Source organism: Gavia stellata, chromosome 38, assembly GCF_030936135.1.
Source record: "Gavia stellata isolate bGavSte3 chromosome 38, bGavSte3.hap2, whole genome shotgun sequence".
NCBI lineage: Eukaryota > Metazoa > Chordata > Aves > Gaviiformes > Gaviidae > Gavia > Gavia stellata.
Window position 1 is genome coordinate 285,338 of NC_082631.1, and position 64,490 is coordinate 349,827.

A 64,490-nucleotide genomic window follows, 5' to 3' on the forward strand; every position below is an offset into this window, starting at 1 on the left:
CCCTCCCTCTCCCCCAAACCGATAGCGTTGCGTGGGGTTCTTGTGACCCCAGTGCAGGATCCTTGTTGAATCTCATCCCCTTGGCCTCAATCCATCAATCCCAGCCTGTCCGGATCCCTCCGTAGGGATCTACCCTCGAGCAGATCCACGCTCCCGCCCAACTTGGTGTCATCTACGAACTTAGGGTTCACTCGATCCCCCTCATCCACAATATCCTGCCGTCATCTTCTTTCCCCCTCCTCAAAAAGGGGTTGGGGATGAGCCCCCCGACACGGGGAACGTGGCGATGGGTGGATTTGTGGGATCCTCACGTCCCTTTTTCCCCCTTTTCCCCCCCAGAAACACGCCCTGATGGAGCAGGTAGCCCACCAGACCATCGTCATGCAGTTCATCCTGGAGCTGGCCAAGAGCCTGAAGGTCGACCCCAGGGCTTGTTTCAGGCAGTTTTTCACCAAAATTAAGGTAAGAACCGGGCTGGACCCCCCCACACCCCCCCCCCCGCCCTGAGGCGGGTGGTTTTGGGGCTCCCCGGTGCCGCGGCGGCTTTTGGCAGACGGGGGGTGAAGCGATGCAGCCGGGCGGGACCCCGGGGTGGATTTGGGGGGGAAGTGGGGGTCCAGCAGGACCCGAATGCCCCCCCTTACCCCCCCTCCTCGCAGACGGCTGACCAGCAGTACATGGAGGGCTTCAACGACGAGCTGGAAGCCTTCAAGGAACGGGTGCGCGGTCGAGCCAAGGTTCGCATCGAGAAGGCGATGAAGGAATACGAGGAAGAGGAGCGGCAGAAGCGCCTGGGCCCCGGCGGGCTCGACCCCGTGGAGGTGTACGAGTCCCTGCCGCCCGTGAGTATCGCCCCACGCCTTTTTGTTTTGTGGGGGGGGGGCTAAACCAACAAAGTTTGGTCGCGTTTTAATGCGGTAGTGGGGCTCGGGGGTTCCCTGACGTGTCCCCCCCCTCCTCTTCGGCCTCGCAGGAGCTGCAGAAATGCTTCGACGTCAAAGACGTTCAGATGTTGCAGGACACAATCAGCAAAATGGATCCCACCGTGAGTAGTTGTTCCCCCCACACACCCCGGGGGCTTCCAGGGGTGCACGGGGGGGTCCCCTAGTCCGGCAGAGCGGGCAGAGGACCCCCCCTGAGTCTTCCTCCCCCCCTTTCCAGGAGGCCAAGTACCACATGCAGCGCTGCATCGACTCGGGGCTCTGGGTCCCCAACGCCAAGACCGGGGAGGGGGCTGAGAAAGGAGGCGGCGAAGCCCTTTACGAAGAAATTAAGAAGGAAAACGGCGACGAGGAGAAAGGAAATCCGTGAGCTGGCGGGGGGGAGGCGAAAAAAAAAAGGGCGTAAAGGTGGAAAAAAAGGCGTAAAGGCTAAAAAAAAAAGGGCGTAAAGGGGTCTCTCCCTCCCTCCTCCCCCTGTCCCGCTCCCTCACCGCCCCCCCTGCGCTTTACACACCGTAGAGACTTTTGGGGAGCTGCTTGTGCCCCCTTCCCCCCCCCCAGCTCCGCCTGGGGGGCGGGGGAGGCTTCGCCGGCCGGGGGGAGGCGAAATGGCGGCGGTCGGTGCCGGGCCGGTGGCGGCGGCGCGTGCCGGCGAGGCTGTTGCGTTGAATAAAGAGATTAAAGAATCCGGGTGTGGAGTGGGGGGGGTGTGAGGGGGGGATTGGGGACAATTTGGGGAGGGAGGGGGGTGGCGGTGACCAGGCGGAGCCCCTGGGGCGGGGCAGGGGGGTGTGGCACCCCCCACCCCTACCGGCTCCTGGGGGTGGGGGGAGTGTTCAGCCCCCCCAGGGGGATTTGGGGTGCGCCCCCCCCCCCCATTGGGCTGTCGCCAGCTGTGCCCACGTCTCTATCCAGATGTGGCCCCTGCCCTCCGTCCAGCTGTGCCCCTCCATCCAGCTGTGCTCCCCATGGGGCTGTGCCCCGATCCAGCAACACCCCCTGGTTTGGATCCAGCTGTGCTCCAGTTCCCCCCCCTTGGCATCCAGATGTGCCCCTCCAGCCCCGCCCCCCGGGTTGGATCCAGATGTGCCCCTCCAGCCCCGCCCCCCGGGTTGGATCCAGCTGTGCCCCCTCCAGCCCCTCCCCCCTGTTTTGGATCCAGCTGTGCCCCCTCCAGCCCCTCCCCCGGGTTGGATCCAGCTGTGCCCCTCCAGCCCCTCCCCCCGGGTTGGATCCAGCTGTGCCCCTCCAGCCCCTCCCCCCCGGGTTGGATCCAGCTGTGCCCCTCCAGCCCCTCCCCCCGGGTTGGATCCAGCTGTGCCCCTCCAGCCCCTCCCCCCCGGGTTGGATCCAGCTGTGCCCCTCCAGCCCCTCCCCCCGGGTTGGATCCAGCTGTGCCCCTCCAGCCCCTCCCCCCGGGTTGGATCCAGCTGTGCCCCTCCAGCCCCACCCCCTGTTTTGGATCCAGCTGTGCCCCTCCAGCCCCTCCCCCCGGGTTGGATCCAGCTGTGCCCCTCCAGCCCCTCCCCCCTGTTTTGGATCCAGCTGTGCCCCTCCAGCCCCTCCCCCCGGGTTGGATCCAGCTGTGGCCCCTCCCTCTCCCCTCCCGCTCTTAGGCTCCGCCCTCTTCCCACTCCCCAGCCAATAGCAGCTGCCGCCGGCCTTTCCCGGGGCGTGGCCGCGTTCAGCGCCCCGCCCATGGGGCGAAGACGTGTGGGCGTGGCAGCGTGGCGGCGGCGGGCCAATGGCAGAGCGCGTCTCTCGGGCCCAATGGGAGGCGGCGACTCTGCGGGGCGGAGGGAGCCGGAGCGGCGGCCGGGCCGGCGGGGAGCGGGGCCCGGTACGACCGGGGGGGGCCGGGCCGGGGCTGCCGGTGTGTGTGGGGCTGCGGGCCCGGGAGGGGCGAGGGACGGCGGCGGGGGGGCGAGGGGCAGGATCGGGGGGCTCTGGGGTGGGGGGGTCAGGGCCTGCGGGGCTGCGGCCTGCGGGGGCCTGTGGGGCTGAGGGGGGTCAGGGTGTGTGGGGCTAAGAGGCTCAGGGGTCGGGATGTGTGGGGCTGAGGGCCTCAGTATGTGGGGCTAGGAGGCTCTGGGGTGGGCGTCAGGGCCTGCGGGGGCCTGTGGGGGCCTGTGGGGCTGAGGGGTGGGCTGGGGGGGTCAGGGTGTGTGGGGCTAAGAGGCTCAGGGGTCGGGATGTGTGGGGCTGAGGGCCTCAGTATGTGGGGCTAGGAGGCTCTGGGGTGGGCGTCAGGGCCTGCGGGGGCCTGTGGGGCTGAGGGGTGGGCTGGGGGGGTCAGGGTGTGTGGGGCTAAGAGGCTCAGGGGTCGGGATGTGTGGGGCTGAGGGCCTCAGTATGTGGGGCTAGGAGGCTCTAGGGTGGGCGTCAGGGCCTGCGGGGGCCTGTGGGGCTGAGGGGTGGACTGGGGGGGTCAGGGTGTGTGGGGCTAAGAGGCTCGGGGGTCGGGATGTGTGGGGCTGAGGGCCTCAGTATGTGGGGCTAGGAGGCTCTAGGGTGGGCGTCAGGGCCTGCGGGGGCCTGTGGGGCTGAGGGGTGGGCTGGGGGGGTCAGGGTGTGTGGGGCTAAGAGGCTCAGGGGTCGGGATGTGTGGGGCTGAGGGCCTTGGAATATGTGGGGCTAGGAGGCTCTGGGGTGGGGGTCAGGGCCTGTGGGGCTGTGGGTTTCAGGTTGTGGGGTCAAGAGGCGGGGGGGTGGGCCGTGCATGTGTGGGGCTGGGGGGCTCAGGGTGTGGGGGGGTTAAGAGGCTCTGTGGTGGGGGTCAGGGTGTGTGGAGCCAGGAGGCTCAGGATGTGGGGGTGTCAGGATGTGTGGGGCTGAGGGCCTTGGAATATGTGGGGCTAGGAGGCTCTGGGTTGGGGGTCAGGGTGTGTGGGGCTGGGGGGGGTCAGGATATGTGGGGCTAGGAAGTTCTGAGGTGGGGGTCTCAGGATGTGGGGGGCTAGGAGGCTCTGGGTTGGGGGTCAGTGTGTGTGGGGCTGGGGGGGGTCAGGATGTGGGGGGCTGAGGGTCTTTGGATGTGTGGGGCTAGGGGGCTTTAAGCTGAGGGTGTCAGGATATGTGGGGCTAGGAAGCTGTGGGGTGGGAGTGTCAGGATGTGTGGGGCTGGGGGTCTCAGGATATGTGGGGGGTTAAGAAGCTCTGGGGTGGGGGTCAGGGTTTGTGAGCTGTCAGGACTTGTGGGGCCCGACATGTGGGGCTGGGGGCCTCGGGGGTATGGGCCATGTGGGTGTCAGGGCGTGCGTGGCTGTGAGATATGTGGGGCTCCGGATATGTGGGGCTGGGGAGCTTCGGGGTTGGGGGGAGGCTGGGTCAGGGTATGTGGGGTTGGAAGGTGTGGGGTGTGAGGGGTCAGGATATGGAGGGCTGCGGGATGTAGAGGGTCAGGATATGTGGGGCTGGGGGATGTAGAGGGTCAGGATATGTGGGGCTGGGGGGGGTCAGGATATGGGGGGCTGCGGGATGTAGAGGGTCACGATATGTGGGGCTGGGGGGGGGTCAGGATATGGGGGGCTGTGGGGTGGGGGCTGTAGGGGGGGACAGCTGCTGGCAGCAAGGGGCACCCTGCCGCCGTCCTGTGCCGGTGCCGCCGTGGGGCGGGTGGTCCCCGCGCTTCCGCCTTTCCCTTCGTCCTTCCCCAGCCAGCCCTGGACTTTGCGCCCCGTTTACGCCGCCCCACGACCAAAGGCCGCCGCTTTTAGCTCTCGGCCGGGGGGGTGTGCGGCTCCTCGAGCCTCCCGCGTCCGGCAATGCCGGTAACCGGGCGGTTTTCTGCAGAAACACGCAGAAAACACGCGTGTACGCCGCTTTCCCGCTCAGAAACACGGGGACGGGGAGCAAAGGGGGGCCGGTGGGCACCGTTAGCAGCGCGGGGACGTGACCAGAGGCTCGAGGGGCTGCAGTTTGACCGCGTGTTGGGGGGGAACCCCCCTCTGAGAGCCTGAAACGGGTCAAAATCCATCCCCGGTGATGACCCGAGTCCCCGCCGTAGCCGAGCGCCTGCGGATCTCGAGCGGAGACGGGCCAAATCCTCACCGGCCGCGTCTTTCGGGAGCGTAGCTGCGCTGAGGTTGCAAAACACAGCTTGTAACTCGCTTCCCTCTTCTCCCGCCGCGCCCCCCCCCGGCCCCAGGCCTGTGCTTGGAGCCCGGGCGGAAGAAACCACGACTGCGGAGGCTGAAATCGGGGTGAAATCGGGAAGGTTTGTGCCCCGCGGCGTCAGCGTTTGCCCCCCTTAGGAATAACGGCCGTGGGGGGGAAGGTTGGATCCTGCTGCGTGAGGATCCCTCCGGGCTTCTCCCAGCGGAGAGGGTTTGGTGCGGGTTTATTTTGTTCGCCAACCTGTCGCTTGGGGAAATCCAAATTATTTTGGATCCCGTTTTTCAATCCGAACCCAAATTTCAGCCCTCTGCTGTTGGCGCCGAGCTCAGATGCTAAAAAAAAAAAACCCTTTAAAGGTTATTTCGAGCTTTTTGGGGGGTGCTGAGCTCCCGCCGACCCACTTCAGGGTGCTGCGACCAGTTCCGCCGGCTTCCTCTGGTTTTTAGAAATGAGGAAGCCGACAGAGCAGCCGCTTCTTTCGGATTCCGCTCTCCTCCCGAGGAAGGAATTGGGGGAAATCTGCCAAGGTTTGGCTTTCGGGATCTTTCCGCGCCTGCGGGTGGAAGCTGAAGTAATGCCGTCATGTGCTTCGCCTTGAGAGGATCTGGAGAGGCGCTTTCCCGAAGGGGGAAGACCCCCGCCCCGGCACAACATTCCTGAAAACCGGGGCTTCTTTTGGTACCTCTCATTTTTTGTACCCCAGCCAAACGCCGTCCCGTACCCAAAAGAGCGGCTTTTTGGGGCAAGACTTGTTTCACCTCTCCGCTCGCTCCCCTGCGCGTGGGGTGGAGGAAACCCTCGTGACGGGGACACGGGGAGCGGAGCGCGATGCTTGAAAAGGCTTTTGACCCCCCCAAAGTACCGGGGTTTGCTCCGCAGGTTGCTTTCCCGCGGCCGATGATGTCTGTCGGCGGGAGATAGAGCCGCCGGGTCCTTCTCCCCGCGCCGTGTTCGCGTCGATACGGCGCGGTGGTGTGGGGCCAATCCTGTCCCTCGGCGGGAGATAAAGCCGCCGGGTCCTTCTCCCCGCGCCGTGTTCGCGTCGATACGGCGCAGCGGAGCCGTTTGGGACGGGGGGCACGGCTTCGGCACGGCTCTCTTGCAGCTCCGGGTTCGTGTCAAAGGCGAAAAGCCCTGCCCGGCGGCGCGGCGAGCTCGCTAAGCCGAAAGAGCGAGGGCACATGAGGATCCCGGCCCTGAGCGAAGGCTCCCGGCGGCGTTTATTGCCGTCGGAGGAATTTGGTGGTGAAATCTGCTTGGCCTTCGTTAGCAGAAAAAGAGCCGGGGAATAGGCGCCGGATTTTGCCGGGAGAGACCGGGGAGAAGAGCCAGGGAGGGTGGGAGCAATGCCGGCGCTGCGGGGTGGGGAGACACGGAGGGATCCGGCTTTCCCGGTCTCACCGACGGATCGCTTTCCCCCCTGGGCCCCAGGTGATACCAGCCCCCTCCCGTGCCGCCTTCGGATATCGGCACCGAGTTATGCTTCATCTGACGGCGAGGTGCGTAGCCCCAGCGTCGGGGTGGAAGGCGCCCAGTTGCCCAACTGGGAGAAACTGGTGGCGGGGCGCTCGGTGCTTTGCTAACGCTTGTTTTTTATTTATTTCTCTGTTTCCTCCCAGCTGGGGCGTCGTCGGGGGCCGTCGCCATGTCTCTGTGCCAGTGCGCGGTGAAGCACAGCGAGTCGGACGCCGAAGGCTGCTGCTTCTCGGCGAGCGGCGGCTTGAAGGTTTGCCTGCACTGGAGCGGCGAGGAGGAGCGGGAGCGGTGCCAGACCTACGCCCAGGGCACGCTCAGCGCCGAGGAGATCTGCATCGACCTCGCGCGGAGGATCGGTGAGCGCCGGAGAACTCCGTCTCTCTTCTGAGACCGCAATACCCAACCGCTTTGCGTCCCGGGGCTGAGGAATTTCCACTTTCCCAATCTCTGGGACCGTCTAAGTGGGTTTATCCTGTAAATCTGAGCCTTCGCGGTGTTTTTAAGGAGCAGCTTCGCGGTAACTGGCTGTTAGCAAATCCTTCGGTCGGAATTTGGGCATCCCCACTCGCTCCGGAGTTCCTGAGAAGCGAGGTGGGATAGCTCTGCCCCGAGGCTCAGCCCATCGGGTCTGTGAGTTGTGATGAGTTGAAGAGCGATTACTTCACCTCTGACTCATCAGCGTCCCCGTTTAAGGAGCGCTCTGCCTTCCCTCCCCGCGGATTTCTCCCGCCGGAGCCGCAAAAACCATGCCGGGCACCTGCAGCTGGGCTCTTCCCGGTTTGAGGGGCCATTTCGCAGCCGTTGGTTTGAATTAAGGGCGGCTGATGTCTCTTTTAAGCCTCAGGAGAAGGTTTTAGCTCTCACCTAAGGTTTCGCCGGCAAATCGCTCTTGAGTCACGTTTCCCATGGGTTTTATTAACTTCCCTTCCCCTTGCTGCAGCCTCAGCAGCTCTGCACGCCGGTTGATTTGGAATAAAAACTGCGGAGGCTCCCCTGGCCAGCTGGCTTTCCCCGAGCGCGCCAGAAGGACGGCAAACGCGCCGCTCTCTCTTTTAAATGGCATTTTTAAAGCCTATCCTGCCTCTGACATTTGCGAGCGGGGACGAGGAGGACGTCTCGGTAGCGCAGATGGGTTCGTGCTGCCGGCAAAATCGAGGGGTTGGGAGAAATGGGGTAAAAAAATGGGGTTTTTTTCCTATCAAGCGTGAATTTTTGCGGGCTGGACAGCACCTCAGGGGAACGGTCTTTTCTTCGCAGGCATCACGCCCCTGTGCTACAACCTCTTCGCCCTCTACGACACCCAGAGCCGAGTCTGGCTCCCGCCCAACCACCTCTTCAAAATCAGCAAAGACACCAACCTCAACCTGCTTTTCCGCATGAGGTGAGGCCGGTTCCCTCCGCTCCGTCCCCTTGCTGCCGTGTGTTTTTGGAGCCGAGCCCTGCGGAGCAGCCGAGCTCCCCTTGCTCCGGTTGCCACTGGCGATTTTATTAGGAGAGCTTTTTCAGGCTGGTTTTGTTGGGGTTTGGTTTTGGTTTGTTTTCTTTCGCAGTGAGTCACAGGGAAGGTAAAAGCGAGGCAGAAACAGAGAACTTGGCTTGGAGATTTATTAGCTTGTTTTATACGACTTGCAATACCTTCTTCTTCCTGGGGAACCGCGGCGCATCGAGCCGAGGCCTCTCTCCTCAGCCGGCCCTTGCGCCAAACGCAACCCGTGCAGCAGAAAACGGTCTCCGAGGCGCCGGCTCCGGTGCCTCGCCGGGACGTCGTCGCCTGCGCAGCTGTGCCGTGTTGCCCGAAGAAGGTTGAGACGGCGGCCGTGGGAGCCACGCTGCGCGAGGAGGAAGGCTTCGAGTCCTCGTGGCCAGCATCCCTCAGCCCCGCGGGGGCGGAGCGCCACGATCCGTAGCTCTCCGACTGCGGATAAGTGGCCGAGCTCTGACGTTTTGCTGGAGGAAGTCCTTTCCCTTCGGCTCTGGTTTCGATACCGCTCAGCCGGCGCCTGCAGCACGAGCGCCGAAATAACCCCGGCGCGTTAACCGCAGGCGGAGATGCGGCTTTGGGGGCTTGAGCAGCGGGGACGGAAACTCGCTCTGCCCGCAGAGCTCTCTTCGTGCTCCTGGTTTTTTTAGATGTGGCGTTCGGGGGGACGCTCCTCGCCCCGGCAGCTCTCCGTTTTTCGGAGCCCCTGGGCTCCAGCAGCAGGAAAGCTCGGCGTGGAGCAAGCCGGGCTGCGAAACGGCACCGTGGGGAGCAGCGCTGCTACCGAGGCGCTTGTGGGTCGGGATGGGTTGCAGCCAGAGTTACTTAGGGTCCCTTTCGTGAAGCTCTGCTGATGGGGCTGTATTTGGTGTGCTGTACGGCACAGCTGGTTGTAAAACGTGGTGGAAAAAGCTTAAAGGAACCTGTTTTGGTGGCAGGAAGAGGTTGCTTCCCCTTTCCCTCCCGGCGTCGGAATCGTTGCCTTGTGCTCAGGTCAAGTTTTTTGAGGACGTGGCTGATTCTCGCGTCAGTAATGGGGTTTCAAGAAGTTCAGCTCTTAAAAAACCCCCCAAAACCCACCACTCTGAGCCCGGAGTGTGAGCCCCGGCTGGGCTGGGGCGGGACAGACCTCTCTGCTCCCGGTCTGCCGGTCCTTTCCCCGTCCTCTTGAGACAGCCGGTGACAAAACCTCTGCAAAACCCTCTTTGGGAGCTGGCTCCAGTCCCCCAGCAGCTGCCGGGGAAGGGGCAGGCAGCCGCGACGGGCGGAAGGAGCAGATTTACGGGTGAAACAAACCTCCAGCAGGTCCAGGGCAGCCGCGGGACCCGGGTTTGGCTTTAGAGGCAAAACCAGGACGTCCTTTTCGGCCGCTCGCAGCTGCGAGAGAGGGCAGGGACAGACCACAGCCCTCCCGTCCCGCCAGGCGAGCGCCGCTCTCCTCTCCTCCTCCTCTCCAGGTACTACTTTCGGAATTGGCACGGGATGAACGACAAGGAACCGGCGGTTTATCGCAACGTGCCCCGACAGAGCGACTCCCCCGACGAGAAGCTGCAAGGAGGAGCCTTGCTCGACAAATCGTCCTTCGAGTATCTGTTTGAGCAGGTAACGAACCGCGCTGACGCGCCGGAGGCTCGGTCGCACCTGGAGTTGCGGAAACCTGGGTGATTTTCTTGATCCAGCTGGATTTGGCTCAGCCGGGATCTGTTTTTCCATCTGCGAGGGCTTTGTTTAGAGGACAAACACAGCTGTAGTTTTGCCCTCGGAAAGCTTTTGTGCTGCTTGAAGCCTCTCTGGGAGGCTGGGAGCTGAGCCGAGGGGGATCCATTAAATCTTTAACATAAAAAAAAAAAAAAAAGACAAGAAAAAGCATTCCAGAAGTCAATGCAGGTTGGTTTTTTTCCCTCCCTTTATTTAACTTTTTCTCTTTAACAGGGGAAATTTGAATTTATCAACGACGTCGCGTCTTTAAAAGACCTCCAGACCGAACAGGAGATCCAGAGGTTCAAGAACGAAAGCTTGGGCATGGCTGTGCTTCACCTCTCGCACATCGCCATCAAAAAAGGCATCTCCCTTGAGGAAGTGGCCAGAAAATACAGGTGACAGCTTGGCTTCGCAGCCTCGGGGCCGGGGACTTTCTGCTCTGCGGTTGTCTGAAGGGTTTCTTCTAGTCTCTCACCCTCTCTCCTCTCCGTCCTCCTCGCCGGGAGCGAGTCTGGGGCTGTTTTAGGCGATGGAGAGATCGGTTGTGACTCCTCCGGCTGCGTGTTTTACTGTAGGCGCCCGCGAGGTCTTGCCTGACCTGTTGTTCCTTCCTTCCCGCAGCTTCAAGGACTGCATCCCGCGTTCCTTCTACCGCCAGATCCAGCAGAACAACTACCTGACCAAATTCCGCATGAAAAACGTCTTCAAGAAGTTTGTGCAGCGTTTCCAGCGGCACACGGTCAGCACCGGCAAGCTGACGGTGCAGGACATCATGTACAAATACCTGGCTACCCTGGAGCACCTCGCGCCTCGCTTCGGGAGCGAGCTCTTCCCCGTGCTCTCCTTGGAGACCTCCTCCGAGGGGGAGAAGGTGCAGCTGTACGTCAACGGGGGACATTCGCAGCTGGAGCAGAGCCACGCGCTGCTCCCCAAGGACCGACCTGTCACCCACGAAGTCCTCGTCACCGGCACGAGCGGGATCCAGTGGCGGCCCGTGCCCGTAGAGGTAGGTCGGTGCTCGCGCTCCCCGCTGCCAGGCGGGAAGAGCTGTTCCCATCCAAATCCGGCTCCTTTTCCTTAGCTCGTGCTCCTGGGCTTTTCCTCGGGCTCTCCGGGCACGCCAGGTTCCTTTCCAGCTTATCCCAGTTTGGCCGGGAGCCGCCACCAGCTAGCGGTGCCATTTCCCAGCGGTAGGAAGGGCTGGAACTGATGCTTTTGCGTCTCCGCCTCTGCAGAGCATCGAAAACTTCTCCCATCGTGGATATTTTGGGAGAAAGAGCAGAAACAAAGAGCTGGAGCCCAAGGGGACGACTCAGCCGGCGGAGCGGAGCGAGCCGAAATGGGCCCACTTCTGCGATTTCCGGGAGATCACGCACATTGTCGTCAAGGACTGTAGGGTCAGCATCAACCGGCAGGACAACAAGTGCCTGGTGAGTGGGACTCGTTCTCTTCCAGCTGCACACGGGAGAGAAAAACGCTCTCGGTGCACGTGGGAGCCCGTAATTGCGCTTCAGAGACTGGGAGGAGGCAGCGCTGGGAAGAACAAGGATCTTTTCTGGGGTTAATGCCAGCAAGCGAGAGTTTTACGCTCCCCTCCTTGGGCTGGCAGAGGGATAGGTGGATTTTGGGGCTGCTCCTCCTCTAGCTCGAAGACTTCTCACCCTGGTTCCCCTCCCTCTTCCCAGGAGGTGATTCTCCCATCCTCCGAGAGCGCACTCTCCTTGGCGTCGCTGGTGGACGGTTATTTCCGACTCACGGCTGACTCCAGCCATTACCTGTGTCACGAAGTGGCGCCGCCGCGAGTCGTGATGAGCATCTTGAATGGCATCCACGGGCCCATGCAGTAAGCGGCTTCTTCTTCCTGACGGAGGGCGTGGGGGTGTCGAGGAGGCCATGCCGTGTCCTCGGGGCTTATCCAACGCCATTCCCCTTTCTCCTGCTGCCAGGGAGGAGTTTGTTTTTGCCAAGCTGCGGCGGGAGGAGCAGGAGGAAGGGCTCTACATCATCCGCTGGAGCGTCCTCGACTTCAACAGGATGATTCTCTCCGTGGTGAAAAGGAGCCACCAGCAGGTAAGGTGCAATTCCCAGTGCGGCGTTCCCGGGAACGGCGAGCTCCAGGAGGTGCCGGTCTCATTAGGAACAAGCTGGGCTGCGCCTGGGCTGAGCTGCGTGACGGGGAGCTGCGACGCATATCCTGACACTTGTCTTTTCCCAGGCTCCTGGGGGACAGGGAGCCCTCAAGTACAGGCAATTCCGAATCCAGAAAAAAGGAAGTTCTTTTGTGCTGGAAGGGTGGGATCGGGAGTTTTCCACTTTGCGGGAGCTCTTGGATGTACTCAAGGGCTGCACGCTCAAGTCTGGCGACGAAAGCTTCACGGTGAAGAGGTGCTGTCCGCCCAAACCGGGAGGTAGGAGGATGGATGATCTTCCCTCCGTCAGACTCGAGGAACGAGGGCGTCCGGTCGTTTCCAGGGCTTTAGCCTACGTCTGTTCCCTCCTCTTGCAGAGATCTCGGACCTGCTGATCACACGGAAGGTGAAGGATAGCGCCAAGCAGATCCTTAACCTGACCCAGCTCAGCTTCCACCAGATCCGCAAGAACGAGATCACTCAGGTTTGTGTGCTCCGCCTTCCCAGGCGGTGGGTTTACGGCAGGCTGCGGGGAAACACGTTGGCTGGAGGAAGCTGCTCTCCTGATCGGAGGGGAACGCTACGCCTGGTGCAAAGAGGAGAGAGCCGCGGAGCGGTTATTGGGTTTGGTTTGGCGCTTTATTCCTTCCCTCTTCAAGGAGAGGGGGGTCTGACACCCGCGTGCCTTCTCCGTCTGCCTGCAGCGAGCCCACCTGGGGCAGGGCACCCGCACGAACATCTACGACGGGGTGCTGAACGTCTGCGGGACCGCCGGGGCCGACGACGAAGCCGAGTATTTCTCCACCGAGCAGAATAACAACAGCCGGGAGATGCACGTCGTCCTCAAAGTCCTGGACCCCAGCCACAGAGACATCGCCCTGGTGAGCCCACCCGGGGCTGGGGAAGGGGAGGTGGGACAGGGGGGAAAACAACGGCTCCGAGCCGCTCTCTAGGTGCTCCGAGGGACCGTCCCGTCCGCCTTCGTGACACCCTCTCTCTTCTCCCCGCAGGCGTTTTTCGAGACAGCCAGCCTGATGAGCCAAGTGTCGCACGTCCACTTGGCTTTCGTGCACGGAGTCTGCGTGCGAGGCTCCGAGAGTGAGTACGGGGCTCTCCCCCACCCTTTGCCGCAGCCGGACTCGCCTTGTGCCGCTGCCTTTCCCTTGACCGCTGCCGATCGGCTCCTGCGCCGTGCCGAGGACAATATCTCCGTCTTCCCCAGATATCATGGTGGAGGAGTTCGTGGAACACGGACCACTGGATGTGCTGCTGCGGAAGGAGAAAGGCCGGGTCACCGTGGGCTGGAAAATCACCGTGGCCAAGCAGTTGGCCAGTGCCTTGAGCTACCTGGTAATGGGGCCGGGAGCTGGGGGTTTCCCGGCAGGGAACCGTGCCGGAGATCACCTCCGAGCACCTTTTGCTCCCGTTGCGCCCCTGGGTCTTGCCGGCAGCGTTGCAGGAAGGATCTGCCGCCTTTTCCTCTGCCCTCCGAGCAGATAGATTTTTAGCGTAACGTTCCCTGCCTGCACCTCACAAGAGCCCTCCTCGCTCCGGTTCAGCGGCTGAGGTAGCGCACGTGAACTTCAAACGCTGGATCCCGGCTCCGTAGCTTCATTTTTGGGGCCGCGGGAGCTGGGAAGAGCCGTAGATGAGGACACTGCCTTCCCCGCTGGCCGGGCTTCCGGCCAGCAGCTTGGGAAAGCTCGCTAGCTGCTTGTGAGGGCATGCACCCCGGCGCTGGGTAATCCTCGCGTTCCTTTTATTCCCCCCGGGTTCGGCAAAGGGATAATGAGACAGGGAGGTGACAGGTAATTAGAGCCAGGAGTCGTGCATTTTTATTTTCTGGCGTAGTCCGTAGGCTTGAGCTTGTTCTGAGACGTCGGCGGGAGTTTCTCCAAGTTTTCCTATCCTTCGTTTTCACAGGAGGATAAAAACCTGGTGCACGGCAACGTGTGTGCAAAAAACATCCTGCTGGCCAGGAAGGGGCTGGAAGATGGATCTGTGCCTTTCGTGAAGCTCAGCGACCCCGGCGTCAGCTTCACGGTGCTCTCTCGAGAAGGTATTCGGTCATCCCGCGCTTGGAACTGAGCAGGGCTTCTTCCGAGCTGTAAATCCACGTGCTTTTTTTCCCCTCCTGCAGCCCAGGTAGCTAAAAAACAGCGTGGATTGTGCCTGAGCTGTTTTGGCGAGGTCTCGCCTGCGTTTCGGACCTTAATTTTTGCGATATGTGGCATTTTGAACGTGTGGGCTTGCAAATTTTATGACGGTGGCTGGTTTTGGCCTCAAAGCTGCTGTCGGAGACAGCCCCACCGCGGCTCCCCGGTGGCTGGGATCCTGCGGGGAGCTTTTCCCCCCCTTCTCCGTGTTCGTGGGGTATTTCCGGCTGGATCCTCAGCAACGCCTCACTTTGCCTTCCCTCTCCCAAAGAGCGCGTGGATCGGATCCCCTGGATCGCCCCGGAATGCGTCTGGGATGTGGGAAACCTCAGCACGGCGGCCGACAAATGGAGCTTTGGCACCACGTTGCTGGAAATCTGCTTTGACGCCGATGTCCCACTGAAGGAACGCACTCCTTCGGAGGTGACTTGCTTCTCCTCTCCCTCCGTCCCCAGCTCCTCCGTTCCAGGATGGATCCAGCCCTGTTTGAGACCTGTTTTTCTTTCCGTTCCCTTAGAAAGAACGTTTCTACGAGAAAAGGCATCGCCTGCCCGAGCCGTCCTGCAAGGAGCTGGCCACCCTCATCTGTCAGTGCCTCAACTACACCCCCGTGGAGCGGCCGTCCTTCCGGACCATCCTGCGGGATCTCACCCAGCTCCAGCCGCACAGTGAGGCTCCACAGCCGGGGGCATCCCGCTTTCTCGGGGAGGGGGTTATGGCCCCCAAATCGGACGGGGCTTCAGCAGTGATGGGGTGGGGGGTGGCTGCGGAGGCCCTTTTGTCCTGGGTGAGGGGGGGGGAAAGGGCAAAAAAAGGTTAAAAAAGGGGAAAAGCGTTAAAACAATAAAAAGGGAAAAAAGGATTTTAAAAAAAAGGCAGAAAAGGGGAAAAGAAAAGGGGGGAAAAAAAAAAGGCCAAAAAAGTCAAAAAGGAGGGGAGGCAAAAAGGGGAAAAGAAAAGGCCAAAAAGGGGGGAAAAAGGTAAAAAGGGGGAAAAGAAAAAGGGGAAAAAAGAGGGAAAAGAAAAAGGGGAAAAAAGAGGGAAAAGAAAAAGGGGAAAAAAGAGGGAAAAGAAAAAGGGGAAAAAAGAGGGAAAAGAAAAAGGGGAAAAAAGAGGGAAAAGAAAAAGGGGAAAAAAGAGGGAAAAGAAAAAGGGGAAAAAAGAGGGAAAAGAAAAAGGGGAAAAAAGAGGGAAAAGAAAAAGGGGAAAAAAGAGGGAAAAGAAAAAGGGGGAAAAAAGAGGGAAAAGAAAAAGGGGAAAAAAGAGGGAAAAGAAAAGGGGAAAAAAGAGGGAAAAGAAAAGGGGAAAAAAGAGGGAAAAGAAAAGGTGAAAAAAGAGGAGAAAAAAGGGGGAAAAGGGGGAAAAGAAAAAAGGGGAGGGGGAAAAGAAAAGGGGGAAAAGAAAAAAGGGGAGGGGGAAAAAGGGGGAAAAGAAAAGGGGAGGGGGGAAAAAGGGGGAAAAGAAAAGGGGAGGGGGAAAAGGGGGAAAAGGAAAGGGGAAAGAAGGGGCGCAGGGATTGGGAGAGAAAATGCGCAAAGCGTCCCTGTGGCGGGGTGACCTCCGCTCTCCCCTCAACCCCCTTCACTTCCAGACCTCGTAGACGTCACCTCGGTGAACCCCGACTTCCCGGTGTCGGACCCCACCGTCTTCCAGAAGCGCTACCTAAAAAAGATTCGGGAGCTGGGGGAGGTAAGTGGCGGCTTCAGAAGCCTCCCTGCCCTGGAATTCTGCATCCAGCTCTGGGGTCCTCAGCCCGGGAAAGACCTGGACCGGTGGGAGCGGGTCTGGAGGAGGCCCCGGAGATGATCTGTGGGCTGGAACCCCTCTGCCCTGAGGACAGGCTGGGGGAGTTGGGGGGGGCAGCCTGGAGCGGAGGCGGCTCCGGGGAGCCCTTCTCGCGCCTTCCGGTACCGCCAGGAAAGACGGGGACGGCCGTTTTAGTCGGGGCCGTGGCCACGGGACGAGGGGGAAGGGGGTGAAGCTGAGAGGGGGGAGATTCGGACCCGATCCGGGGAGGAAAGTCTTCAGGCGGAGGAAGAGGGGGCCCAGGGGAGCGGCCAAGGCCGGGGGGGACGGGCTCCGAGCACCCTGCTCGGGGGGAAGGCGTCCCCGCTCGCGGCGGGGGGCCGGACTGGACGAGCTGTAGGGTCCCTTCCCACCCGAAGCATCCCGGGATTCCCTGGTCCGCCCCGGCTCTACGGGCTCAGCAGGGTTTGGGGTGGGACTGTGCGTCCAGGGAAGAGCAGCGAAGCGGTGAAGGGTCTGGAGAAGAGGAGAAGGGGCGGGGGGCACTGGGGGGGTTGGCTGGAGAAAAGGAGGCTGAGGGGAGACCCTCTCGCTCCCCGCAACTGCCTGAAAGGAGGCTGTGGCGAGGTGGGGGTCGGGCCCTTTTGCCCAGCGGTAGGACGAGGGGGAAGGGCCCGGGGAGGTTTAGATGGGATATTAGGAAGAATTCCTTCACCCAAAGGGCTGTCGAGCACCGGAACGGGCTGCCCGGGGCAGGGCTTGAGTCGCCGTCCCTGGGGGGTTTAAAAGACGCGTAGACGTGGCGCTCGGGGACGTGGTTTAGTGGTGGAGCTGGTGGTTCTGGGTTAGCGACGGCACTCGATGACCTTAAAGGTCTTTTCCAACCTAAACGATTCCATGATTCTAAATTCCCGAAGGAGCTGATGATAAATCCCCACGGACCACGGAGCTGATAACGTTACCGAGGGTGGCTTAGTCCCTTTGGGTGGGACAGGGAGTGCGGAGGGGCTTGGAGCCGCTTGGGAGGATGTTTCCCTCATAGCAGGTTATCCTCATCCCTTGCACTGCTGCGTGATCCGTACGTTCTGGTCGCCTCTGGGTGAACCAGCCTCTTTCCGGACCGATTTCCAAAGAATCTGCGTCTGGACAAGAGTCAAAAGTCTTTGTTTTTCATGTTTTCACTGAGGACTTCCCCTCTGTCCGAGAAGTTTATTGACCCTTATGGAGAGCTTCCAGGGAGGCTGCTCCCGGCGTAGGGAAGCCGGGAAAGCTTCTCCTGGCAGGATCTCAAATTCTGTGCCCGCTCCTTGCCCAGGGTCACTTCGGCAAGGTGAGCCTGTATTGCTACGACCCCACGAACGACGGGACGGGGGAAATGGTGGCCGTCAAATCGCTCAAATCCGGCTGCAGCCAGCAGCTGCTGACCAGTTGGAAGAGAGAAATTGAGATCCTCAAGACGCTTTATCACGAAAACATCGTCAAGTACAAGGGCTGCTGCAGCGAGCAGGGTAAGGCGGCCCCCGGACGGACGCGTGGTGGCTTTGGTGGCAGCCGCGGGGCGGTCGCCGTCTCTCCCCCTGTGAGTTTTTTCCCTCGGCGGCGTAGTTGAACGCCAACAGCGGCGCCCAAGCTTGCCTTGCGGGCGCCGGCGCAGCCGCGGCGGCGCTAAAAACCCAATTCCCCGAGTTTTTTTGGCAGCTGGTAGCAGGGGGATCCCCTTCCTGGCAGTTTGGGGTGTCTCTGGGTTGTTCCCCTCTCCCCACAAGGTTCACGGGCTGCCTTCCTCCTCCTCCTCCTCCTCCAGGAGAGAAGATCGTGCAGCTGATCATGGAGTACGTGCCCCTCGGCAGCCTGCGAGACTACTTGCCCAAGCACAACGTCAGCCTGGCCCACATCCTGCTCTTCGCCCAGCAGATCTGCGAGGTGAAGCCTGAACCTTCCCGGCTCCTCCTGGGGGCTCCTCTGCTCCCCAAAACGGCTCTGACCCCCCAAAATGTCTCTAACCCCCCCCAAAACGGCTCTGACCCCCCAAAATGTCTCTAACCCGCCCCAAAACGGCTCTGACCCCCCCAAAATGGCTCTGACCCCCCTCTTTTCCTCCTTCTCCAGGGCATGGCTTAGCACGCTGGGCTCCTCGGCTCCCCAAAATGTCTCTAACCCCCCCCCAAATGGCTCTGACCCCCCCAAAATGGGTGACCCCCCTCTTTTCCCTTCCCCAGGGCATGGCCTATCGGCCCTCCAGGCTCCTCTGACCCCCCCCCAAACGGCTCTGACCCCCCCAAAATGGCTCTGACCCCCTCTTTTCCTCCTTCTCCAGGGCATGGCTTAGCACGCTGGGCTCCTCAGCTCCCCAAAATGTCTCTGACCCCCCCCAAAACAGCTCTGACCCCCCAAAATGGCTCTGAACCCCCTCTTTTCCTCCTTCTCCAGGGCATGGCTTAGCACGCTGGGCTCCTGGGCTCCCCAAAATGTCTCTGACCCCCCCCAAAACAGCTCTGACCCCCCAAAATGGCTCTGAACCCCCTCTTTTCCTCCTTCTCCAGGGCATGGCTTAGCACGCTGGGCTCCTGGGCTCCCCAAAATGTCTCTAACCCGCCCCAAAACGGCTCTGACCCCCCAAAACGGCTCTGACCCCCCTCTTCTCCCCCTTCTCCAGGGCATGGCCTATCTGCACTCCCTCCACTACATCCACAGGGACCTCGCCGCCCGCAACGTGCTGCTGGAGAACGAAAACGTGGTGAAAATCGGGGATTTCGGCTTAGCCAAAGCCATCCCCGAGGGCCACGAGTATTACCGCGTCTGCGAGGATGGGGACAGCCCCGTCTTTTGGTGAGCGCCGCTCCCCACTCACGGCGCGGGGCTGGTTTGGGGCGAGCCGAGGATGGCGCCGGGGTCGGACGCGGTGAGCAGAGGCGCGTGCCGAGCCGCGCCGGCGCTCACCGGAGGCCTTGACCGCACAGGTACGCCGTGGAGTGCCTCAAGGAGTGTAAGTTTTACTACGCCTCCGACGTCTGGTCCTTCGGGGTGACGCTCTACGAGCTCCTGACCCGCTGCGACTCCGGCCAGAGCCCTCCCGTGGTGAGTCCCCGCGTCGGCGACACCGGTTTTACCGCGGCGGCGTTTGCCGAGGTGGCGTTGGCGGCTGAATCTTCCCCCTTGGCCCGCAGAAATTCATCGAGATGATCGGGGCGACGCAGGGGCAGATGACAGTGCTGCGGCTGATCGAGCTGCTGGACAGGGGCAGGAGGCTGCCGAGCCCCCGGGACTGTCCGTGCGAGGTGAGGATCCGCGAGGATCCGCGGCCCCACGGCATGTGGGGAAGGGGGAAACGGGGAGGGGGAAATTGGGAGAGGGAAGGGGAAAAATGGGAAGGGAAAATTGGGGGAGGGAAGAGGGAAAATTGGGGGAGGGAAGAGGGAAAATGGAGGAGAGAAGGGGGAAATTGGGAAGAGAAAAAGCAGGGAGGGAAGGGAAAAATGAGGAAGGGGAGAGAAAAATGGGAAGGAGGGAGAAGTGCGGAAGGGGAAGGGAAGGAGGGAGAAGTGGGGAAGGGAAGGAGGGAGAAGTGCGGAAGGGGAAGGGAAGGAGGGAGAAGTGGGGAAGGGAAGGAGGGAGAAGTGGGGAAGGGGAAGGCAAGGGGGGAGAGGTGGGGAAGGGGAAGGGAAGGAGGGAGAAGTGGGGAAGGGGAAGGGAAGGAGGGAGAAGTGGGGAAGGGGAAGGGAAGGAGGGAGAAGTGGGGAAGGGGAAGGCAAGGGGGGAGAAGTGGGGAAGGGGAAGGCAAGGGGGGAGAAGTGGGGAAGGGGAAGGGAAGGAGGGAGAAGTGGGGAAGGGGAAGGGAAGGAGGGAGAAGTGGGGAAGGGAAGGAGGGAGAAGTGGGGAAGGGGAAGGCAAGGGGGGAGAGGTGGGGAAGGGGAAGGGAAGGAGGGAGAAGTGGGGAAGGGGAAGGCAAGGGGGGAGAGGTGGGGAAGGAGGAAAAGAAAATTGGGAAGGGAAAAATGGGGAAGGAAAGGGAAAAGGTGGGAAGGGAAGAGAGAAAGTGGGAAGGGCCTCGTACTGCTGCGGGGAAGAGGGTGGAAAGGTGAAGTCGAGGCCTGGCCGCGGTGGGCAGAGCGCGGAATCCCGGTGGCCGCGCTGCCTCCGGCTGTTTCTCCGGCTCCATATCCCGTCCCATCCCTTCCCAGATCTACCGGCTGATGAAGAACTGCTGGGAAGCGGAGGCCTCCTTCCGCCCGGCCTTCCACAACCTCGTCCCCGTCCTCAGGAACTTCCACGAGAAATACAGGGCTCAGGCTCCCTCCGTCTTCAGCCTCTGCTGAGCCGGGACTGGGGAAGGGGGGGGACGGACACCCCCCTCTCCGCTCCCCAAAACGCCGCGGCGGGGGGGACACGCGCAGCCGGATGCCGCCGCGCTCCGCTTTCGGCAGGGGATGAGGAAACGGCGGGCTGGCGAGGTGAGCGTGCGGCAGAGCAGGACTCAGTGACGGGGGGGGGGGATATCTCCCCCCCACTGCTCCGTGGGACCCCCCCCGCCACGTCCTGTCCCCCCCTCTCCCGGCTCCGGCTCCACGGCCATCCGGTGCCTATCCTCGCCGCCGCACGGCACGCCTCTCCCGCCGAACACTGTGAATGAGACTGTGGGGAAAGGTGAGGGGGGGGCGCGCGGATTTATGGCCTTACACCCCCTCTTCGCTCCCTCCTCTTCCTCGGGGACCTGCCGAAACCCCCCCGGGGGGGCGCCTCGGGCAAGCGTGGGGTGCGGGATCTCCTTCCCACTGGGATTTGGGGTGCCCCCCCCCCCCCCCCCCAGAGGATGGGGGTCCAGCAAAAGAATTTGGCACTTTATTGGGGTTTGGGGTCTCCGCTGCGTTTCTGCCCACCCCCCCCCATTTCCCCCCCCCCTTGCCCCAGCTGTCAGGACTGGTTTTGGGGTGCTGGGGGGGGGCTAAAGGAAGGGGGGGCTGGCTGCCCCCCCCTAAAATGTCTGCGGGGGGAGCCCGTTTCCCCCCTTCCCCCTTATTTATTGCCTGCTGTCTGCCCCCCCCCCCCCCGGGGCGGTGGGGGGGGCTGCGGGGTGGGGGGCCCCCCCTTTTCCCCCCCCGCGGGGCTCGTCTCCCAATAAAGGACGTAATGGCCCCCCCTCCTCTCCGGCCTGGTGGGGGGGAGCGGGGCCCTGGGGACCCCCCCGCAACGGGGCGGGGGGGGTCTACCCTGGGGGGGGGTTGCTGTGGGGCTGGGGAGGAGCTGGGGTACCTATGGGGGGTCAGGGGTCCCTATAGGCTCTGGGGGGGGAGTCTGAGGGTGTCTATAGGGCTCAGGGGGGGTCAGGGTTCCCTCTAGGAGTGGGGGGGGTGTCTCAGGGTTTCTATGGGGCAGGGGGGTCCCTATAGGGTGTGGTGGGGTGTGTTTTGGGGTACCTATGGGGGGTCAGGGGTCCCTATAGGCTCTGGGGGGGAGTCTGAGGGTGCCTATAGGGCTCAGGGGGGGTCAGGGTCCCCTATAGGGTAGTGGTGGGGGGTGTCTCAGGGTTTCTATGTGGTGGGGGGGTCCCTATAGAATGAGGGGAGGGATGTCTCAGGGTCCATATAGAGTATGGGGGGGGGTCAGGGGCCCCTATAGGGTAGTGGTGGGGGGTGATTCGGGTTTCTATGGGGCAGGGGGGTCCCTATAGAATGAGGGGAGGGATGTCTCAGGGACCATATAGAGTATGGGGGGGTGTCAGGGGCCCCTATAGGATGGGGGGGGGTATGTTTTGGGGTCCCTATAGGGGGTGTGGGGGGGTCAGGGGCCCCTATAGGGTGTGGGGGGTATGTTCTGGGGTCCCTATAGGGGGTGTGGGGGGGTCAGGGGCCCCTATAGGGTGGGGGGGTATGTTTTGGGGTCCCTATAGGGGGTGTGGGGGGGTCAGGGGCCCCTATAGGGTGTGGGGGGTATGTTCTGGGGTCCCTATAGGGGGTGTGGGGGGGTCAGGGGCCCCTATAGGGTGGGGGGGTATGTTTTGGGGTCCCTATAGGGGGTGTGGGGGGGTCAGGGGCCCCTATAGGGTGTGGGGGGTATGTTTTGGGGTCCCTATAGGGTGTGGGGGGGTCAGAGGGCCCTATAGGGTGAGGGGGTGTGTCTCCGGGTCCCTATAAGGCGTGGAGGGGTCAAGGGTCGGTCGCTCAGGGGCGTGGCCCCTGCGAAGCAGCCAATGGAGTGCAGTAACCCGCAGGGCTCGTCCGGTTCTGTCCAATCGGGAGGCCGGATGCTAATAGGGGTCGTCTCCCCCCAATAGAGAGCGCCGGTGCAGCCGGCTTGTTTTTTTCGCCTTGCCCAATGAGAGCCCCCAATGCTGCCGCGTGGGCGCGACGGCCAGCGGGCCAATGGGGCGGCGGCGTATTGACGGCGCTCTACCCGCCGTCTGCCTCTCGATGGTCCCAGGAGGCGGCGGGTGCCCAAGATGGCGGCGGCGGCAGCAGCGGCGCTCTCTCTGGCGGGCGCCGTAACGTCGCCGAGCCCGGAGCTGCCGGGGCCGGGCCCGGGCCTTGGCCGGGCCCCCGAGGAGGAGCTACCGGTGCTGGACCCGGCCGAGGTGCGGAGCCGCCTGGAGCGCAGCGCCCGCCAGTTCCGGAACCGCCGCAAGGTGCTGATCCGCGGGCTACCGGCCGACGTGAGCAACCAGGTGCGGGCCTGCGGCGGAGGGGGGACCGGGGCCGGGGCCGGGGCTGCGGCGGAGGGACCGAGGGGAGACCGGGGCCGGGGCCGGGCCTGCGGCGGAGGGACTGAGGGGGGGCCGGGGCCGGGGCTGCGGCGGAGGGGGGGCCGGGGCCGGGGCTGCGGCGGAGGGGGGGCCGGGGCCGGGGCTGCGGCGGAGGGGCTGAGGGGAGACCGGGACCGGGGCCGGGCCTGTGGTGGAGGGGGGACCGGGACCGGGACCGGGGCCGGGGCTGCGGCTGAGGGGCTGAGGGGAGACCGGGGTCGGGGCTGCGGGTGAGGGGGGACCGGGGCTGCGGCGGAGGGGCTGAGGGGACCGGGGCCGGGGCTGCGGCTGAGGGGAGACCGGGGCCGGGGCTGCGGCTGAGGGGAGACCGGGGCCGGGGCTGCGGCTGAGGGGAGACCGGGGCCGGGGCTGCGGCTGAGGGGGGACCGGGGCCGGGGCTGCGGCTGAGGGGGGACCGGGGCCGGGCCTGCGGCGGAGGGACTGAGGGGACCGGGACCGGGGCCGGGGCTGCGGCGGAGGGGCTGAGGGGAGACCGGGGCCGGGGCTGCGGCGGAGGGGCTGAGGGGAGACCGGGGCCGGGGCTGCGGCGGAGGGGCTGAGGGGAGACCGGGGCCGGGGCTGCGGCGGGAGAAGCTGAGGCCGGGGGGGGTTCGAGTTCCCCCCGGGGCTGGGAGTGGGGTGTAGCGGGGCGGGGGGGGTCTCGAGTAGGGGCCGGTTTCGGGGATGCGGAGAGGGTAAAGCTGAGGTCGGTACCGGTAAGGAGCGGGAGCAGCCGGGCCGGGCTCGGACGTGGCTGCTGGAAGCGGGGAGGCGGCCGGGGGTGCGTCTGGATCTTCGGCCGCTCCTCGGGGCTCCCTGAACCCCTCACAGCCTCAGCTCCAGCCCCCCCAAATCCTTCTGCCCCCCAAATCCTCCCGCTTTATCCCTTTAACGGCTCCCGGGGGAGGAACAGGGGAGTCACCCCCTGTCACGCCTCAAACGCGGCCCCGAGAAAGAGCCCGACTACCGGCCTCAAACGAGCCCCGAGAGCCGCAGCCACCTCCGCGCTCTCTCTGCTTGATTTTTTAATTCCCCTTCCCTTTCTCCGCCCTGTAAAATGGAGTGAATTATCTCCCGGGGGTGTCGGAGAGGCCGAAGGTCTGTAAATTATTTCGGGGAGGGCAAAGTCTTGAGCCTGTGGCGTCAGCAACTGGTCTGAAGATGCTTATCTGGGAGGAGGAGCAACACAAACACGGCTCCAGGGGATAAACACCCTCGGGGTGCCAAACTGGGGACAGGCGAGGTGACGCCGCCAGGAGGGAGGGAGATACCGGGGCCGACGGGCTGGTTTTAGCGTCTTCGCTTTGAACCGAGCCCGTTCCCTCTCTGCCTCCTTCTCCAAGCCCAGAGAGAGGGGAAGTATTCGGGGGTGCCATATGGGGCGACCCATAGGAATTAGGGGACCCAGTGGGGGCTGGAGCTTTTCCCTAGAAGCTGACTTTCTTTATTTTATTATTATTTTATTTAAAACCTCTCTGTTTATCCAGGAAGTCCACGATCTGCTGAGCGACTACGAGCTGAAATACTGCTTTGTGGACAAATACAAAGGGACTGGTGAGTAAGCTGCTCTTCGCAGCGCTGGCGTCTCCGGCAACGGCGAACGCTCTTTCCACACCGAATCCATCACCGCGGCCGGGCTCAGCCCCCGCCCCCCCGCTGCCGCGTTCAGTGGCTTTTCCGCTGCCGGGTGTTGCGTTGGGAAAGGCAACGCCGTGTTCTGCATCGATTCTCCGCCTTTCTCTCTCCCCGACTGCGCTCTGCGTACCGTCTGTCCCTCAGCTGCGCTCACCGGACCCTCTTTGTGCGGTCACTGGCTCTCGGCGGGTGGAAAATTCACAGCTGTGGGGTTTAGAAACTGTCCCCCCCCTCTCCGGGAGACTTTGTACGTTGCAGTGTGGGATTTCCATCGCTTGCTGAGCCCCTAGGGATGCTTTTCCGAACCGAGGGTCTTCAATCCAGCCCCTCCTGGGGGGCTGCGCCCGCCAGCGTTATCCCCCCCACCCCAAAAACCAGTTCTCAGGGACAGGGAAAGCTGTGGGAGCTCCTCTGGCCGGGGGGGTGAAGGTGGCGGGGACCTGCGGGCACCGTCCCTGTCCCCGCTGTCTCCCCGGAGCTCGGGGACGGAGCCGCCTTGCACGAGGCTTCACCGAGGACGGTGTGATTTCACCGGCCGGCGCTTGCCGAGACCTTCTTTCCGACTCCTCGCCTCGTCGGGGCTTCGGGTGCTAAGGGTGGCTGGAGGGGTGAATTTTACCCCCGATCGCCCGGGGTTTAACCCTGCGCCGCGCCGGCCCCCTCCGCTGCTTCGCGTTTTGGGGTGAGGCGGGCGCCGCGCGGCCTCACCCTTCCCTCCCGGCTCTGCTCCCGCAGCGTTTGTCACCTTGCTCAACGGGGAACAGGCGGAATCGGCCATCAAAAAATTCCACCTGAGCAAACTCCGGGAGAAGGAGATTTCGGTGCAGCTGCAGCCCACGGACGCCCTCCTGTGTATCGCCAACCTCCCCCAGCTCTACACCCAGCAACAATTCGAGGAGCTGGTTCGACCTTTCGGCAACCTGGAACGTTGTTTCCTGGTTTACAGCGAGAAAACGGGACACTCCAAAGGTTACGGATTTGTGGAATACATGAAAAAGGATTCGGCGGCCAGAGCCAAGTCGGATCTGCTGGGGAAGCAGCTGGGCACGCGGACTCTCTACGTCCACTGGACGGACGTCAACCAGTTGACGTTAGACCTTCTCCATTCCAAGTGCTTGTGTGTCGACAAGCTGCCCCACAACTACGCCGACCTCGAGGAGCTGCGGCAGGTCTTCTCCGCCGCCTGCGCCCCTGCTTTTTGCCAGGTGGGGGGGGGGGCAGCGGGATTTTAGGGGGTGGCAGCACTTTTCCTGGGGTGCATCCTCTCTCCGGGCCCCCCCACGCTCTTCCCTGAGCTCACGGGGAGGTCGACGGCCCGAAGAGAGCAGCACCCCGGGGTGCAGCAGCCTCGTATCGGCGCGTGGGGATCTCTGGGGTCTCGCCGGCGCCGGCTCGATCTCTTCCCGTCGCGCTAACCCTCCTTTTGGCGTCCCTCTCTTCTCCCCTAGCTGGCCTACGGGCAGGACGGGCAGCTGAAAGGCTTCGCCGTCCTGGAGTACGAGTCGGCGGAGATGGCAGAGATGGTTCAGCAGGCTACGGACGGTTTGCCGCTCGCCGGGAATCACGTCCGAGTCTCCTTCTGCGCTCCCGGCCCTCCCGGCCGCAGCATGTTGGCCGCCCTGATAGCCGCGCAGGCGACGGTGAGGCTCGTGTGTGTGTGCTGCTTCCTCCTCCTCCTCGTTCCCTCTTCCCCTCGCAGCTTGCCGTCACCGTGACAGCTGCCGCCGGCATTCCCAAGGTGGGGTATCCAGCCTGGAGCAGGCTGTCGTGGAGCAGCCGGCACATTCCCCATCGGACCCCCTACGGAGCGGCCGTCTGTTGCCCGTAGCTCCTGCTTCTGGGCATCTCTGGTGTTCCGGCGATCCCAGGCTGCGGTGGCGTGGCACAAATTCCCCCCTTTGCTCCCGCCTTCCTGAGCGCCACCGTGCAATTCGGAGCAGGAGCGCCGGTTGTCGCCGAAATCCAGCGGCCGCTCGGCGGGGAGAGCTTTGCCGGCCAGGTGCCTCGCCGGCAGGATCGCAGATGGCGTAGCTGCCGGCAGCGATGGCAAACCGTGCGGCTGCCGCTGCGCCTTGGCTTTCGTCGGCTGTAGGGATGGGTCGGTTGTTTCCTCCCTGCCCTACGACGAGATATTTGGGAACGATCTTGCTGGGAGCTGGATTTTGGGAGCTGGAATCTTGCCGCTTTTGGGAGCGTGAGGGCAAATTCAGGGTGGCGCGTCGTGGGGGAGGCCTCGAAGCCGGTTGTCTTGCTTTTAACGCGCCGTTTTTCGGTTTTTTAAGGCGCTGAATCGTGGGAAAGGGCTCCTCCCGGAGCCGAATATCCTCCAAATTCTCAACAGCCTGGGAAATCCCGCTTCCCTCCAGCTGCTGCTCAACCCCCTGCTCCACGGGGCCGTCGGAGGAAAACAGGGTAAGGCCGAACGCAGAGCGGAGGCCGGGGGGTTTGTCCTCGCTGCGGCAGGCGGTTCCTCCGGCGTCTCTTCCCTCCAGGAATCCTCGGCGCTGCTCCCTCCGTGCCGCTGGTGACCAACCCGGCCCTCTCCACGGCTCTCCTCCAACTCGCCCTGCAGAACCAAACCCAAGCGCAGCAGGTAGGCGGGGAATGTCGCCGATGCCGGCTTTTCCCTTTGCGCCGCGGACGCCGATGCCGCCGTCGTGCCGGAGCCCTTGAGCTCCCGTCCGCCTCGCTTCCGCGAGAAACAAATCTGCTCCTAGATCAGGGTCGTGCCAGGGCTGCCGCGGACAGGCAGGGGCTCTCCCAAACCCGTCGGCGGGCTCGTGCCGCTGCCGTTTTACGTGGTCGCCTTGCCTCGTATCTCCGCTCCGGCTCCCGCACCTCCGCGGCCTCTCCCGAAACTCCCGTTGCCGCTGGAGGAGTAAAGAGAGGGGATGAAGAAGATTAAAGCTCCCTGCCGCGCTTCTCGCTCTCCCCGTGCCTCTCGAGCCGCCCCGCGCTTGGTTTTCTCCTCTTTTTGAGTGACTTTCTGTCTTTTTCTGGTCTTTCTCGCTGCGCTTTCTGCCCCAGAAGGCATTGCTCGGGAATTCCCTGTTACTGCAGAACCAGGTCTGGACACAGCTGCTGCAGAACAAGGAGAACCAAACCCTCTTCCATGTGAGCGGTAGGAGGCAGCCGGCGCGTTAACGTGCTGTGCGCGTGGTGGTGCCGAGCCGTAGCGCCGGGACCCTCCCCAACGCCTTCCCCGCGTCCTCCTTCCCCGTCCTTAAGACCAGGCAGCCACCGTGGCGAGGGGTCTGGCGGTGACACCGGTCACCCCGCTGACTCCAGTAACGCTGGAGCCGCTCTCCTCGCGGGGAGGAGCGAGTCGTCGCTCCGACTCGGAGCCTGGAGGTCTCGGCCTCCGCCCGCGGCTCCTCTCCGGGGCTCCGGCGAGGCGGCTCTCTCCTTCCCTCCCGCGCTTGTGGAGCCGGTCCCCACGCCGAGCTCGGGCTCATCGCAGGGCAGGGCTGAGAAAAGGGGAGCCCCCCCCACCCCTCCTGGGCTCCCCCCTCAACTTACCGGCTCGGCAAATGCTTTCTGCGCAGGGCTGGGTGGGTTGGCTCCTTCGTTCCAGCGCAAACGGACCGTTTTGAACAAAAATTGGTGCTGAACCGTGGCGGGGAGCGTCTCCCCCGTGATATTTCTGGTATTTGCTGCTTAAGGAGCCGTGAAATTGCGGTCGCGTCTCTCTCGGTGCCTCCGGCCTCTTTCTCTCCGTGCCTGTGCCGAGCTTTTAGCTGACGGCCACGATCCGGGGGCCCTCGTGCCGCCTCCGCTCCCCTCCATCCCGCCAGCGCCGGGGTTTTCCGCCGCCTCCGGAGCCAGGGATCTACCACGGAGCCAGGGATCTGCCACGGGTGGGCTGGCTTCACGCGGCATTAACCTCCCGCTGTCCTTCGCAGAAGCCGGGGATCCTGGGCGACTCGCCGCTGAGCTCCCTGCCCCACGGCGCCCTGGGTTTGGCCAACGCGCCGGCGCAGCCCCCCAGCCAGCTCCTGGGAGAGCTCTCCTCAGGTAACAGCCGGTGTCGCGGCACGGGCTCTGCCCGGCATCGCTTTCCGGCAGCGAAGGGGAATCCCTGCGGACTTCGTTTCGGGGGGGAAAGCTGCACAGGGGACACCCCCCAGGCAGGTTGGGCAGAGCGGAGGGGGCCGGGGATGGGTTTTTCCTGGTGGGAGACGGATGCCGGGGCCGGGCGGCTTGCGTGGAGCGGGGAGAAGGGCTGAAACCGAGGTGGTGGCGGGGCCGGACGCCGGCGCCATCCCCCTTCTTCTCTCTCCCCAGGTGGCCCCTTGGCCGGTGACATGGCACAGGGACACGTCAAATCACCGATTTTGCCTTCTGGAAACGTACCCCTGGCCTCTTTCCTGGGATCGGTGGGAGTCGATCGGGAAAATTCGGTGCTGGGGACGCAGGTGCCTCAGCTCACCCCTCCCGCCGTCACCCCCCCGGCTCTGCAGGGTCTCACCACCTCCATTTTGGGATCCGTCATCAGCGGCCTCCAAAAACCAAAGCAGAGCGAAAACGCGCCTCCCGCCTCGGGGGTAAGGTCCCCCTCGCTCCGTGACGAGCCTGTCCCACCTCGGGGGCTCCGTGCCGTCACCCAGCGCGGTTTTGGGGCTGGTTTTTGTACCCCAGCCCCTCGAGGAGCCATCTGAGCCCCCCAAGCGTTTCTCCCGCAGGTCTCGCTCCTGGGGGAGCCCCCCAAAGACTTCAAAATTCCTCTCAACCCCTACCTGAACCTGCACAGCCTCTTGCCGGCCAACAGCCTGGGAGGTGAGCGCCCTCCGCTCCCCTTTTCCCCCCCACCCCACCTGGGGACGGAGAAATCACCCCCCCCTTCCCCAGGACTAAAAGCGGGGAGGAACGGGGGCCCTTTTGGCTTGATTTCTTCCCCGCCCCGACAACTCTCTGCCTTTTCAGGCGCCGCCAATAAAGCGTTTAACCTGAAAAGCGGCGTTTTGGGGAGCGTCTCCAACCCCCGGATCTCCCAGCCCTCCCTGGCCGACCCGCTCCTCCCCTCGCCCGGACTGGCCGGAGACGGCTACGCCTTCGATTACCAGCCGGTGCGTGCGCGGAGGGGGGGTCTAAAATTTGGGGAGCGGGGTGGAGAGAGGCGATTTGGGGGGGGTTGAAGGTTTTTGGGGGGGACAGCGGAGCCGGGGCAGCCCCTCTAAAGCCGTTTTCTCTCCGGGGAAGGATTTGGGCTCCCGGATTTACCCCCAGACGAGAGACCCCCCTGGACCCATCCTGGGGGGCTTCGGGCACAGCAGGCACAAGGTAAAATCCTCCCCCAGCACCTCGGGCGGGGCGGTGGGTGCGTAAGGGGAAAGTCGGGGACCCCCTTTGCTTTTGGGGGTCCCCGATTGTCACCCGCAGCCCTTCCCCTTCCAGCTCTCCTCCTCCCCGGGCTTCGAGCGAGGGGGTTTGGGGCCGCCCCTGCCCCCCTTTTACTCAGGATCCCCCAGTTCCTACTTCACCAGTGGCCTTCAAGCTGGGCTCAAGCAGAGTCACCTCAACAAGGTGAGACCCCCCCTCATCGCCTCCACAAGGATTGGGGACCCCCCCCGCCCAGACCCCCCCTTCATTTCTCCCCTTTCCCCCCCCCCAGGCCGTCGGGATGCCTCCGTCGGGCTCCGCCGACGCCGTCCTCGCCTTGGGACCCCCCAGCCACTCGCACAGCTCCCACTCAAAGGTAAGAAACCCCCCCGAAACCCCCCCAAAACCCCACGCTGACCCCCCCCTTTATTTTTTCCCCCCCTTTTCCACTCTCTTTCAGACCCCCCTGGGTGGCCAGAAAAGAGCCTTCTCCCACCTCCTGCCCTCCCCGGAGCCCAGCCCCGAGGGCTGCTACGTGGGGCAGCACTCCCAGGGCCTGGGGGGGCATTACGCCGACTCCTACCTGAAGCGGAAGAGGATATTTTAGCCCCCCCCCGCCACCCCCAAATCCCCCCCCCCCCCTGTAAATCTTGTACAAATGTGGGTTGTGGGGTTTGGTGGTTTGTTGTTTTTTTTTTTTAACGTTTAGTCTTATTTTTTTGATTCTTTCTGGAGGGTTTTAAAGCGATGCGAAAAACTTGACGCCCCCCCTCACCGGAGGATTGGGGGGGTCTTATTGCAGACCCCCCCAGCACCATAAGGGGGTCCCTGAGAGCTGTGCCCCCCCCTTTTCCCATGCCTCCCCCCCCAGAGCAGTAACTGGGAGCCGCGTGTGTGTGCGTGTCCCCCCCCCAAAACACGCGCTCCCCGCCTTAACCCGCTGCTTGGGGCGAGGAACGGGGGGGGCTCCCGGCCTGGGGACCCCCCCAGCCCCACGCTCCCCTCCCGGGGGGGGTCCGGGCTGAGCTGGGTGCCTCAGCCCCCCCCTCCTCTTCCTCAACATTTCACTCGTGGGGGGGGTTTCTGTGGTTTTATTTTTTTTTTAAAAGACTGGAGCTGCCGCTGTTTTACACTTTTTTGGGGGTAAAAGTTGCCTTTTTACTTTAACGCTCATTTTTATTGCCTTTTTTTTAATAATAAAAAAAAAAAAGGTTCCTGCCTGGGGGGGCTTTGCCTTCCCCCCCCGGTTGGGGGGGACACAGCCCCCCAGCAGGCCCTTTCAGGTGGGGGGTGTCCCTGCCCTCCTTTCTCTTCCCTCCCTCTTTTTTTGGGGGGGTTTCCTGGGTTTTGAGTTGTTGCCCTCTTTCTACTGTCGATGCTGTCTGGTTTGCTGTACGGGAGGGGGGGCCCTGTGTGTACCCCCCCCGCCGCACCCCCCCCTTCCCAAAGTAAAGCTATATTTATATCGCCTCTCCCCTCCCCTTCGTATGTTCGCTGTGACATCGTTATGCCTAATGAGGTAACCCCCCCTTAATTAGGGGGAGCCCCCCCTCCCTCTCCTGCCCCCCCCCTTTGGCTCTGCCCCCCCCATGGCCAAGCAAGGGGGGGTCCTGGGTGTCATATCCCCCCACCCAAGGGGTGTCCCCCCCTTCCCCAGTGATGTACTTCATCTGTGGCGTCCTCTCCATTCCCCCCCCCCCTTTGGGGGGGCTCCTCTGTGCCCCCTCCTCATGCAATGAGCCCCCCCCCATTATAAAGGTCCCCTGGGTCCCCCCTCCTCATGCAGTGAGCCCCCCCATTATAAAGGTCCCTCTTCATGGGAGGAGTCTCCCCCTGTGTCCCCCCATTAGAGGGGTCCCCCCCCTCATCCAAGTGCCCCCCCCCCAATGCGAGGGGGCCCCTGTCCCCCCCCCGCCCCTGGGTGAGGGTGTGTCCCCCCCACCCCGGGAGGTTTCGTTACGGGCACTGGGACCAGCGCGGTTCCCTTTTGGCCCCGCCCACTTTTGGTAGCACCGGTCACGTGGCGGCCGTCACGTGTCGCCCGTCATGGCGGCCTCCATGGCGGCGGCGAGCGGCGGCTCCGTGACGCGGCGGCTGTTGCGGAGAGCGGCGCGGGGCCTGAGCGGCGGCGGGGCCGCGGCGGAGGAACCGGAGGGCGCCGTGTGGGTACCGCGGCGGCGGCGGCGCGTGTCCCGGAGCGGCGGTACCGGCACCGGAGCGGGGTCCCGGTGCTGACTCCCGGTGTGCGTCGTTCTCCCCCCCCCCCCGCTCAGGGTGAACGTCGTCTTCGTGGACCGGGAGGGGCGTCACGTCCCGGTGCGGGGCCGCGTCGGGGACAACGTGCTGCACCTGGCGCAGCGGCACGGGCTGGACCTGGAGGGTCGGTACCGGCACCGGGGCGGCACCGGGGCGGGCGGGGGGCACGGCCGGGGCGGGGGTGCGGGTCCCGGTGCCGGGGGGGTTCCGGTGTTGAGCGGGGGCGTTCCCGGTGCCGGGGGGGGTCCCGGTGCGGGGAATCCCGGTGCCGAGGGGGGGTCCCGGTGCTGAGCGGGGGGTCTTGTGCCGGGGAAGTGCCGGTACCGGAGGGGGGTCCCGGTGCCGGGGGCGGGTCCCGGCGCTCAGTGCGGGGGTCCTGGTGCCGGGGGGTCCCGGTGCTGGGGGGGTGTCCCGGTGCTGAGCTGGAGGGTCCCGGTACCGGAGGGGGGTCCCGGTACCGGAGGGGGGTCCCGGTGCTGAGCTGGAGGGTCCCGGTACCGGAGGGGGTCCCGGTGCCGGGGGGGTGTCCCGGTGCTGAGCTGGAGGGTCTCGGTACCGGAGGGGGTCCCGGTGCCGGGGGGGTGTCCCGGTACCGGAGGGGGGTCCCGGTGCTGGGGGGGTGTCCCGGTGCTGAGCTGGAGGGTCCCGGTACCGGAGGGGGGTCCCGTGCCGGGGAGGTGCCGGTACCGGAGGGGGGGTCCCAGTGCCGGGGGGGTGTCCCGGTGTTGGGGGTGTGCCGGTGCCAGGGGGTTCCCGGTGCCGAGGGGATGTCCCGGTACCGGAGGGGTGTCCCGGTGTCGGGGGATGTCCCGGTACCGGAGGGGTGTCCCGGTGTCGGGGATGTCCCGGTGCCGGGGGGGTGTGGGGGGGGGTGGGGGTGGGGGGGGGGGGGGGGTCCGGTGCCGGGGGGGTCCCGGTGCTGAGCGGGGGTCCCGCAGGCGCCTGCGAGGCCTCCCTGGCGTGCTCCACCTGCCACGTCTACGTCAGCGCCCCCCACCTCGAGCGGCTCCCGGCCCCCGACGAGCGGTAACGGCCCCCCCGGGACCCCCCCCGGACCCCCCGGGACCCCCCCGGACCCCTGTGCCCCCCGGGGAGTCCTTGACCCCCCTCCCCGGGCCCCACAGCACCCCCACCATGAACCCCGGACCCCCCCCAGGGACCCCCCTGACCCCCCCCAGGGACCCCCCCAGGGACAACAGCACCCCCCCCACAGACCCCTGACCCCCCCCAAGGACCCCCCCAGCCCCACCACAGACCCCTGCCCCCCCTCGGCACCCCCCTGACCCCCTGGGACCCCCCTGACACCCCCCAGGGACCACAGTACCCCAGTGACCCCCCCAGGGACCCCCTTGACCCCCCCCAGCCCCACCACAGAGACCCCTGACCCCCCTGGGACCCCCCTGACCCCCCCTGCCCACCCTAGGGACCCCCCTGACCCCCCAGCCCCACCACAGACCCCTGACCCCCCCCAGGGACCCCCAGCCCCACCACAGCCCCACCACAGACCCCTGACCCCCCTGGGACCCCCCTGACCCCCCAGCACCCCCCCAGCCCCCCCCCCAGCATCCCCCCCCCCATGCCCACCTCCACAGCCCCCTGAGCCCCCCCCGCTCCCCATCACGGCCCCATGAGACCCCCCCAGCTCCCCCCCCCAGCTCCCCCCCGCCCAGCTCCCCCCCCATGTGTGCCCCCCCGAGTGCCCCCCCGCGTGCCCCCCAGGGAGGAAGACCTGCTGGACCAGGCCCCGCTGCTGCAGGAGAACTCCCGCCTGAGCTGCCAGATCCTGCTGACGCCGGCGCTGGAGGGGCCCGGTTCCGCCTCCCCCGCGTCACCCGCAACTTCTACGTGGACGGGCACGTCCCAAACCCCACTGACGGCGGGGGGGGCACCAGAGGGATAACCCCCCCAGTGGGATAACCGCCCCCCCAGTGGGATACACAGCCCCCAGTGGGATACACCCCCCAGTGGGATAACCCCCCCCCAGTGGGATAACCCCCCCCCAGTGGGATAACCACCCCCCCAGCGGGATAACCCCCCCCCCAGCGGGATAACCACCCCCACAGTGGGATAACCCCCCCCCCAGCGGGATAACCCCCCCCCCAGCGGGATAACCACCCCCCCCAGCGGGATAACCACCCCCCCAGAGGGATAACCCCCCCCCCAGTGGGATACACCCCCCCAGTAGGATAAACCCCCCCCAGTGGGATAACCGCCCCCCCCCAGTGGGATAACCACCCCCCCAGTGGGATACAACCCCCCCAGTGGGATAAACCCCCCCCAGTGGGATACCCCCCCCCCAGTGGGATAAACCCCCCCCCCCAGTGGGATAACCCCCCCCCAAGTGGGACGCAGCCCCTCGGGGTGACGGGGACCCCCCCACCCCGAGGTGGTGGGACGGTGACGACGGGGGGGGGGGGTGTGTGTGACACCAGGCTGTGCCCCCCCCCCACAACACACCCCCCCTCGTTTGGGGGCGCTGCAGTTGGGATAACGAGTTGCGGTTCGTTAATAATAAATCTCGTCTGAGCGGTGATGGGGTCCCTCTGGGGGGGGGGGTCCCTCTGGGGGGGGTCCCTCTGGGAGGGGGTCCCTCTGGGGGTTCCCTCGGGGGGGGTCCCTCTGGGGGGGGTCCCTCTGGGGGTTCCCTCTGGGGGGGTTCCCTCTGGGGGGGGGTCCCTCTGGGGGGACACTGCGGGATCAGCCCCTCAGACGGGTCCTGGGGCGGCTCTGAGTGGCCCCCGGGGGGTTCTGGGGGTCCGGGGGGGGGGGGGGCTCGGAGAGCGTGTGGGGCACAACCCCCGCGGCTGTGGGATGTGGGGCACGAGCCCCCGGCGCTGCCCCATGGGGGGGTCTGTGCCCCATGGGGGGGGTCCTGCCCAGCTCGGGGGGGGTTTCTGTTCCATACAGGGTCGTGCCCCCCCCGGGGTCCCTGCCCTGTCCTGGGGGGGGGTCCTGCCCCATATGGGGTCCTGCCCCCCCCCCGGAGTCCCTGCCCCACCATAAAGGGGGGGTCCTGCCCCCCCGGGGGTCCCTGCCCCAGCATAAAGGGGGGGGGTCTTCCCCCCCCAGGGGGTCCCTGCCCCACCATAAAGGGGGGGGGTCTTCCCCCCCCAGGGGGTCCCTGCCCTGTCCTGGGGGGGGGTCCTGCCCCATATGGGGTCCTGGCCCCCCCGGGGGTCCCTGCCCCACCATGAAGGGGGGGGGTCTTCCCCCCCGGGGGGGTCCCTGCTCTGTCCTGGGGGGGGTCCCTGTCCTGGGGGGGTCCTGCCCCATATGGGGTCCTGCCCCCCCCCCCCCCCCCGGGAGTCCTGCCCTGTCCTGGGGGGGGTCCTGCCCCATGTGGGTCCTGCCCCCCCGGGGGTCCTGCCCTGTCCTGGGGGGGGTCCTGCCCTATATAGGGTCCTGCCCCCCCGGGGGTCCCGCCCACGGGGTGTCCCCCCCCGCTGCCCCCGCCCCCGCGCAGGTGCCGCCGGTTTAGGGCCGGTGCCGGTGCCGGTGCCGGTGGCGGCGATGGCGGAGCAGCTCTTCCTGGAGGGGCAGCCCCCCGACTTCTCGCTGCTGCAGCGGCTGCTCTGCCTCGAGGCTGAGCCCCCCCCGCCCCCCCCGTCCCCCCCCAGCCCCGGGGGGGCCGCGCCCGGGGGCCCCCGCGCCCGCAGGTGGGAACCGGGGGGCACCGGGAGAACCGGGGAGTCCCACCGGGGAGACCCGGGGGGGGTCCCACCGGGGGGCACCGGGAGACCCGGGGGGGCACCGGGGGGAACCGGGAGAACGGGGGGGCACCGGGGGGAACCGGGAGAACGGGGGGTGGTCTTACTGGGGGGGAACCGGGAGACCCGGGGGGGGTCCCACCGGGGGGCACCGGGAGAACCGGGGGGGCACCGGGGGTGGTCCTACTGGGGGGGAACTGGGGAGCACCGGGAGAACCGGGGAGGGGTCCCACCGGGGGGCACCGGGAGAGCGGGGGGTGGTCTTACTGGGGGGGAACCGGGAGAACCGGGGGGAATCCTACTGGGGGGGAACAGGGGGGCACCGGGAGACCCGGGGAGTCCCACTGGGGGGCACCGGGAGACCCGGGGGTGGTCTTACTGGTGGGGAACCGGGAATGGTCCCACCGGGGGGAACCGGGAGAACCGGGGATGGTCCTACGGGGTGGGAACCAGAGGAACCGGGGGGGCACCGGGAGCACCGGGAACCGTCCCACCGCGGGGGGGCACCGGGAGCGGAGATGGTCCCACCGGGGGGGCACCGGGAGCACCGGGACTGGGGATGGCTCAGCCCGGGGGGAGCGGGGTGGCCCCGTGCAGCCCCATGGGGAGAAGCCGGGGGGGGGTCCCCCCCCATCCCACCCCCCCCGCGCCCTAACGGCACCCCGGGGCAGGGGGGGGGGTCCCGGAGCCCCCCCCGGGGCCCTGGAGCCCCCCGGCCCCCCCCGGGGAGGGTCTCACCTTCCTGCAGGAGACCGCGCGGCTGTTGGCCCCCCCCGAGCCCCCCCCGGCGCCTCCCGCCGCCCCCCCGGAGCACCCCGGGCTCCCCCCCGGCCCCCGACACCAGCCCCGACGCCCTCAGCCTCATCAGCCTCCAGTGCCGGCACCTGGCCGGCGGTAACGGCACCGGCACCGGTAACGGCACCGGTAACGGTAATGGCACCGGCACCGGTACCGGGCGGCGGCGCAAGCAGGCAGCCCCCCAGCGCGGCGCCGAACCCCGGGACCCCTCTTTCCGTGGGGTGACCCTCCGCATGCGCCTGGGGGCTCCCCGCCGGCAGCGCCGAGGCCTGCCGCCTCCTCATCACCGCCCGCGGCGGCAGGTACCGGGCCTCGGCCTCGCTGTCCGTCTGTCCGGCTGCACCCCTGGGCACCCCCAGACTTTTGGCTGCACCGTCCGTCTGTCTGGACACACCCCTGGGCACCTCAGGCTGCACCGTCCGTCTGTCCGGCTGCACCCCTGGGCACCCCCAGACTTTTGGCTGCACCGTCCGTCTGTCCGGCTGCACCCCTGGGCACCTCAGGCTGCACCGTCCGTCTGTCCGGCTGCACCCCTGGGCACCTCAGGCTGCACCGTCCGTCTGTCTGGACGCACCCCTGGGCACCTCAGGCTGCACCGTCCGTCTGTCCGGACGCACCCCTGGGCACCTCAGGCTGCACCGTCCGTCTGTCCGGACGCACCCCTGGGCACCTCAGGCTGCACCGTCCGTCTGTCCGGACGCACCCCTGGGCACCTCAGGCTGCACCGTCCGTCTGTCTGGACGCACCCCTGGGCACCTCAGGCTGCACCGTCCGTCTGTCCGGACGCACCCCTGGGCACCTCAGGCTGCACCGTCCGTCTGTCTAGACGCACCCCTGGGCACCTCAGGCTGCACTGTCTGTCTGTCCGGCTGCACCCCTGGGTGCCCCCAGACTTTTGGCTGCACCGTCTGTCTGTCCGGACGCACCCCTGGGCGCCCCCAGACTTTTGGCTGCACCGTCCGTCTGTCCGGATGCACCCCTGGGCACCTCAGCCTGCACTGTCTGTCTGTCCGGCTGCACCCCTGGGCACCCCTGGAGCTTGGCCTGCACCGTCCATCTGTCTGGCTGCATCCCTGGGCTGCTCTGTCTGTCCATCCGGATGCACCTCCAGGCCCCCCTGGAACTTGGGCTGCCACATCCGTCTGTCTCTCCGGCTGCACCTCTGGGCACCCGGTGCTGCCCCGTCCATCCGTCTGTCCATCTGCACATCTGGGCACCCAGGGCTGCTCCGTCTGTCTGTCCATCTGCACCTCTGGGCACCCAGGGCTGCCCCATCCATCCGTCTGTCCGTCTGCACCTCTGGGCACCCAGGTCTGCCCTGTCCATCTGTCCGTCTGCACCTTCCTTCCCCGCACCCCCCTCCCCGGCCGCAGCCCCTGGGGACCCGGCAGCGCCCGGGGGGGGGGTCCCCGTTCCGGGGGGGTCCCCCCACTCCCCCTGACCCCCCTTTCCCGCAGGGACCCCCACCGGAGCCGGGGGAGCAGCCCCCCCGCCGGACCCCCCGGGGGGGGCAGCAGCTCGGAGGACGACGCTCCCCTCGCCCAGGGTAAGACCTGGGGAGGGTTTGGGGGTTCCCCCCCCCCAACATCACTGAGGGTTTGGGGGTGCAGCCGTGTGTCCCCGCAGGGAGCAAGCGCTGCGCCTCCTGCAAGACGCGCCGCACCCCGCTTTGGCGGGCGGCCGAGAACGGGACCCCCCTCTGCAACGCCTGCGGCATCAGGTAAGGGACCCCCCCCACCCTGGGGACACCCCCAACCCACGGGGACCCCCCCGGCAGCGGCTTCACCCCGCGGATTTCTCCCAGGTACAAGAAGTACCGGGTGCGGTGCCGGCGGTGCTGGAACATCCCCGGGAAGAGCGGGACCCCCCGGCCCCAATGTCCCCACTGCGGGGAGCGGTGTCACCCCGCCGGCGGCGGGAGGAGGTGACGGCGAGGACCCCCGGCAGCGGCGAGGGGACGTTGGTGGCGGCGGTGATGGCAGCGGAGAGTTGGGGGGGCTGGGGGGTGTCGGGGTCCTGGCTGGTCCCTTGGGAGCAATTAAATGTCCTGGTGCTGATGGCAGCTCGGCGTGTCCCGGTGTCACCTCTTGGGGGGGGCACGGGGTGACAGTTGTGGCATTCGGGGGACTTTGGGGGCGCCGGTGCTGGGCCGGGTCTTGACGCCGTCACCGGTGGCTTGGTGGCCCCGGCAGGGAGCTGTGGGGACGAGGATGGGGGTCCTGGGTGCGGGTTGGGGGCGTGGGACGGGGTTTGGGGACGATGCGGGCTGTGGGGGCGTGGGACGGGGTTTGGGGACGACGTGGGATGGGGACATGGGACAGGGTTTGGGGACAATGAGGTGGTGGCCAGGCCGGGGGTCCCCATCCCCAGCTGCAGGTTGGGGCCGTGGGATGGGGTTTGGGGACGACACGGGGTTTGGGGACATGGGACGGGGTTTGGGGACAGCGAGGCGGTGGCCAGGCTGGGGGTCCCCATCCCTGGCTGCGGGTTGGGGACATGGGATGGGGTTTGGGGACGACGCGGGTTGGGGACATGGGACAGGGTTTGAGGACAACGCGGGTTGGGGACATGGGATGGCTTTTGGGGACAGCGAGGCGGTGGCCAGGCCGGGGGTCCCCATCCCTGGCTGCACGCTGGGGCCGTGGGACGGGGTTTGGGGACGACACGGGGTTTGGGGACACGGGACGGGGTTTGGGGACAGCGAGGTGGCAGATGGGCCGGGGGTCCCTGTCCCCGACAATGGCCTGGGGACACGGGACGGGGCTGGGGGACCCGCGGGGCTGCTGCCCAGCCTGGCCCTCGCCGGGGGGGCTCTGGGGTCCCCATTTGGGGGGGGCGGGAGGGGACGGCCCCCCAGGACCCCGGTGGCCCGGGTCCCCTCCCCGGAGCCGGCAGCGGGGGGCTCGGAGCGGGGCTCACCCCGGGGTGTCCCCCCCCCGCAGCCGGAGTCACCGTCTTCCTCCCTCCCGTTAAAATGGGATTCTTTATTGGGTGTTGCTTTATCCCCCGGGAAGAGCCGAGCCGGCGGCCGCGGCCCCCCCTGAGCATCCCCCCCTGAGTTACGGCTGTGCCGCCCTCGGCGCGGCGCTGAAATAGTTAAAAAACACCAAAACCCCCCAAAAATTCCCCCAGAGCCCCGCTGCGGCCGAGGCGGGGGGTACACGGGGGGCCCCCCCCAGACCTCCGTCCCACCGGGGATGGGGATCTCCCCGGTTACGGCTGGGTGAGCTGGATGCCGTAAACCTCCCCGCGGTCGTGCCGTTGCCGGTGCAGGCAGGCGGCTTCGGAGGAGCCCTCAGCGTCCCGCACGTTGTATTCCCCCTTCTTACACGCCGTCGACTTCAGGTAATAACCGCCGGCCGCCGCCAAACCCACCGCGGTGACGGCACCCAAGGAGCCCAGCGAGGCCAGCAGTGCCAACCAGCTCTCTGGGGCGAGAAGGTTCCGGTGACACCGCGGCGGTGATGGAGAGACACCCTCCCGGCCCTTTACCAATGCCCCCCAGCTCACCGTCCACCCGGACCATCACGCTGCCGGCTCGCCGGCCGTGCCTGTTGGTTGCGGTGCAGGTATAAAGCCCCCGGTTGGCGGCGGCGGCACCGGCTACGGCTACCGAGCGGTTATCGGCAGCAAAGCGGAGGTTGGGGGCTGGTGGCAGCGCCCAGCCGTAGGTGGGGGTGGGCAGCCCCTCGGCGCGGCACTCCACGCTGAAGCTGGCGCCTCGCGAGACGTTGGCGGAGGGCAGCACGCGTAGGCTCACCGCGGCGGGGCTGTCTGCACCGGGATGGCACCTTCCATCAGCCAAAAATGCCACCCGGCGTTTAAAAATAACCCAAACCACCTTTTCCACCCCAAAAAGCCACTCCTCGCACTCACACTCGACGGCGACGGTGACGTTGCGGAGGGCAGAGCCGTGGGTGTTGGTGGCCCGGCACTGGTAGGTGCCGGCGTGGGCGCGGGTGACGTTGGGGCTCGCCGGGGGGGGGTCCTGGCCGTCCCCCAGCTTGGCGCAGGCGACGCGGGGCGGGGGGTTCCCACTGGCGGCACAGGCCAGCTCCGCCGGCATCCCCTCCACCCAGAGCCGCCGCGCCGGGCAGCCCGTCTCACCGATGCTCGGCTCGTCTGCAAGCCGGGAGGGACACGGCGGGCAGGGCTGGGTGCCGGCTGTGCCCCCCCCCCGCCAAGATGGGGTGCGGGGACCAACAGCCCACCCCCTGCTCCCCACCCTGCGCCGACGGGACCGGCCCAAAGGCGGCCGGGCTCTCTGCCGGGCCGGCACAGACATGGCATCCCTGGTACGGACACAGTATCCCAGCCGTGGCATCCCCGGCACAGACATGGCATCCCTGGCATGGCTATGGTATCCCCAGCGTGGTCATGGCATTCCCGGTACAGCTATGGCAACCCCAGCACAGACACAGCATCCCTGGCTTGGCCACGGCATCCCCGGCACAGCCAGGTCCCCAGCCCGGCTGCAGCATCCCCAGCCTGTCCTCGGCGTCCCCGGCACCACCAAATCCCCGTCTCGTCCCACCTGGCACTCACACTCGACGGTGACGATGACACTGCGGACAGCCGAGCCGTGCTTGTTGGTGGCCCGGCAGACGTAGCGGCCGGCGTCAGCCCGGCTGACGGCCCGGCTCCCCCGGGCGCGGTGGGCACCACCGTCACGGGCGCAGCGGGTGCTGGGCGGGGGGTCCCCGTCGGCGCGGCACGCGAGCTCCCGCCGCTCCCCCTCCACCCAGGTGCGGTGTGTGGGGCAGCCCTTCTCCGTCAGGGTGGGCTCGTCTGGGGGGGAGAGCAGGGTCCCGGTTAGCGCGGTTGCCGCCGGCACGGCCACCGCGGGAGATGCCGGCACCACTCACACTCCACGCGGACGGTGACCAGCCGGCTCCGTGTCCCCAGGCTGTTGGTGGCATTGCAGAGGTAGGTGCCGGCTCGGGAACGGGTGACCAACTCCGGCTCCCCGGTGCTGACGGTGACACCATTCCTGCCGCAGACGATGGTGGGCATGGGATTGCCGGCGGCACGGCAGGACAGCGCTTCCCGTGTCCCCCGCAGCCAGGTGCGGTTGCTGGGGCAGTCACTCGCCGCCATTTCGGGCATGTCTGGAAAAGACCGAGGGATGCACCGGGAACGCCGGGAGCAGCCCATGCCGGCTGCCGCAGGCACAACCAGAACCCTCTGGCGCAGCACTCACAAAGCACGACAAGCCGGGTGTCCGTGTCCTTTGTCACCGTGCCGTCACCGATAGCCAGGCTGGCCCGGCACCCAAATTGCCGCCCGTCATCCTCCCGCCGGGCCACCAACCGCAGCTCCAGCCGGGACTGCGGCCCCTCGGCCAGGACCCCCCCGTCGGCATCACGGAGCTGCAGCCGGACAGTGGGAGGGTCGGCGACCCCCGCGTGGCACACCACTGTCACCTCGCTGCCTGCCGGCGCCAATGCCGGGATCAGTTCCAGGACGGGTGCCGGGAAGCCTGCGGGAAGGTGCCGTGGGTCCAACGGGATTTTGGGCTGGGCTCTGGTTATCACCCCGCTGCACCCGGCACCTTACGGTAGACGTGGAGCTGTGTTCGTGCCATCCGTGCCACCGTCGCCACCGCCGCGGTGCAGGTCAGCTCCTGCCGCCCCGGGGTGCCGGGTGAGAGCACGGTGACAGCGGTCAGCACGTCCCCGGCTGCCGCCACGGTGAAGTTTAGGCTCTGCTCTGCCAGGGTGATGGCAAAGCGGACGTCCCCGGCGGGGAAGGCGCCAGCGATCCGGCAGCTGGCGTTGGCGGTGGTGCCGGCTTCGAGGCGGGAGGGAGCCTGGAGCTGGGGCGGCTCGGGGAGAGCTGCGGGGACGTGGCGTCACCAAAGCCGTGCCTCGTCCCCAGCTGCACCCCAGGGCCGGGGAGAGGATCCCGGCAGCCGGACCCTCGCCGGGCTCCGGTGAGGATGCGGAGCTGCCGGGAGGGTGGCGGTGAGGTCCCACAGCAGGGCAGGAGTGGGGATCCCGGCACGGCCCCGGCTGCCGGACAAGGGCAGGGAGGGATTTGGCACAGTGCGGCGGGCACGGCAAAGGGGATTGGAGTCATGGCGCTCAGCTGGCCAGTTCCAGAGAGACTGGGATGGGATGGGAATGGAAATGGGGATGGGGATGGGAATGGGATGGGATGGGAATGGGGACTGGGATGGGGATGGGGACTGGGATGGGGATGGGATTGGGATGGGAATGGGGATGGGAATTGGGATGGGGACTGGGATGGGGATGGGGACGGGGACGGGGACGGGGACTGGGATGAATTTGGGATGGGGACTGGGATGGGGATGGGATTGAGATGGGAATGGTGATGGGAATTGGGATGGGGACTGGGATGGGAATGGGAATTGGGATGGGGACGGGATTGAGATGGGAATGGGAACTGGGGTGGGAACTGGGATGGGGATGGGGTGGAGATGGGATGGGGGTGGGATGGAGATCGGATGGGGACTGGGATGAGGTGGGACGGGGACAGGCTGGTGCCGAGCTGCTCCCTGGCTCCTTCCCGCGGGAGAGCAGCAGCCGCACCAACGCCCGGGCCGGGGGGACTCACCGAAAACCGACAGCTTGACGGGGACGGCGGCGCGGGCGAAGAGGGGCCCGTGGGGCCGCAGGGACAGCTCGGCGTGGCAGGTGACGTCCTGCCCGTGGTCCCCGGGGCCGACGGTCAGCAGGTGACTGACGGCCACGCTGGCGCTGCCCTCGGCGGCGCCGAAACTCTCCGTCCGCAGCGTTTCGGCACCTCGGCGCAACGTCACCGTCAGGTTCCCCACCGGAGCCACCTCCACCACCCGGCACGTCAGGTTACGGCTCTCACCCACCGCCACGGCCGGCACCGGCTCCAGCACCACCCGCTCCGGCAACCCTGGGAGATGGCGACCGCCGAACCGTCAACCGCGGCCGCCCCACGCCGCCCGACCCGCCTCCGACCCCCGGCACTCACGGTAGACGAGGATGCCGGCGCTGGCGTTGACTTGGGTGTCACCGCAGCGCCCGTAGCACGTGGCGGTGCCGGGGTTCCATTGGGAGACGTTGAGGAGCCGGAAGCTTTGCCAGCGGCGTCCGCCGGGCCCCGTGCCGACGGTCAGGGGGGTCTCCAGCCCCAGCGTGGCGTTGCCAACCGGGCAGGCGCTGCGGCTGCAGTTGATGGCCACCGAGCCCCCGAAGGGCACCACGGCCACCCGCGGCCAGGCCCCCACCGTGAACGTGCCCCGGGCGGCCCCTGCGAGAGCCCCCACCGCGGGCAGCCCCCGCCGGCTCAGCCCCGGCACCCCCCCGGCTGGAGACCCCCCACCCCCCGAATCCGGCTGCGGGGGGACCCCCGGGGCCCACCCCGGTGAGCCCTGTGCCGAGACCCCCCACTGCTCCCGGGAGGGGACCCAGGCGTCCGGGGTCCTGGGGGCCCCCCGTGTGTCCCCCCCCGGTGCTAAGGGGTCCACCCCCCCCCCAATTAAGGGTCCCTGGTGTCTGGGGGGTCCCCAGGGGTGCCCCCCCCCCAATTACAGGTCTCTGATGTCTGGGGGGTCCCCAGGGGTGCCCCCCCCATAGTTATGGGTCCCTGGTGTCTGGGGGGGTCCCCAGGGGTGCCCCCCCCCATAGTTATGGGTCCCTGGTGTCTGGGGGGTCCCCAGGGTTGTGCCCCCCTCATAATTAAGGGTTCCCTGTTTATGGGGGGTCCCCAGGGGTGCCCCCCCCCCTAATTCTGGGTCCCTAATATCTTGGGGGTCCCCAGGGGTGCCCCCCCCCCCCCAGTTATGGGTCCCTGGTGTCTGGGGGGTCCCCGGAGACACCCCCCCACACACTTCCCAGCATGATGGCTCCCCGGGCCCCCCCCCATCCCGGAGGGAACCAGGCGGCGGGGCCCCCCCCAGTCCCCCCGAAACCCCCCCCCGGGCCCCCCCCGGGCCCCCCCCCCCGGGCCCCCCCAGAGCCCCCCTCGAGCCCCCCTGGGCCCCCCCAGCTCCCCCCCGAACCCCCCTCGAGTCCCCCCCGGGCCCCCCCAGCTCCCCCCCGAACCCCCCCCCGGGCCCCCCCCGGGCCCCCCCCTACCTGCGAGTGCCAGGATGAGTGGGGGCAGCAGCCGCGCGGCCGCGCCGGGGGGGGCCATCGGGTCCCGGCTGTGCTGGGGGGGGACACGGGGAGGAAGAGGAGGGTGGGGAGGAAGAGGAGGAGGGGGAGGATGAGGAGGGTGGGGATGAAGAGGGGGATGAGGAGGAAGAGGAGGATGAGGAGGAAGAGGAGGGTGGGGATGAAGAGGCGGAGGAGGAGGATGGGGATGAAGGGGAGGATGGGGAGGATGAGAAGGATGGGGAGGAAGAGGAGGATGGGGAGGATGGGGATGAGGAGGAGGATGGGGATGAAGAGGAGGATGAGGAGGATGGGGATGAAGGCAGCTCCTCCGCTGCCGCGCACCGACGCGAGAACGGCGCCGGTACCGCGGGGCTGCTCCTCCCCCCGCCCCCGGCTGAGCCCTCCCGAGGCTCCGTCCTCTCCCGCCCGGTGCTCGGCGCTGCACGGACCCTCCCCCGGTCCGGATCGGGCCCCCCCCGTGCTCGGTCCTACACGGACCCCCCCGTGCGCGGTCCTATACGGACCCCCCCGTGCCCGGATCGGGCCCCCCGTGCTCGGTCCTACACGGACCCCCCCCGTGCCCGGATCGGGCCCCCCCGTGCTCAGTCCTATACGGACCCCCCCGTGCCCGGATCGGGCCCCCCCCGTGCTCAGTCCTATACGAACCCCCCCGTGCCCGGATCGGGCCCCCCGTGCTCGGTCCTACACGGACCCCCCCCGTGCCCGGATCGGGCCCCCCGTGCTCGGTCCTACACGGACCCCCCCGTGCCCGGATCGGGCCCCCCGTGCTCGGATCGGGGGGGGGGGGCACGCGTGGGGGTGCGGCATCACGCGTGCATGGCATGTGCATCGCGTGTGCATTGCGTGTGCATTGCGTGTGCATTGTGTGTGCATCGCGTGTGCATCGTGTGCGTTGCGTGTGCACGCAGGCATGCATCATGTGTGCGTGCAGGTGTGGGTATCATGTGCACACAGGCGTGCATCGCATGTGCTTTGTGTGTGCATCGTGTGCACGCAGGTGTGCATCGCATGTGGGTGCAGGCGTGGGTATCGTGTGCACTGCGTGTGCATCATGTGCACGCAGGCGTGCATCGCGTGTGCATGCGAGCGTGGTTATCACATGCATTGCATGCGCATCGCGTGCACACCGGCGTGCATCGTGTGTGCACGCAGGCGTGTAGATTGCGTGCACGCAGGCGTGCATCGCGTGCACGCAGGCATGTGCTGCACGTGCCCGTTTTAGGCATGCACAGGCGTGTGTCACGTGCATCGCCCCGCGCGCCGCCGCGCCCCTGGAGCACGCGTCGCCCCGGCGGCTGCCCCCTCGCCCCCGTCCCCTCGCCATGCCGCTGGCGTGGGCGAGGCGTGATTCTTCCCCGCTGCGCGGCAGCACGCTCCGGCCCTACCTCGGCCCACGCCGTGACGCGCTGCCAGCCCACGCCACACCGTGACGCGCTGCCGGCCCACGCCGCCTCTCTGCCCGCACCACTGCCGGCAGCCGAAGCAGGCCTCGCCGTGCCGTGCCGCGGCATGCTGTGCCGTGCCGTGCTGTGCCATGGCATGCTGTGCTGTGCTATGCCGTGCCGTGGCGTGCTGTGCTGTGGCATGGCGTGCTATGGCGTGGCATGGCGTGGCATGGCGTGCTGTGGCGTGCAGTGCTGTGCCATGGCGTGCCGTGGCGTGCCGTGAGCCGGTGGCTCCGGCCGCCCTCGCTCGCGTGGGGACGGGTGCCCGGGCCCCGGATTGGAGGGGGTGGGGGGGTGGGGGGCAGCCCCCCAACGTGTCCCCCAGCATTGTCCCTGCAGCCCCTCCCCCACTCCGGCTCCCATCCCCCCCCCAGCCCTTCTCCCTCGCTCCAGCCCCCTCCCCCACCCCCGGCTCCGGCCCCCCAATCCCTGCCTGCACCCCCAAATCCCTGCTCGTATCCCAATCCCTTCCCACACCCCAATCCCTGCCCGTACCCCCAAATCCCTGCCCGCACCCCAATCCCTGCCTGTACCCCAAAATCCCCTGCCTGCACCCCCAAATCCCTGCCCGTACCCCAATCCCTGCCTGTACCCCAAATCCCTGCCCGTACCCCAATCCCTGCCTGTACCCCAAAATCCCTTGCCTGCACCCCCAAATCCCTGCCCGTACCCCAATCCCTGCCTGTACCCCAAATCCCTGCCCGTACCCCAAAATCCCCTGCCCGTACCCCAAATCCCCGCCCACACCCCAAATCCCTTCCCGTACCCCCAATCCCTGCCTGTATCCCCAATCACCTCCCCTACAGAGGATTGTACAGCCCAGTATAGCCCAGTACAGCCCAGTACAGCCCAGTGCAGCCCAGAACAGCCCAGTGCAGCTCAGTACAGACCAGTGCAGCCCAATATAACACAGTACAGCCCAGTACAGACCAGTACCTTCTAGTGCAGCCCAATATAACACAGTACAGCCCAGTACAGCCCAGTACCTTCTAGTGCAGCCCAGTATAGTCCAGTGCAGCCCAGTATAGCCCATTACAGCCTAGTATAGCCCAGTACAGCCCAGAACAGCCCAGTACAGCCCAGTGCAGCCCAGTGCAGCCCAATATAATACAGTACAGCCCAGTACAGCCTAGTATAGCCCAGTCCAGCCCAGTCCAGCCCAGTCCAGCCCAGTGCAGCCCAGTGCAGCCCTCACGCCACTGGAAGATGCTTGTGTGGCTCGTGGGCGACTTGGGCCGATCCCACCAGGACCCTTCGGCCCTTAAGACACATTCCCCCCCCACGAGGGGAGCCCGAGGCCGGGGTGACGGGCACGGGGGGGGTCTCCTCCCCTGGGGTCACCGAGCCCCCCCAGCACCCCCAACCCCGGCAGCGGGCACAACCTGGGGCTCCCACACCTCCCGCCCCCCCCTGCACCGCGGCCCTTGGGGGCTGGATACGTCCCTCGGCCCCGGGGCTCCGTGCAGGGGGGGATGCGGCTTTTTTGGGGGGGCTACGGTGGGACCCCCACATCATTGGCGAGCCCCGAGCATGGCGGCTCCATCTCCAGCTGCCTCTGCTGCTGCCGCAGCCGGTACTGCCGGATTTTCTTCTTGCGGTAGTAGATGCGGTAGCCCACCGCGCCGGTAAGAAGGGCGGCCACCACCGCCAACCCCAGCAGCACCGGGAGCACCACGTCGGGGTCGGGGTCTGCCGGAGAGCGGGGATGGGTGGGCAGTGGTACTGAGCCCCCACTGTCCCCCTGGGGCCCCCGGGACTCCTGGGACCCCCAGACCCCCCAGACCCCCCAGACCCCTGAGACCACCAGGACCCCCGAGACCAGCAGGACCCCCAGGAGCCCAAAGACCCCCAGGATCCCCAGGACATCTGAGATGACCAGGACACCCAGGACCTCCAAGGACCCCGAGACCCCCAGGACCCCCAGCAACCCCAGGACCCCTGAGACCACCAGGACCCCAGGACCCCCAAGACCCCCAGGACCCTTGAGACCCCCAGGATTCCCAGGACCCACAGGACCCCTGAGACCAGCAGGATCCCCAGGACCCCCAAGATCCCCAGGATCCCCAGGACACTTGACACCACCAGGACCCCCAGGTCCCTCAGGACCCCTGAGACCACCAGGACCCCCAGGATCCCCAGGACCCTTGAGACCCCCAAGACCACCAAGACCCCCAAGACCACCAGGACCCCCAGGACCCTTGAGACCACCACAACCCCCAAGACCCCCAGGAACCCAAGGACCCCTGAGACCACCAGGATCCCCAGGACCTTCAAGGACCCCTGAGACCCCCAGGACCCCCAGGACCCCTGAGACCATCAGGATCTCCAGGACCCCTGAGACCCCCAGGAATCCCAGGATCCCTGAGACCCCCAGGATCCCCAGGACCCCCTGGACCCTTGAGACCACCATGACCCCCAAGACCCCCAGGACCTTCAAGGCCCCCTGAGACCCCCAGGATCCCCAGGACCTTCAAGGACCCCTGAGACCCCCAGGACCCCCAGGACCCCTGAGACCATCAGGATCTCCAGGACCCCTAGGACCCCCAGGACCCCCAAGACCCCCAGGAATCCCAGGATCCCTGAGACCATCAGGACCCCCAGGACCTTCAAGGGCCCCGAGACCCCCAGGACCCCCGAGACCCCCAGGATCCCCAGGACCCCCTGGACCCTTGAGACCACTATGACCCCCAGGACCCCCAGGACCTTCAAGGCCCCCTGAGACCCCCAGGATCCCCAGGACCTCCAAGACCCCCAGGACCCCCAAGACCTCCTAGACCCCCAGGACCCCCCAGGACCCCCCGGGACCCCCGTCCCCACTCACAGTGCACCCACACGGTGACGTCCCGGACGGCTGTCCCCAGCGAGTTGGTGGCCCGGCAGCGGTAGGTGCCGGCGTGGGCGCGGGTGACGGGGCGCGGCACCCCGGCGGGGAAGGGCTCGCCGTCCTTGGTGCACTCCAGGTGGGGCGGGGGGTTGCCCCGTGCCCCACAGCGCAGGGTCTCATCCTGCCCCTCCGTCCAGTTCTGGCTGGGGGGGCAGCTCCTCTCGTCCATCCGGGGCTGGTCTGGAGGCGAGAGCGGAGGAACCCCATTTCTCCCCGGCACGAGCCCCGGTGTCGCCGCCACCACGGGCCGGGGCCAGCGGGGTCCCCGCTGCAGCCCGGGATCCTGCAGCCTGGGACGGGGCCCCCCAAGTCTTGCGCCGGGGCCGAGGGGATTTGCACGGGGGGCAGAAGGGTTTTGTATGGGGGCAGAAGGGTTTTGCACGGGGCCGAAGGGTTTTGCACGGGGCCAAGGGGGTTTGCACGGGGTGCACGGGGGGCAGAAAGGTTTTGTATGGGGGAAGAAAGGTTTTGCACGGGGCTGAGGGGTTTTGCACGGGGGCAGAAAGGTTTTGTATGGGGGGAAGAAGGGTTTTGCACGGGGGCAGAAAGGTTTTGCACGGGGCTGAGGGGTTTTGCACGGGGCCGAAGGGTTTTGCATGGGGCCGAGGGGTTTTGCACGGGGCTGAGGGGTTTTGCACGGGGGCAGAAAGGTTTTGTATGGGGGGAAGAAGGGTTTTGCACGGGGCAGAAGGGTTTTGCACAGGGCCGAGGGGTTTTGCACGGGGCAGAAGGGTTTTGCACGGGGGCAGAAAGGTTTTGTATGGGGGCAGAAGGGTTTTGCACGGGGCTGAGGGGTTTTGCACGGGGCCGAAGGGTTTTTGCACGGGGCCAAGGGGGTTTGCACGGGGCTGAGGGGTTTTGCACAGGGGCAGAAAGGTTTTGTATGGGGGAAGAAAGGTTTTGCACGGGGCAGAAGGGTTTTGCACGGGGCTGAGGGGTTTTGCACGGGGCCGAAGGGTTTTGCACGGGGCCAAGGGGGTTTGCACGGGGCTGAGGGGTTTTGCACGGGGCAGAAAGGTTTTGTATGGGGGCAGAAGGGTTTTGCACGAGGCCAAAGGGATTTGCATGTGGCCGAGGGGTTTTGCAGAAGGCCGAGGGGATTTGCACGGGGGCAGAAGGGTTTTGCACGGGGGCAGAAGGGTTTTGCACGGGGCAGAAGGGTTTTGCACAGGGCTGAGGGGTTTTGCACGGGGCAGAAGGGTTTTGCACGGGGCTGAGGGATTTTGCATGGGGCAGAAGGGTTTTGCATGGGGCCGAGGAGTTTTGCACGGGGGCAGAAGGAGTTTGCACGGGATCAAGGCTCTTTGCACGAGTGCTGAGGCATTTTGCACCAGGACAGGAGGGGTTTTGCACAGGGGGGCGGAAGGGTTTTGCAGGGGGCTGAGGGGCTCTGCACCATGGCCGCGGGATTTTGCCCCGCAGCCGGCACCGCGGCGGCACCCACCGCCCCACTCACAGGCGACGCGCAGCGTGGCCGTGGCCGAGCTCTTCCGCAGCGTCCGGTTGCCCACGTTGAGCTGCGCTTCGCAGGAGAACTCGGCCCCATCGTCTTCCTCCCCGGCCGTCAGCTCCAGGCGCACGGGACCCTCCGCCCAGGGCTGCGGGGGCCGGCGGCTGCCGAGGAGCCGCAGCTTCAGGCCCGGGGGCCGGCTGGGTGCCGAAGAGCACTCGATGGCCACCGGCTCGTTGCGGGAGGCGTTGGGCTTGCTGATGTCTAGGCGAGGCTGCGGGAGGTCTGCGGCCGGGAGGGAGATGGCACCCAACGCCGCGGGTCAGCCGAAGGGGATCCCGGCCGAGCACTGGCGGATCTGGCACCCGGCTCATCCCGAAGCAGCTTCTGCCAGAGCTCTGCCAGAGCCGGCACAACCCAAGCTCTCCCGATCCTGGGACCCATTGCCAGATCTGGCACTTGGCTCATCCCGGAGCAGCTTCTGCCAGAGCTCTGCCACATCCGGCACCCGGCTCATCCCAGAATGGCTCCTCATCCCAAGCTCTGCCAGATTCAGCACCTGAGCTCTGGCGGATCTGGCACCCGGCTCATCCCGAAGCAGCTCCTGACAGAGCTCTGCCAGATCCGGCACCTGGCTCATCCCAAGCTCTCCCACACTTGGGACCCATTGCCAGAGCTGGCACCTGGCTCATCCCAAAACGGCTCCTGCCAGAGCTCTGTCGGATCTGGCACCCGACTCATCCCAAAGCATCTCCTGCCCGAGCTCTGCCGGGTCCGGCACCTGGCTCATCCCAAGCTCTCCCACCCTTGGGACCCATTGCCAGATCCGGCACCCGGCTCATCCCAAAACGGCTCCTGCCAGAGCTCTGTCGGATCTGGCACCCGACTCATCCCAAAGTGGCTCCCAACCAAGCTCTGCCGGATCCGGCACCTGGCTCATCCCAAGCGCTCCCATCCGTGGGATCCGTTGCTGGATCTGGCACCCGGCTCATCCCAAAGTGGCTCCCAACTGAGCTCTGCCAGATCCGGCAACTGGCTCATCCCAAGCTCTCCCATCCGTGGGATCCGTTGCTGGATCTGGCACCCGGCTCATCCCAAAGTGGCTCCCAACTGAGCTCTGCCAGATCCGGCAACTGGCTCATCCCAAGCTCTCCCATCCGTGGGATCCGTTGCTGGATCTGGCACCTGGCTCATCCCAAAGTGGCTCCCAACCAAACTCTGCCAGATCCGGCAACTGGCTCATCCCAAGCTCTCCCATCCGTGGGATCCGTTGCTGGATCTGGCACCTGGCTCATCCCAACACCTCCCTCCCCAGGACCAGTTGTGGCCCCAGCTCCATCCCAGTTTGCCCCATCCCGCTGCCTCCCGAGGGGCGGGGGCTCCCCCGATCCGGCGCATCCCTACCCCCTTCCCGCATCCCCCATCCCCGGTCCCCGTTCACCGGGAAAGTCCCACGGGAAGGACCTGAGCAGCTTCTTACCGTAAGCCAGCAGCCTAAAAGTCGTCACCTTCCTTTCCCCGAAGCAGGAGAAGAAGCACAAGATGTCGGAGGAGGGCTCGGTGACGTTCCGGAGCCGGATGCTCAGCCAGCCCGGCCCCTGGCCCACCCACTCCTTGCTGAGGGAGGTCTCCAGCCCCCGGGACCCCCTGGCATCGAGGCAGCTGCTGGAGCAGTTCAGCAGCACCGTCCCGCCGTAGGCCACCTCCGAGGCGGTCCCTTCCACCGTCACCTCGAAGGGGCTGGTGGGTGCTCCTGGAACGGGATGGCCGGAGAGGGGGGAGTGGTGGGATGAGCTGACAGATGGGATGAGCCGGGGAGGTGGGTCGGGATGCAGGTGGGATGAGCTCGGACACAGGGGATGTCCCCCATAGGGTGAGGATGTGGGTGGGATGAGCTGGGACACAGGGGATGTCCCCCATAGGATCGGGATGCAGGTGGGATGAGCTGGGACACAGGGGATGTCCCCAGTTGGGTTGGGGTGAAGGTGGGATGAGCTGGGACGCACGGGATGAGCTGGGACACTTGGGTTGGGACACAGGGTTGGGATACAGGGGGATGAGCTGGGACACTTGGGATATCCCAGGGAGCGGGGGTCAGGATGTGAGTGGGATGAGCTGTACAGACGGGATGGGCTGGGACAGGTGGGAAGTTCCAGGGAGATGAGGGTCGGGATGCAGGGGGACGAGCTGGGACACAGGGGATGTCCCCAGTTGGGTTGGGGTGAAGGTGGGATGAGCTGGGACGCATGGGATGAGCTGGGACACTTGGGATGTCCCAGAGAGGGGGGGTCAGGATGTGGGTGGGATGAGCTGGATAGACGGGATGGGCTGGGACAGATGGGAAGTTCCAGGGAGATGAGGGTCGGGATGCAGGGGGACGAGCTGGGACACAGGGGATGTCCCCAGCTGGGTTGGGGTGAAGGTGGGATGAGCTGGGACGCACGGGATGAGCTGGGACACTTGGGATGTCCCAGAGAGGGGGGGTCAGGATGTGGGTGGGATGAGCTGGATAGACGGGATGGGCTGGGACAGATGGGAAATTCCAGGGAGATGAGGGTTGGGATGCAGGGGGATGAGCTGGGACACAGGGGATGTCCCCAGTTGGGTTGGGTTGAAGGTGGGATAAGCTGGGATGCACGGGATGAGCTGGGACACTTGGGATGTCCCAAAGAAGGGGGGTCAGGATGTGGGTGGGATGAGCTGGACGGACAGGATGAGCCGGGGAGGTGGGTCGGGATGCAGGGGGACGAGCTGGGACACAGGGGATGTCCCCAGCTGGGTTGGGGTGAAGGTGGGATGAGCTGGATGGATGGGATGAGCCGGGGAGGTGGGTCGGGATGCAGGTGGGACGAGCTGGGACACAGGAACGGCACTCACCACACAGAGCCAGGAGCAGCCCGGCGAGGGACCAGGAAGGGAGGCTGCGCCGAGACATGGCCGCGCCGGGGAGCGGGGAGCCGCAGGGACGGGAGCGGAAGCTAGAGCCCATCACCCCGGCACAGGGCGCTGGCGGGGGGCACCCAGCTCAGAGGCGCATCGTCCCCCAACCCTTGCCGCGACGGCCGCTCGCCATCCTTCCCCTCCGGCTGGGCCCAGGCCCACCGTCTCCCGTGAACTGGCAGGAAAACGGCCTCACGAGGAAGGAAGCGGGGTTCGGCTACCACGGCGCATGCTCAGCCCGACCGTGGCCGCTGAGGACTCGGGATATCAGAAACCCCCCGGGATTTGGTTATCCCCATTCCCAACCAAAACCCCAGTGGGTCGCGACGCTGCTGCCGCCGACAGCCTTTAATGGTGCAACATCATGACAGCCTCTTCCAGCCTCTGCAGCGGCCGCATCTCCCTCTTCTCCGGCTCCTCACCCTCTCACCGGCGTCAGTGCCAATGCCGCCCCAGCACTGAAATCCCGGGATTCAGCCTGGATGCTCCCCCCAGGGCACCAAGACCCCCTGGCCCTGGTGTCACCGCGGCAGGAGACTGCGGCCACCCCGAAACCGGCTTGAGGTCTCCCAAGGGATAAAGTTCGGAGAGAAAAGGAACATCTCTGTGATGGTGGGGAGGTTGGCGCCTCGCCCCCGCCGGCATCCCAACGGCGTGCCGGCCCGGCATGTCCCTGTCTGGGAGCTGCCACCTCCCTGCGGCAACAGTGCCGCCGGTGCTATCTCACCGTAGCGTCCACCATCCCACCACGGCTCCCGCCCGGTCCCCGACGTCATTGTCACATCAGTAGGAGGGAGCCGGCGGCTGCGGCACTCGGCCCTTGCCGGGGCGCTTGCCCATGGGCAGGGGAGCAGGATGGGCAGGGGGCTGCCGGTCCCTCCACCGCCTCTGCCCACCTACGGTTGACCCTCCTGCGCCGAACCGTTGAGAGCGGCCGTCTCCTCTGAGCATCCCGACGGCCGCGACGACTCCATCTCCAGCCGCCTCTGCCGCTCCTGCAGCCGGTACTGCCGGATTTTCTTCTTGCGGTAGTAGATGCCGTAGCCCACCCCGCCGGCGAGCAGGGCGGCCACCACCACTATTGGCAGCAGCACCAGGAGCACCACGTCGGGGTCGTGGTCTGCCGGAGAGCGGGAACGGGTGGTCAGTGGCACCGAGCCCCCACTGTCCCCCTGGGACCCCCAGGACCCCCCGGGACCCCCGTCCCCACTCACAGTGCACCCACACGGTGACGTCCCGGACGGCTGTCCCCAGCGGGTTGGTGGCCCGGCAGCGGTAGGTGCCGGCGTGGGCGCGGGTGACGGGGCGCGGCACCCCGGCGGGGAAGGGCTCGCCGTCCTTGGTGCACTCCAGGCGGGGCGGGGGGTTGCCCCGTGCCCCACAGCGCAGGGTCTCATCCTGCCCCTCCGTCCAGTTCTGGCTGGGGGGGCAGCTCCTCTCGTCCATCCGGGGTTCAGCTGCGGGAAGAGCCGGGATAGGGACAACAAATTAATTCCCATCCGGAAATTTCCTCTTCGGCATCTCCGGCTGCGGCGCTCTCACCGGTGACAGTGAGCCGGATGGGTGCGCTCCTCTTCAGGGCTTTGCCGCCAACGGGCAGCTTGGCATCACAGCTCAGCTCCATCCCATTGTCTTCCTCACGCACCATCAGGCTGAAGGACAGCGGGGACGGTCCCCACTCCGCCAGAACGCGGTGGCCGGCGTGGATCAACAGCTGGAGCTCGGTGGAGTGGCCGGGCGGCAAAGTGCAGAGCCCCGTCACCACCGTGTCGGCTGCCGGGCTGGCGGTGCTGACGTTCAGCTGCGGCGAGGGGAAACCTGCCGGTGATGGAGACAACACCGGGATGGTCTGGTGACGCCATGGCATGAAACCGCTCCCCCCTTCCCGGCGCAACACGCCAGGGCCGTGATGCCGGCGGGTTTTTGCCGGCACCACCACCACTGTTACTCACGGTAGACGTGGACGGTCGCCTTCTTACGCCGCTTCATGGGTCCCACCTCCACGGTGCAAACCAGCCCGAAGTCCCCCGGCCGGCTGTGGGACACCTCGGCAGTGGCCCGGTGCCTGTCCTGGCTGACGGTAAGCGGCAGGGTCTGGTTAGCGAGTGCCAGCTCGAACCGCGGCTCCGGGAAGACGCGACCGACGGTGCAGCTGATGTTCACCGTCTCGTTGATCTCCAGGTAGATATGAGGCTCCAACTTGGGATCCTCCGGGAATTCTGCCGCCGGAGAGAAACACTCCGGGATGAGCCGGTTGCCACAACCACAGTGGAGCAAACGCCGGTAAGATGCCGGTGGTGGCTTACCGTAGACGGTCAACGCCTGCGGGTTGGAGGTGGTGTTGGACTGTGGACCGTAGGGCGCCAGGTCGAGCAGTGCCTGGCAGGTGATGTTCTGCCCGTGGTCCCGGCGTTCTGCCGTCAGCCGGTGGGTCACCCACACCGCCTCGTCCTGGCTCTGCTGCTTGAAGGTTTTGGTGTGCAGCATCTCGCCGCCCCGCCACAGGGTCACCGTCAGGTTCTGGATGGGCGCAGCGCCATCCACTCTGCACACCAGCTCCTGGCTCTCACCCACCGCCAGCTGCGGTACCGGCTCCAGCACCACCGTCTCCGGCAGACCTGGGGGAGAGATGCGGTGTGATGGGGATGATCCCGGTTTGCCGGGACGGGCAGGGGCCCCCTCTCCCCACGGTGCCTTACGGTAGACGATGAGTTTGGTGGTCACCACCTTCCTCTCGTTGTCACAGATGTAGTAGCAGAAGACGCTGGAGTTCAACTCGGTGACGTTGAGCAGCTCCACCACCGTCTCCCCCGGCTTCTTCGTCACCAGCTGCTTCCGAATCGACGTCTCCACGTTGCCGGATGCTTCGGCATTCTGGCACGTAGTCTTCAACTTTAGCTGGACCGATCCGCCGTGTTTCACCACCGGCACCGCCGGCTCGACCCACAACTCGAAGGAGGCTCCCAACCGCCCTGCCGGGAGAATCCGGGGGTTTGGAGGGGGGTTCCAGCGGTCAAGGGGACCCCAGGCTCGTCCCCGTCCCCGGCACGGTGGGGTGAAGGTCGAGGGGACCCCCAGGCTCGTCCCCGTCCCCGGCATGGCAGGGGGAAGATTGAGGGGACCCCCAGACTCGTCCCCGCCCCCGGCATGGCAGGGGGGAAGCCGGCCAGCCGCGGCGGGCAGGGAGAAGCCGCAGAGCTGCCAAACTTCTCCTTCGGCTGCAAGAAGTCGGCAGCTTTACCGGTGGGCAGGATCCGTCCCCCACATCCAGCTGGAAGCCTTCAGCCAGAAACCCGGTGACAGGGCGGGGGTGGCGCCAAGACCCAAATCCGGCCCTGAGGGACGGTGGCAGCTGTCCCCAGCCGGTGCCTGGTGCAACCCCACGGTCCCCTCCGGCCCCACGTGCCGGTGCTTTCCCGGCAAAGCAGCCGTCACCGAGCCCAGAGCCCACCGGCTGCGGTGGAAGCCCCCCTGGGTGAGTCATCACCAGCACCTTTGGGTGGGGGATTCCCAGGGAGCAGCCGGGAGGTTTCCTTCCCTTGGCAGAGGGGAAAAGTCCTGCCCTTTCCCGGAATAACCGCCGGCAGGAAGAGAACAGAAAAAAAAAATGCCCGCTGCGATCCAGGGATTTCGCAAAGACAAACATGACCGGGGTGGCTGCGCCTCCCGCTCGCTTCCCAGGCTCTCCCATTGGATACGGCACAGAGGCGACGGCTTCGGGAAGAAGGGGCTGGGATGGATCTGGGACCCCCATCTCGGCCGCCCCACCAGCCCCCCGGTGCCGGGCAGGGCCCGACGCCGACACGGCGGCGGCGGCACGCTTGCGCTCACATGGTGCATCGATGGGGACACACGTGTTTGTGTGTCCCCCCCGTCGTGACACGCTCGTGTGACACACTCGTGGTGACGAGGGTGCGTTGACACGCTCGTGTTCGCATCACCACGCTCGCCGCGACGCCACCGACACGCTTGCGGTGTCATGCTCACACCGGTCTTGACCCTCTGTGCCGGGGACACGCCCGGGGGGGGTCCCCGGGTCCCCGCCACCCTCACTCGGTGCCACCCCCAGCCCGGTGTCCCCTCACCTCCGATGACACCCAGGGCGCACAGGGCCAGCGGCAGCACTGCGGGGTGCATGGTGTAGCGGGGTGCCGGGGTGGGCACCGGTACCAGCACCGGGTGGGCTCAGTCCTTCAGGAGCACCGGGATGGGTCGGGCTCTTCGGTTGCACCGGGATGGGTCGGGAGCACCGGGATGGATCCGGTTGGGCTCTCCGGGACCAGTCGGTTCAGGCTCTCTGGGATGGATCCGATTGGGCTCTTGGTGCGCACCGGAAAGGGTCAGTTCGGGCTCCCCGGGAGCACCGAGATGGGTCAGTTCAGGCTCCCTGGGATGGGTCTGGTCGCGGTCTCCGGGCCCAGTTGGTTCAGGCTTCCCGGGAGCACCGGGATGGATCTGGTCAGGGTCTCCAGGAAGGGTCCGTTCAGGCTCCCCGGGAGCACCGGGATCGGTCAGTTCAGGCCCTCTGGGATGGGTCCAGTTGGACTCTCAGTGTGCACCGGGATCTGTCGGTTCAGGCTCTCTGGGAGTGCTGGGATGGATCCGGTCAATGTCTCCAGGATCACTTGGTTCCAGCTCCCCGGGATGGGTCTGGTTGGGCTCCCCGGGAGCACCGGGAAGGGTCCGGTTGGGCTCTCCGGGATCAGTCGGTCAGGCTCCCTGGAAGCACTGGGATGGGTCCGGTTGGGCTCTCCGGGATCGGTCGGTTCAGGCTCCCCGGGAGCACCGGGAAGGGTCCGGTTGGGCTCTCCGGGATCGGTCGGTTCAGGCTCCCCGGGAGCACCGGGAAGGGTCCGGTTGGGCTCTCCGGGATCAGTCGGTCAGGCTCCCCAGGAGCACCGGGAAGGGTCCGGTTGGGCTCTCCGGGATCGGTCGGTTCAGGCTCCCCGGGAGCACCGGGAAGGGTCCGGTTGGGCTCTCCGGGATCGGTCGGTTCAGGCTCCCCGGGAGCACCGGGAAGGGTCCGGTTGGGCTCTCCGGGATCGGTCGGTTCAGGCTCCCCGGGAGCACCGGGAAGGGTCCGGTTGGGCTCTCCGGGATCGGTCGGTTCAGGCTCCCCGGGAGCACCGGGAAGGGTCTGGTTGGGCTCTCCGGGATCGGTCGGTTCAGGCTCCCCGGGAGCACCGGGAAGGGTCCGGTTGGGCTCTCCGGGATCGGTCGGTTCAGGCTCCCTGGAAGCACCGGGAAGGGTCCGGTTGGGCTCTCCGGGATCGGTCGGTTCAGGCTCCCTGGAAGCACCGGGAAGGGTCCGGTTGGGCTCTCCGGGATCGGTCGGTTCAGGCTCCCCGGAAGCACCGGGAAGGGTCCGGTTGGGCTCTCCGGGATCGGTCGGTTCAGGCTCCCCGGGAGCACCGGGAAAGGTCCGGTTGGGCTCTCTGGGAGCACCGGGAAAGGTCCGGTTGGGCTCTCCGGGAGCACCGGGAAAGGTCCGGTTGGGCTCTCCGGGAGCACCGGGAAGGGTCCGGTTGGGCTCTCCGGGATCGGTCGGTTCAGGCTCTCCGGGAGCACCGGGAAGGGTCCGGTTGGGCTCTCCGGGAGCACCGGGAAGGGTCCGGTTGGGCTCTCCGGGAGCACCGGGACGGGTCGGGGTCGGGGTGTCGGTGTGCGCCGCACCCTGTCCCGCCTGCCGGTCTGTCGGTCGGTCTGTCCGTCGGTGGGCGGGTCGGTCGGTCCGTGGGTGCCGCCCGGGGCGGTGCTTTATGAGCCCGGTCCCCCCCCCCGTCCCCGGGGAATTCCGGCCCGGAGGGGACTTCGGCGGTGGGTTTCCCCCGGGCAGCGGCGGGTCCGGGGCCCCCCCAGCCCCGGGGGGCTCCTGCCCCACTGCCCCCCTGCCCCATCCCGGGGCAGTTCTCCTGCCCCACTGCCTTATTATGGGGTAATTCTCCTGCCCCACTGCCCTCCTGCCCCATCCCAGGGCTGTCCTCCTGCCCCACTGCCTTCCTGCCCCACTGCCCTCCTGCCCCACTGCCTTCCTGCCCCATCCCGGCACAGTTCTCCTGCCCCACTGCCTTATTATGGGGCAATTCTCCTGCCCCCCCCCCATTGCCCTCCTGCCCCACTGCCCCCCCTGCCCCACTGCCTTCCTGCCCCATCCCAGGGCAATTCTCCTGCCCCGCTGCCCTATCATGGGGCAATTCTCCTGCCCCACTGCCCTCCTGCCCCTAATGGGGCAGTTCTCCTGCCCCCCTGCCCTATTCTGGGGTAATTCTCCTGCCCCACTGCCCCCCTGCCCCACTGCCTTCGTGCCCCACTGCCTTCCTGCCCCATCCCAGGGCAGCTCTCCTGCCCCATTGCCCTCCTGCCCTGGGATGGGGCAGTTCTGCCCCACTGCCTTCCTGCCCCAGATACTGCAGCCGCTCCGCCCCACGGGGCTCACTCAGCCGGCAGTGCCACAAGGGTCCCCACGGCCGAGCCGCGGTGCCACACCGGCTGCCACCGGGTCAGGGCCGGGTGCTGCCGGCTGAGAGAGGAGCTGACCGGGGGGTCCCATCCTGCACCCCCAAACTGGGGGGGGGGGGGTGTGTGTGTGCTCAGCATTACGCACCAAACCTGTGATTTCCCACCACGCCGGCACATGATCCGGCTGTCGCCCAGCCGTGGGTGGGTTAAGGCAGCGCCGGGTGCCGCGGACGGCTTCCTCTTTTCTATTCAGGTTCTTTGAGGAGAGGGAAGTTTTTTGGCCGATGGGAATCGCAGGGCTGTGGGGACGGGCAGCGGACGGACCCCAGAGATGCCGGCACAGCCCCTCAGTCTCTGCTAACCGTGAGGCAGAGCCATGGCGCCGGCGGTTTGGCTTGGCAACCCTCAACCCCAGCCCTTGGCACGGCGTGGGCCCCCGGCTTGCCGGTGTTTTCTTTTCCTGACACAGCCGGACAAAGGGTCCGGAGGGTGCCAGAGGCTCTGGTTGTGACCCCGAGCCCCGGTACCCTCCCTCTTGCCGCCGGCATGTTGCCGCCACCCCGGCTCCAGCACTGCCGGGGGGGAGGAAAGTCCGGCGTAGCTTCTCATGGCCACGAGGTTTCACTTCTGCACCTGGCAGCAAACCCACGCGCCTCAATGGGAACCGTGCCGGGGCGGCGAGGTTCCTCCCCAAGAGCTGCCGCTGCCAAAACGCCGCGACCCGGCGTCCATGACCCCACGGCAGCTGGTGACGGCTCTCGTGGCCTCCCCCAGTTTCGTCCCCATCCCAATGGCCGTGCGGCCACCCCCCCGCCCCGACCGGCTTGTCCCCATCCCCCAGCAGGTTTAGGAGCTGCCGTGCCCGGAGCGCCGGGAACGCCCGGAATGCTGCACAGCCCCTTCTGCCCTTCGACCTTGGTCTGGCTCCCGGCAGGAACCCCTTATCTCACTGGCGACCTTCCGCAGCCCCGGCACTTGCCGGGGTTTGGAGGCCACGGTGCTCACCGGGGTGGGCAAAGGGCGTTTCTTGCCCCCATGGCGGCTCAGCGGCGGCGGCAGGGATGGGGACACGGGGATGGATGGGGAGGGACATGGGGGACAGGGACACGGTGACGGATCGGCAGGGACGAGAGGGACAGTCCTGCCCCAGCCACCAGCACCGAGCCGGCGGGACACGGTCCCCGGTGCAGGATCCGGTCCCCAGTCAGGACATGGCCCTGGTGCAGGATCCAGCCCTTTGCAGGATCCGGTCCCCCCGTACAGGATATGAGCCCCCGATGCGGGACACAACCCTGGTCCGGATACGGCGCCCGGGCTGGACATGGCCGCGGTGCAGGATCCGGCCCCCGGTGCAAGGCAGGGTCAAGCACCAGCATCCCCTCTCGCCACCGAGGCGGCTCCTGACGCGAACACGCGCTTAAGCTGTTTCCTCCGGCTGCGCCGGTGTCCCCCCAACCCGCCGGCACGTGGCGGGGCCACGGGTGCCCTCACCTCCTGGCCACGGCACGCGCCGAGCGCCGGTGTTTCCTCCCGGCCTTGCTGCGGCTCGGCCCGGCCCCGGTGCCCCGTGCCAGGGGACAGATCCTGCCCTGCCCCTGCTCCGGTGCCCGGCAGCCCGACCCCGGAGGAGCAGCCGGCCCCGGCACGTGAGCTCTGGGCCCCATCGCATGCACGCCGTGGGCTCCAGCCCCACTGCATGGTCACCGTGGGCTCAGCCCCATTGCACACTCACTGCGGGCTCCAGCCCCACTGCACGCTCCCCACGGGTTCCCAGCCCCATTGCATGCGCGCCGCAGGCTCCAGCCCCATTGCACACTCACTGTGGGCTCCAGCCCCATTGCATGCTCCCCATGGGCTCCAGCCCCACTGCACGATCCCCATGGGTTCCCAGCCCCATTGCACGCTCACTGCAGGCTCCAGCCCCACTGCAAGCTCCCCATGGGTTCCCAGCCCCATTGCACACTCACCGCAGGCTCCAGCCCCACTGCAAGCTCCCCATGGGTTCCCAGCCCCATTGCACGCTCACCGCAGGCTCCAGCCCCATTGCACGCTCCCCATGAGCTCCAGCCCCACTGCACGCTCCCCACGGGCTCCAGCCCCATTGCACGCTCCCCGTGAGCTCCAGCCCCACTGCACGCTCCCCACGGGCTCCAGCCCCATTGCACGCTCCCCACGAGCTCCAGCCCCACTGCACGCTCCCCCCGGGCTCCCGCCCCACTGCACGCTCGCCATGGGTTCCCAGCCCCATTGCATGCTCCCCCCGGGCTCCCGGCCCCACTGCATGCTCCCCGCAGGCTCCAGCCCCATTGCACACTCCCCACGGGCTCCGGGCCCCCGGGGACAGCCGGCACCGAGCGCCCTGACCCCAAAGTGAAGGATGGGGCCGGCGGGATCCCAGCGGCAGCCCCAGCGTGGCCTCACTCCCCCACCGCGGCCCTCCCACTAACGAGGGCGGCTCGTTAACGCTCAGCCACATGAGTGCCGGGAAACGGCCCCGCTCTGGCCGTGCCCAGACCTGCCCCGGAATTCCTTCCCCTCCGGCGCCAAGGCAGTGCCAGGAGCTGGGATCAATGCCCGGAGCTGAGGCCTCACCCTCCCTTCCCATGCACCACCCTTGCGCCTGTGCCGTGCCGGAGCCGGTAAACCGGGAAAAGGTGGGAAAAATACACGGAGACGCGGAGGAAAATTACTCTTTGCTGCCACAGGCAGCCCGGCCAGGCAGGACTAGCCGGGCTGGGATCCATCTGGCATCAGCTTCCACCCTCGGGCGCGGTAAAACCACCAGGAGACGGCGAGTACAGCCAGGACGGTGACCACGGCCAAGGTCACGGCCACGGGGACCAGGGGACTGCGGGAGGATCCTGCGGGGAGAGGACAGGGTTGAGCCGGGCACCGGGACAGGCATCACTGGGAGATGCCGCCTCCATCTGTTCTCCATCGCTCTGTGCCACGGCCTTGCCGTGGCACCCAACCCCGGCGTGGGACTGGGTGCCGCCCCTCATCACCTTGGAAGAGGATGTTGACGCTGGCAGTGTCAGTGCCGTAGCGGTTCTCGGCCAGGCAGCGGTAGGTGCCGCCGTGCGCCCGCTGGGCAGCCGGGATGGTGACGGTTGCGCCGTCATCCCGTAGCTCCCGGCTGGCGTTGGTGGGCAGCTCCCAGCGGAACCGCGGCGGGGGGTTCCCCTTCGCCCGGCACATCAGCGTGAGGTTGTCACCGGCGGTGAAGACGGTGCGCGGTGCCCACACCTGGACATCGTGGGGGGGGGCTGGTGGGGAAGGGGGGGTGGGAGGGAAGTGGCACCCAGAGCCCGACTGGGTGCCCCCTCTCCTCCCCACCCCGATGCCGGGGACCACCCCGAGCACGCGGCACCCGGGGCTCGCACCGCGCCGGCATTTCCAGCCGCGAGGGGCTTTTCCGCCCGGTGTCCCCCCCGTGTCCCCGTCCCCAAACTCACCCCAGACCCACAGCGTCACCCCGGTGCTGGCGTTGACCGTACGGCGCCCGAGCCGTAACACGGCCTCGCACGTCACCTCCCGGCCGTGCTGTTCCGGCTGCGCCGTGAAATCCAACCCCACAGAGGGACCCGGGTGGGTGCTGGGGGGGAGCCCCCCACCCCGCAGCGTCAGGCGGAGATCGGGGGGGCCGGGGGGGGAGACCTGGGCAGACGCGTTGCAGGTGACACGCGCCACTTTCCCCGCCACCACGTCACCCTCCAGGTAAATTTGGGGGGGCGAGAACCCTGCGGCAAAGGAGAAGGGCGGGTGGAGGAGACCGGGAGGGTACCGGGACCCCCCCCCCCCGCTGCCATGCCCCGTGCCACGGTCCTTACGGTAAGCGTGGAGGACGGTGGTGGCGATATCCCGCTGCTCCCCGAAAACACCGAAGCACCAGATCTCCAAGCGCCAGTCGGTGACGTTGGGGATGCTGAGGGACACCCAGCCCGGTCCCTCCGTCCCCATCTTGGTGACGGAGACCTCCCAGCTCAGCCGGCTGTACTGACGGCAAGAGCTGGTGCAGTTGAAGAGAAGGGAGGTGCCAAACTCCACTGCCGGTTCCTTGGGGGAGATGGACACCCGGCAGGGAACGGGGTGCCCTGGGAGAGGGCACCCAGTTATGGCAGGACCCGGTTGGGGTCCCGGTGCTGGGTGTCACCCCTCCGCACCAAGGCGTGGGCAGGAGATCCGGCGCCCGTTGGCCCAGTCCTGCCCAGGATACGGCTAAACCAGCTGCTTCCACGCCGGCACGCCCCCACCAGCGGCTGCGGTGCTGCGCCCGGCCCCACCGTACCCCCAAACCAGCACCGTGGTGGGGGGCAGCACTGGGAACCCCCTTGGGATCCCCTAAACCACCCTCAGCCTCCTCCACCGCCTCGCCGGCAGGGACCCCCACGCGCCGAGACCCAACCGCAACGCCGGCAGGACCCCAGCGTCCTCGGTTTCCCCCTTGGCCAAGCCTGGGAAGGACGGGGTGGGGGGCACCCCAACTCACCCCCCGGCACGAGGAGGCAGAGCAAGGCCATCGCTACCCAGCTCTGCCGGGGATCCATTCTCTGGCACTGGCGAGCGCGGTGCTGCTGGCAGGCAGCGAGGGAAGCAAGGAAGCGTTAAGATCTCTTACCACATTTCCTTCCTTTCCTCTGCAACCGGGCACCGCCTTCCCATGCCAGAGCCCTGGATGCTGGGGGGGGGCCGGGGGGGGCAAAGCGGCCCAGCCCATCCTCCTCCTGCCTCACCGGTGACACCCAGAAACCCCAACCGCCGTCCCCGGCCGAGGCCCGGTGAGAAAAGCTCCCACCGAAACGCTCGCCGGCTCCGGCAAGGGCGGCTGGACCCCGGTGCGTCGCGGAGCCGGGGGGGGGCACAGCTTTGCTCCTCATAGGAAGGGGGGTGGCCGGGCTTGCTGTGGGGGGGCACGGACCCCTCTGCCACGGTGGCCCCGAAAATGCCGGCTACCCACAGACACCGAAGCCAGGCGGCACGCCACGGTCCGGCAAATACGGGG

General features: G+C 66.6%; 7 protein-coding genes across 15 annotated transcripts in view; 4 read left to right on the forward strand and 3 right to left on the reverse strand.

The window, feature by feature from the left end:
* CDC37 (cell division cycle 37, HSP90 cochaperone) overlaps positions 1-1,480 on the forward strand; it is a 4,861-nt gene extending 3,381 nt beyond the window's left edge. Inside the window, exons 5-8 of the mRNA XM_059833006.1 lie at positions 340-462; positions 660-842; positions 974-1,045; positions 1,162-1,480. Coding sequence (XP_059688989.1) covers positions 340-462; positions 660-842; positions 974-1,045; positions 1,162-1,311 — 528 coding nt within the window. The 3' untranslated portion in view covers positions 1,312-1,480. The remainder of the gene's footprint in view (positions 1-339; positions 463-659; positions 843-973; positions 1,046-1,161) is intronic.
* Positions 1,481-6,690: 5,210 nt separating this feature from the next.
* Positions 6,691-20,130, forward strand: TYK2 (tyrosine kinase 2). Of its 9 annotated transcripts, XM_059832990.1 has the most exons (24): positions 6,691-6,889; positions 7,791-7,914; positions 9,471-9,615; positions 9,946-10,109; positions 10,336-10,728; positions 10,952-11,144; positions 11,400-11,557; positions 11,661-11,784; positions 11,930-12,122; positions 12,221-12,331; positions 12,552-12,592; positions 12,653-12,724; positions 12,854-12,941; positions 13,066-13,193; positions 13,767-13,902; positions 14,271-14,422; positions 14,517-14,667; positions 15,591-15,688; positions 17,061-17,253; positions 17,550-17,668; positions 18,402-18,574; positions 18,706-18,823; positions 18,913-19,023; positions 19,927-20,130. In XM_059832990.1, exons 1-24 carry the CDS (start codon positions 6,703-6,705, stop codon positions 20,059-20,061), a joined length of 3,507 nt encoding a protein of 1,168 aa, XP_059688973.1. In that variant the 5' UTR covers positions 6,691-6,702; the 3' UTR covers positions 20,062-20,130. The 9 variants fall into 9 exon arrangements, with proteins under 9 accessions (XP_059688973.1, XP_059688971.1, XP_059688972.1 ...); XM_059832988.1 differs by having other exon boundaries at positions 12,552-12,724; XM_059832989.1 differs by having other exon boundaries at positions 12,221-12,327; positions 12,566-12,724.
* A 2,051-nt stretch (positions 20,131-22,181) lies between these two features.
* Positions 22,182-30,042, forward strand: RAVER1 (ribonucleoprotein, PTB binding 1). The gene is made up of 14 exons (XM_059833040.1): positions 22,182-22,403; positions 23,969-24,035; positions 24,852-25,321; positions 25,565-25,756; positions 26,399-26,528; positions 26,609-26,709; positions 28,019-28,130; positions 28,401-28,660; positions 28,799-28,892; positions 29,040-29,182; positions 29,316-29,396; positions 29,511-29,639; positions 29,728-29,811; positions 29,896-30,042. Exons 1-14 carry the CDS (start codon positions 22,182-22,184, stop codon positions 30,040-30,042), a joined length of 2,232 nt encoding a protein of 743 aa, XP_059689023.1.
* Positions 30,043-31,481: 1,439 nt separating this feature from the next.
* FDX2 (ferredoxin 2) lies at positions 31,482-33,608 on the forward strand. The gene is given in 5 exon segments (XM_059833041.1): positions 31,482-31,597; positions 31,709-31,815; positions 32,630-32,717; positions 33,411-33,496; positions 33,499-33,608. Coding segments are annotated over 5 exon segments (507 nt in total).
* Positions 33,609-39,409: 5,801 nt separating this feature from the next.
* On the reverse strand, positions 39,410-44,326 carry LOC132320508 (intercellular adhesion molecule 5-like). The gene is made up of 10 exons (XM_059832997.1): positions 44,269-44,326; positions 43,163-43,441; positions 42,773-43,084; positions 41,753-42,031; positions 41,397-41,675; positions 41,062-41,304; positions 40,742-40,984; positions 40,073-40,318; positions 39,707-39,970; positions 39,410-39,624 (listed from the first exon to the last, which is right to left on the reverse strand). The coding sequence occupies exons 1-10, from the start codon at positions 44,324-44,326 to the stop codon at positions 39,410-39,412; spliced, it is 2,418 nt and encodes an 805-aa protein (XP_059688980.1).
* A 2,921-nt stretch (positions 44,327-47,247) lies between these two features.
* On the reverse strand, positions 47,248-50,038 carry LOC132320539 (intercellular adhesion molecule 1-like). The gene is made up of 3 exons (XM_059833043.1): positions 50,014-50,038; positions 48,577-48,819; positions 47,248-47,444 (listed from the first exon to the last, which is right to left on the reverse strand). Exons 1-3 carry the CDS (start codon positions 50,036-50,038, stop codon positions 47,248-47,250), a joined length of 465 nt encoding a protein of 154 aa, XP_059689026.1.
* Positions 50,039-53,925: 3,887 nt separating this feature from the next.
* ICAM1 (intercellular adhesion molecule 1) lies at positions 53,926-57,166 on the reverse strand. The gene is made up of 6 exons (XM_059833044.1): positions 57,115-57,166; positions 55,729-56,001; positions 54,982-55,647; positions 54,572-54,847; positions 54,244-54,486; positions 53,926-54,149 (listed from the first exon to the last, which is right to left on the reverse strand). The coding sequence occupies exons 1-6, from the start codon at positions 57,164-57,166 to the stop codon at positions 53,926-53,928; spliced, it is 1,734 nt and encodes a 577-aa protein (XP_059689027.1).
* Between the last annotated feature and the right edge of the window lie 7,324 nt (positions 57,167-64,490).

Excerpts from the sequence above, each read along its gene's own strand:
- ICAM1 (XM_059833044.1), bottom strand. The coding sequence starts at position 57,166 with ATGCACCCCGCAGTGCTGCCGCTGGCCCTGTGCGCCCTGGGTGTCATC. Across the intron at positions 54,487-54,571 it reads CATCCGGCTCACTGTCACCG|CTGAACCCCGGATGGACGAG; the intron begins GTGAGAGCGCCG and ends CTCTTCCCGCAG. Across the intron at positions 54,150-54,243 it reads CGTCACCGTGTGGGTGCACT|ACCACGACCCCGACGTGGTG; the intron begins GTGAGTGGGGAC and ends GCTCTCCGGCAG.
- TYK2 (XM_059832988.1), top strand. The coding sequence starts at position 6,703 with ATGTCTCTGTGCCAGTGCGCGGTGAAGCACAGCGAGTCGGACGCCGAA. Across the intron at positions 13,903-14,270 it reads CACGGTGCTCTCTCGAGAAG|AGCGCGTGGATCGGATCCCC; the intron begins GTATTCGGTCAT and ends CCTCTCCCAAAG. Across the intron at positions 18,575-18,705 it reads GGGGACAGCCCCGTCTTTTG|GTACGCCGTGGAGTGCCTCA; the intron begins GTGAGCGCCGCT and ends TTGACCGCACAG.
- RAVER1 (XM_059833040.1), top strand. The coding sequence starts at position 22,182 with ATGGCGGCGGCGGCAGCAGCGGCGCTCTCTCTGGCGGGCGCCGTAACG. Across the intron at positions 24,036-24,851 it reads GGACAAATACAAAGGGACTG|CGTTTGTCACCTTGCTCAAC; the intron begins GTGAGTAAGCTG and ends CTGCTCCCGCAG. Across the intron at positions 29,397-29,510 it reads TCGGGCACAGCAGGCACAAG|CTCTCCTCCTCCCCGGGCTT; the intron begins GTAAAATCCTCC and ends TTCCCCTTCCAG.
- LOC132320508 (XM_059832997.1), bottom strand. The coding sequence starts at position 44,326 with ATGGCCCCCCCCGGCGCGGCCGCGCGGCTGCTGCCCCCACTCATCCTG. Across the intron at positions 42,032-42,772 it reads CGTCAAGCTGTCGGTTTTCG|CTCTCCCCGAGCCGCCCCAG; the intron begins GTGAGTCCCCCC and ends ACGTCCCCGCAG. Across the intron at positions 40,319-40,741 it reads TGTCATCGTCACCGTCGAGT|ACGAGCCGAGCATCGGTGAG; the intron begins GTGAGTGCCAGG and ends CCCGGCTTGCAG.
- LOC132320539 (XM_059833043.1), bottom strand. The coding sequence starts at position 50,038 with ATGGTGCAGAGCCCCTCAGCCCCCT. Across the intron at positions 48,820-50,013 it reads GCAGAGCCCCTCAGCCCCCT|ACCAGCCCCGGATGGACGAG; the intron begins GCAAAACCCTTC and ends TCTCGCCTCCAG. Across the intron at positions 47,445-48,576 it reads CGTCACCGTGTGGGTGCACT|ACCCCGACCCCGACGTGGTG; the intron begins GTGAGTGGGGAC and ends GCTCTCCGGCAG.